At 36.8% G+C, this 72,089-nt stretch overlaps 2 protein-coding genes across 9 annotated transcripts in view; both read left to right on the top strand.

Moving 5' to 3' along the window:
- Positions 1-10,148: 10,148 nt before the first annotated feature.
- On the top strand, positions 10,149-51,313 carry LOC127418069 (protein transport protein Sec24B-like). 8 transcript variants are annotated; one of them, XM_051658443.1, is made up of 25 exons: positions 10,149-10,389; positions 12,731-12,981; positions 13,016-13,394; positions 16,933-17,079; positions 17,974-18,084; positions 27,050-27,133; positions 27,233-27,396; positions 27,482-27,666; positions 27,807-27,909; positions 29,826-29,952; positions 31,920-32,029; positions 32,446-32,558; positions 32,668-32,786; positions 33,721-33,776; positions 36,343-36,549; positions 38,456-38,579; positions 38,664-38,822; positions 38,961-39,134; positions 39,317-39,427; positions 43,271-43,446; positions 44,001-44,138; positions 44,347-44,451; positions 44,566-44,658; positions 47,059-47,162; positions 48,431-51,313. In XM_051658443.1, exons 1-25 carry the CDS (start codon positions 10,293-10,295, stop codon positions 48,543-48,545), a joined length of 3,552 nt encoding a protein of 1,183 aa, XP_051514403.1. In that variant the 5' UTR covers positions 10,149-10,292; the 3' UTR covers positions 48,546-51,313. The 8 variants fall into 8 exon arrangements, with proteins under 8 accessions (XP_051514403.1, XP_051514397.1, XP_051514396.1 ...); XM_051658437.1 differs by having other exon boundaries at positions 10,184-10,258; positions 12,731-13,394; XM_051658436.1 differs by having other exon boundaries at positions 10,303-10,433; positions 12,731-13,394.
- Positions 51,314-70,933: 19,620 nt separating this feature from the next.
- LOC127418124 (homeodomain-only protein) overlaps positions 70,934-72,089 on the top strand; it is an 8,765-nt gene continuing 7,609 nt past the window's right edge. The window contains exons 1-2 of the mRNA XM_051658520.1: positions 70,934-70,958; positions 71,139-71,420. Of these exons, the coding sequence (XP_051514480.1) occupies positions 71,259-71,420 (162 nt within the window). The 5' untranslated portion in view covers positions 70,934-70,958; positions 71,139-71,258. The remainder of the gene's footprint in view (positions 70,959-71,138; positions 71,421-72,089) is intronic.

Consider the following 72,089-nt stretch of genomic DNA (forward strand, 5'->3'; position numbering starts at 1 on the left):
CCACTGATTTTGCGCTTATAATTTATGGCATAGAGATATGCTTAGCTCTTAAAATAGGGCCCAATGGGATTTTTTCGCCTATTTTAAAGTGAAAATAGTAAATCCAGTCACTGAGAAAAGTAAAAGCACAACTGTCCTCAACAAACCACAGTATCTGAGGTACAGGTCATGTTCTTATCACCAGTGATTTAGGACAAATTATGCACCAACGTTTAATACTTAGGGTTTGTTGAAAAATCCTACTTAGCATGAGCAATAGTAACAGTGATGCTTGACTTAGCAAACCCCACTTTAACTATGTGACGTCACTGTGACCATAGTAATACTTGTATTTTGACTTGTGAGACGCATTTTCAACAAGCTTTGAGAAGTAACTAACTAAAAGTAGCTACGCTACTAACTTAACTACATTTTACAGGAATGTGACATGTAAATGAACCGGTTAACGTAAATGATTCATATCGGAACTCTGATTCATTTTAGTGAGTCAGTTCGTTCGGACAGTTCATGGTAATGAACCAGTTCAAATAAATGATTCATATCGGAACTCTGATTCATTTTATTGAGTCAGTTCGTTCGGACAGTTCATGTTAATGAACCAGTTCAAATAAATGATTCATATCGGAACTCTGATTCATTTTAGTGAGTCAGTTCGTTCGGACAGTTCATGTTAATGAACCAGTTCAAATAAATGATTCATATCGGAACTCTGATTCATTTCAGTGAGTCGTTCATTCGTACAGTTTATATAATGAACCGGTTAAAATAAATGATTCAAATCAGAACTCCGATTCATTTTAGTGAGTTGCTTCATTCGGACAGTTCATATAAATGAACTAGTTCACATAAACGATTCACTGATTCATTTGAGCCCTTCTGAAGCCTTTAAGCCTTTTTTGACTCGGTTATTTAAAATAATGTGCTTTCTAGTTTAATTCTTATATGTTCAATTTAATGTTGTCACCCTATTTGTGTAGTGTCACCCTATTTAAATTACTATCAGGTCAGAACTTCTGATTGCAAAATGTTATAATATCGTATGATTATTATAGTATATTTAAAAATATTTTCTTGAAAGCTTCAATGTAGTTAGCTACTTTTTGCACAGTTTCAAAGTAGCTTCCCCAACAATGTTGATAGCCTCTGTAAAATGTTTTCCTCAGTGTAGGTCCAACAGTTTATCCTCATTTTTTATCAATTTTTAACAAATTGGCATGAAATTTTAACATTTAAATTTCCCCTTTTTGGCTTGTAGTCATGTTTCCATGGTAACTGGCAGATGATGAGCCCCAGGGTTCATTCCACTGAGATGTGTGTTTGTGAGAAGTGCTCAGTTTGTGTCCTGTGTTAAAAATACATCCTGATGTTTACTTTGAGTTTAATTCATTCCATTAGGACTGCTCGGGCTGTTTGTTAGTTCATGCACAGAGATGGGTTGTTGAAAACAACAATTTAAGTGGAAGAGTGGAAATAATTTAGTCAAAATGAAAAAACATGCTACGCATTTTATTTTCCGTAATGTAACATATTTCTGAGTGGAACTGGATAATCAATGAGGAAACACACAGGACGAGAAAATACATAGAGATGTAATTGGATAGTGAAAAAGTGGGCTCCATATGACTGGTGATCAGAGAGATGGGGCTGAAAAAACAGAAGGCCTGATGAGTAACCCGAAAAGTAAAGTCATTTCAGATGCTGAGCAAGATGAAAGATTGACTATTTTTACCTTTAGTAAAACATGCTCTTATCGTGCACAATAAGACCAGGAACGTGCACAGAGTCAATTTTGATCTCATTTTGACTTTAGAATTGCAGTTTATTGAATTGCTTCGTTCATGTGTCTTGTGTGATTATGTTTCAATGAATGGAGATGCCAAAATTAACTTTTCAATAATTGCAACTTTTTTTATTACATCCATGCAGGATCAAGATGATGCCTGATTCACAGGTCACATACCTCCTCCTATTCCTATTGGAGTCCATCTGCGCTGCATCTGTTGGTCTATCATTGCTTCAACCACCAGTCACACGTGTTCGCATTACCGAAGTCGAGGACTACGATGAAGAAACCTCAAAGATGACACTTGCCCCGAAACTACCCAGTCTCATCACCACCCGCGCAGTCCCCCAGCTTTGTGACTATGACCCCTGTGTGGCTCAAACGACCCCTTGCATTATGATCGCAACCCAGACGGGGTGCCTTTGTCCTGGGTTGACGGGTCCAGATGTGCGGCCCGGAGCTCCGAAACTTCTGGAGGTGAAACTGGACCACTCGGGTGAGGTGATCGTGCACTGGTGTGCTCCACGATCAACTGTCACGCATTACAAAGTCACGCTAAAAGGCAGAGAAGGCCAAGAGTGGGTCTATGGGGAATTTTTGCGGAATGGTGCAGTACCCGAACTGAAAGTTGGGGAGGCGGTGTGTGTGGCGGCCGTCAATCAGGCAGGGGTCAGCGAAGAGGAGTGTGCCCCATACGAACCGCCACAGCCAGATCAAGCCACTATGAGCACAGGGATCATTGCCGGGTGTATCGGCTTCCTAGTGCTAGTTTCATTGGTTGCTGTGTTGCTATGGCGACGAAGGTGTCGAAAGGGCAGTATGGGGGAAGGGGAGGGGCTCGGCAATCCTTCGTACACGAATGATGGAGCACTATAAAGACAGACAGGAAGTGATGCCTTTACACAGGAAAAATAAATATGCTAAAATGCAAACATTTCAAAATGATGAGGACAATGGAACTACAATGCATGGAGACTGAGTATTGTACAAATAAACGCCTAAAAGTATATCAGTGCTGAATTGTTGTGCGTCTGACTGAAAATAATTCTAGTTTTTTTAAGTTCACTGTAACAAGTTCAAAGGAATGAGGAAGCGGGAGACGGCGATTCCAACTCAGGAATGTCACTTTTATTGACAAAATACTATATTTGCTTTAATGCGCAATGATATAGCTTCATATAACTTAAATCTTCAAATCGGCCAACACACACAACAGCTTGTCAGCTGGGCTCTCTCTCTCACACACTCTGAGGACTGGCCCTTTTATTTCCCCCGTCTCTCACTGTGAACACAGAAACAAGCTATTACCAACAATTCATCTCATGTGAGACCCTTGCCGCTTACTCTCTTTCCAGACAAACGCTCGACCATGCCCTTGCCTCCACATTCACAACTAAACTGCTGGGACTGGTTCTGAATTATTTTTATTGTGTGATTGTTTGTTATGTTTAATGTTAACATAAAATCTAAATTGACCCTATTTGCTGGTATTGTGCACTATGCTACTGAGCACCATAGAGGACAGCGAGATAAATTATTTGGGTTCCCTAGCATTTATTTTGTGTTCCCTCGCAATACCTTTGTCCATCCCTTATGAAAAATAACCATGGTATACAATACTTGAACTATGGTATTTGATGTAAAACTATAGTAACCACAAAATATACCATGGTTTTGCTACAGTAACCATATTTTAAGCATGATATTTGTATTAAAAGCATAGTAATAATAAAAGAAAGCCAAAACTAAGGTAATAAAATCATATTCATTCTGCTCAAAAAAATAATGTTTTTACATTTTACTATAGTAAAACAAACTGCGAATGCGAGGGAATGCAAAATTTATTGGTAGGGAATGCAAACTATTGCAAGAGAACACAAAACTTGTTGTGAGGTAACGCAAACCATTGCAAGAGAGCGCAAAACTTTTTGTGAGGATAAGCAAGCAATTGCAAGAGAACGCAAAACATATTGCGAAGGAACACAAATTATTGCGAGGGAACGCAAACTTATTGCGATGGGAACGCAAACTAGTGCGAGGGATCACAAAACGTATAGTGTGATAACGCAAAACTTTGCAAGGGAACGCAAACTATTGCGAGGGAACAAAAAACGTATTGTGAGGGAACGCAAATTATTGTTAGGGAACGCAAACTATTGAGAGGGAATGCAAAACTTATTGCGATGGGAATGCAAACTATTGTAAGGGAGTGCAAACTATTGTAAGGGAACGTAAAACTTATTGCGATGGGAATGCAAACTATTGTAAGGGAGCGCAAACTATTGTAAGGGAGCGCAAACTATTGCAAGGGAGTGCAAACTATTGTAAGGGAGCGCAAACTATTGCAAGGGAACGTAAAACTTATTGCAAGGGGAAAGCAAACTATTGTGAGGGAACACAAAACGTATTGTGTGGGAGGTCAAAACTCATTGCGAGGGAACACAAACTATTGCGAGGAAATGCAAAACTTATTGCAATGGGAACACAAATCTTATTGCGATGGGAACACAAATCTTATTGCGATGGGAACACAAATCTTATTGCGATGGGAACACAAATCTTATTGCAATGGGAACACAAACTATTGGGAGGGAACGCAAACTATTGTAAGGGAACACAAACTATTGTGAGGGAACGCAAAACGTATTGCAAGGGAACGCAAACTATTGTGAGGGAACGCAAAACGTATTGCAAGGGAACGCAAACTATTGTGAGGGAATGCAAAACGTATTGCAAGGGAACGCAAACTATTGCAAGGGGAACACAAACTATTGTGAGGGAATGCAAAACGTATTGCAAGGGAATGCAAACTATTGCAAGGGAGCGCAAAACTTATTGCAAGGGGAACACAAACTGTTGTAAGGGAACACAAACTATTGTGAGGGAACGCAAAACTTATTGCGAGGGAATGCAAACTATTGTAAGGAAACACAAACTACTGGGAGGGAACGCAAACGAGGGAATGCAAAAGTTGTTGTGAGGAAACACAAAATTATTTCTGATAATAAAATCCCCCCCCCCCGGCCTCTAAGGGGTTCCGTATGATTACAATATAAGTATACATTCTTTTGAAGAAAAATATTTGTGCTTTTAAAATCTTTCATCAAAATGTAATAACTTGGTCAGCCTTTGAACGACTTTTCAGACTTTTCGGCTGATGTCACAACGTTAAACAACAACCAAATGTTGTAATGTAATGCAGCCCTGTCCTACTTTTTTATTGTCGAATATTCTGATTCACTTGTAAATATATTAAATTTAGGAAGTAATATGGGTTGTGAATGTCTTTTAATGTTGATTTTTACAGCACTTATGGTACTATAACATTATGAAGCCTGAAGCTTCATTGAGCTAGTTGGGTTTTATAAAGTATCTGTTGTACAGCTACTTAGTTAGAGAGTAACTACATATATATGCTCAAATGAAATGGCCCTTAGGGCAATTTCATAAATCTAGAAAATGGACTGGTGCTAAACTGAGCACTGGTTGCTCTTGCGTAAACACTGTTACACATACCGCCAGTAGATCAGAGCAAATTGCATGGGCTTTTACTGAAAAGCACTGATAACATAAATGTAACTGTGTCTACAGTATTATGGTACGGTGGCTTCATTGAGCAATGCTGAATTAATTGCACATGACAGATTCAGGGAAATTTCCATCCAACTTTGTCAATCAGGTCTTCCTTTGCTACCTACTAATTTCAGTTTATTGCTGTTATATAAAGTATGTTTGACTGCCAGGAAGATATTTGCTTACAGCAAAGACAGACAGTGCAAACTTCTTAGTAAAAAGGGTGTGGTATTAATTGCTTAGAATTCACAATGTATATAAATATGATAAATAACATATCATGCAGTATCAATAAATCTCAGTAAACAAATTAAAATTAAAAGTATGGATTGAAGAAATGGATGTATTTCTACTACATATAATAGATTTAAACTGGAGTAGCTCAGTGGGTAAAGATCTGACCTGGTAACTAAAGGTTGTAGGTTCAAACCCTAGAAACGACAGCGCCTGTAATAAGAGTATGCCTACCATACATTGCTTTGGATAAATATATTGGCTATTACCAAATTGGCTTTTATCCAAAGCGACTTACAAAAGAGGAAAACATAAGTGAATCATCTTAAGGAGACAGTGGTACGAAAAGTGCCGTATTACAAAGTTTCACTAGCATCAGAATAGTAATCAAGACAGATTAAAGTGCAACAAAAATGTATTTATTTATTTATTTTTTAGTGACTGGTCAAGTGCTCATGGAAAATATGTGTTTTTAGCCATTTTTTTAAGACAGAATGTGAGTCAGCGTCTCGGATGGAGGTGGGAAGTTCATTCCACCAACGTGGTATGATGAAGCCGAAAGTCCGGGAATGTGTTTTGGTGCCTCTTTGTGTTGGTCAGTTAACTAATTAATGGAGCTGTAGTAATTTTAGAAGACATTTTTGTCCTCTGTACAAAGAAACAAAGAAAGAGATTTGACCTGAGGTTAACTGGATCATGGGGGGGGGTCTGCTGTTAGTCTCCAAACATTCTGTCCCATAGCATTCCTCACACACCATTGGCCCATGTGGGAATGTTATACAATGTCAGATCTAACATTGCTATTCATGGTTACTGTTTAAGAACAGACTTGTTTTTTGCCAACTTTGTAATGAAATATAAAGTGCTGTAATACTGTTCTATGTTATTAATAGTGTTTGTGAAGTCAGCACAGTTTATTCTTGTTTTAGACATAAATCTAACTAAATGTAGTGAAGTTTATGCTTAAAATAACAACAACAACAACAAAAGTTTTTGCCAATGAGCCAAGTAAAATAAACTGATCTCAAGAGAATTCTTTGAAAATAAGTCTCATTATCTAACCCAATTTAGCTTGCTTAGTAAATGTATTGAAAAATTTTTTTTATTAATTAATAATAATAATTTTTTTGCAAAAAAATCTGAAAATCAGGCCAAAATAGTAATTAAGATTTTTTTTTTTTTTTTTTTTTTGGTGGACAATAAAGATCCTGAAAGAAGAGCAATGAAATAGATATTTCATGGTGTTCAGCTGATGGAGAAAAAATAAAATAAAATAACAATTTCTAAACCACAGTTGAAATGTATCCCTTCACAGTTCTTCAACATGTTTGTCCTCTGGGAATGTATCCTTTTTATTCATATCCTGTTGAGCTCTGCTACTTTCATTATGATGTATTACTCATTGCAAAGTATTCTAAATTCATGATACAGCTAGTTTGTGAGATTGTTTTGCCATTATTGCACGCCACAATGACCCAGTCTTCCTTGATTTTTTTCAATAGTAATCCAAACCTGAAAAAAAAACCTTCTGAATGAAACCAGTGAGATAGTTTTATATAAAAGGCAATAACTGTCTGGTAGGGACATGTCCCAACCAGAAATGATGCCTATGTTTATTTAACAAAGAAATCTCTCCTTTTAAAATTATTGACCAACCATATCTGTCCTATCCTACCCGCTCAGAATGCTTTCTTGTGATAAACTAGGATACCTGTAACATTAAAGCACATCTTGTCTGCAAAAAATACTCATCAGGATGGAAAACCAACCTAATAAATGTTTTAAAAACATGGGTTGCACATCTGGAGAGGTATGTCATTTTTCACCCCTGGCAACACAAACTAAGAGGATGCATAGCGCCATCTGGAAAAACATTAAATAAAAAATTCTGCAAGATTATAATATCTATGAGTAGTAATGCAATGAAAATTGTGTGACATCCACCAAACACACATTTACAGCAAAACCTGTTTTCTTTTTCTTACATGTTTTATACTATTATTTTGAAAAATCCACAAAGCAATGAACTGCCTGAAGATATATTCTAACTAAACCAAAGACTAGTTAGCCCAAGACGGACCACTTTTATTAAAATGAATGGGAGAAATTGGAACGCCCAATACAGTGGATGTAGAAAAGTAAGTCCCACCTTACATAAAAGAAGCTCATTGTACATAGGTGCCACGGTTTGTTCCTGGGAGGCAGCAGATGTCCTAACCCCACCCTAATCCTAACCATATGGAGCCTGTAAGGCTGAGTAGCCTGCCAGGAACAACACATGGCACCTTTCACCCATCACAGTGAAAGAACCAATCTCCTTTGAGATTCAGACATCGTCTGTCAGTCAGCATGAGAATGTGCATGCGCATAAGCTTGAACAGCCTGTAAAATAGCATTTTTTAGTGTGATCTGAGCTAAAGAAACCATTGTTGTCAGATTTAACTGCTGATCTGAAATATTTCCTTTGATTCTAGTCTTGACCAAACGTTTTGGATATTTTGGTCTTTCCCTATTCAAGTAGAAAGGAGCTGTACTTTTAATGTGGCATAAAAAATTGCTGCCCTGGAACTGACTTGTCTTGAAAGCACTGGCGTAATACTGGGGGAGACGGGGGGAACACGTCCCCCACTAATGCTGCGAAGGGGGTGATTTGTCCCCCCCCGCCCCCCCAATCATCCATCTGTCCTTGCTTATATATTTTAATCAATGCTGAAAATAATTTAGTATGAGTACTTTGCAATTGCATGGCTGTGAGTCTGACATATTGAGACAAAAAACTGAAGTCCCTCCTCCGTTGTACGAGTCGGTATCGCCCAACTAGACTGCGGTGTCATGTGGTACCTGTTACTTTTCTCAGCACTGGCCAGGATGCATGAACTCACAGTAGTTTATTATTACTGGATGAGGATTTTTAAAAATGCTTTTATAGATAATGCTGAGGCTGATTTCCTTCACAGGTATGAATCCTTGCAATTATCAGTTTTTGTTAAATATATCTATCCAGTGTAAAATGCCTTCAAATGATATAAAGCGTTCTTAGATTTAAACGCAGATGCATGGAGGATTCGGTGTTCAGAGCGTCAAGCGCCCCCTGCAGGAATAAAATACCCAAGACAGTCTGTGGCTGACAACGTGTCATTTCAGTCTGTAGGACTGTATCCCACACAAAACTTTCGTATGAATTTAGAAAACATGAAATACATCACATGAGTCATATGTGGAGTCAGCGATGATGTTAAAGGTGTCCATAGAAATGATCAGTTGTGTTTCATGGTGAGGAAAGCAGACAGGCATTTCAGATGAGCAGGTAAGAATTGTAATTTTCTGAAAGGGGAAATTATTTATGAAACATTAACCATAATACTTTTTCTGAATGTTTGATATGATACAGTAAGAGTATGCATTGAATTAGGGATGACGTGATTATACGGTATTTACTGTTTTTTACTATTAAAAATATCACGGTTAATTTAACTGTAAGAATTTAGAATCCACGGTTAAAAACCGTGACATGTTTTATTTACATGTGGCAAAATATTATATATAATGTATAAATATATAATATAAAAGAGTTTATCGTAAGATTTTGTAAGCCTAAATGTGAAAACACTTGTGCCTGTGTGGGTACTGGAGCTGTTGCTATGGTTACGGACGGTGGCCGTGTGGTGCTTTAATGGCCAGGTGTCGCGGACTGAACGTGAACTTTAATATAATATAACAGAGGAATTTCAGCGAGTAAACTTTGAAAAATCATCGTCATTATTTAAAGCATTGATTCTGTACAAATTCACCGCATTCAACAATAAATGTCAATTTTAGTTATGACGGGAGTTTAAATTTCCTGCTGTAAGCAATGTTCCCGTTATTATGCATAGTCCACAGGTGTTGTGGACAGTATTTAGAGTCTGTTGCCAATTCTTTATGTTGGGGTGTCTGACAGACAACGGATTGCTTTAATAAACTGATGCAGAAGAGAAAGCTGTTAAATGCATTTTTTGCATAAGTGCAAAAAAAAACACTTAAAATGAACAGGAGAAATTGGAACGCCCAAAGGTCAACGGATGTAGAATGGAAGTCCCGCCTTACAATTAAAAGAGCCAATCGCCTGTCAATCAACTCTAGAACGCGCATGCGCATTAGTTATACAAGCCGGTAAAATTGCATTTTTTAGCAGAATATGAGGTAAAGCATCACAATTTATGATTCCAGTATTGTCAGATTTTATTGCTGATTTTACATATGTTCTTTGATCGTAATCTTGGCCAACAGTTTTTGGTCTTTCTCCATTCAAGTAGATAGGAGCTGCACTGGCACGACTGGAAATAACCCTCCGAGAGCGTTCCAAACATGACCGACAAGTGGACTGACTTGCTAGAAAGCTAGAACTTGCTTTTACACTTTTATTCCTAAATATGTATACTAAACCCATATTATCAATAAAAACTTAATGATACATTTCCCTCATTTGAACCAGATTTTATCCTCTTTTTTTTTCCTTTTTTTTTTTTTTTTTTTTGTAAATGTAAACTTTTATTTTGAAAGGCTGTCATTGATCTGGTCCTTCTGTCGTTAGCTTCACTGTTGATCTCTGGCTGTAGCGGCCCGTGATCAGTCCGTTAGTCAGAACCTCCGATGAGCTGCGGGCTGGTCGATGGAGACCCACAACTGGTGACAGCGTCATTTGCTTTGGGCTCAGATAGAGATGTCCACACCGGGTTATACCAATCCGAACTCGTCCGTGAATAATTACGGCATGAACGCGACGCAGAACGGAGGCGGAGCGGCATCCTGTCACAACGGTGGGGGATTAAAGCGACGAGATCCGAGTTAGAGGCTAAGTGCTGTAATCACATTCAAATACAGGATTCAGATGCCAAACTAACAGGCTACATGCTAAGCTAAAATGCTAACGGCTAAAATCACATTTAAATCCAATTGAAAGGCTAAAATGCTAAGTGCTAAGATAACTGGCTGCAGGCCCAAGCTAAATCACCTGTTTCTCATGGGTGAAGACTTCGACCTTAAAGGCTCTATATTAAAAAAATATATATTCCTGTCATTTAAAACATGCAGCGGCTGTTGATGTATTTTAATGAATATTAATGTCAACAAACAACTGTAGTCAGTCTAATGCACCTGATGCGATTAGATCAGTTGTTTTTATTCTCGTATCAAAAGGGTTATTGGATCATGTTGTAGATCTACATTATGAACCGAAATTGTCATATTAGTTATTATGTGACTCTTTGTGGATCACAGTTGTTTATTTACTGTAAACAGTATGTCCAGGGGCGTAGATTCCTCCCAATAATCAAAACAAGCAACTACAACCCACCACCCCTAATATTTATACCCCCCAAAAATAGTTTTGTATTTGGTCTTTGACTGTTAAAAATGTTCCGGCTTCAATATAAGTCAAGATTAATCAACAGCATTCATGGCGTAATGTTGATTACCATAAAAATTAATTACTACTCGTCCCTCCTTTTCTTTAAAAAAGTGCAAAGATTGAGGTTCCAGTGAGGCACTTACAATGGAAGTCAATGGGGCCAATTTTTGGAGGGTTTAAAGGCAGAAATGAGAAGCTTATCATTTTATAAAAGCACTTGCATTAATTCTTCTGTTAAAACTCACGTTACTGAGCTGTAAAGTTGTTTAAATTGTCAGTTTTACAGTCGTTTTAGGGTTTGTTGACGTTACATCATCATGGCAATGAAGTTGTAAAAATGGCTATGACTTTACACAGAAAATATGAGTAAGCAATTTTATCACTCTAAAATGATGTTAACAATTAGTTAAAAAAAGTTAAAAAGTTAAAAATTACTAAGGAGCCATTGGCTCTTAAACTCAAACATTTAGGAGCCAAATGGCTGTTTTAGTTGCCACATCACAGAATTGCTCGATTTAGATAGAAAGCCAAAGAAAACACAGCTGATAGCTCATTAATTGGGTGTTTAATATATATATATATATATATATATATATATATATATATATATATACACTGAATAGTTGAGTGCACACATTTGCATTCCCCTTTTGTCTCATAAGTTTTCACACCCCTTTCAGAATGTATACAAATAAAAGAGATAAAAGATCTTTTTTTTAATTATTATTATTTAGTACTGCCCTTCGGAATCTACATAACACGTATTTACATAAAGTATAACATGCATATAGTAGTGTCTTGTAGAGATGCACCGATACCATTTTTTCTCTTCCGATTCCGATATCGGAAATCTCAGTATCGGCCGATACCGATCCCGATCCGATACCAGTGTTGTTTTTTTGCATAATCAGTTTAGAATATCTTTACATTATTGTGTGGAACTAATTGGGAGTACTCTTTAATATGAAAAGAAACACAAACCTCTAACTACACATTATTTCAGTATAAATGTATAGCTTATTAAGAAACACTTTATTATTAACTAGTATACTGGATAATGTAGCAAGTGTTTTATTTTTGCCTTTTTTTTTTTTTTTTTCAAAAATGTTTCAACTTGCATCTGGACTTTAAAGGATTCAGATCTCTTTTTTGTTCAATTTAGTTGTAAGACATCAGTCCACTTTTCATTCACACAGTTATTTTTTGGAACCCATTCAACGTAAATATTGTTATAAATTGTAAACAAATACTAATGATGACAATAATAATAATAATAATAATAAATTGTTATTAATGTTATTATTATTGACTTTTAATTTTAAATACAACAGTAATATATTTAAATAGTGCACTTTTTATGCGACAAAAGCAAATTGCCCCACCATACTACATACGCTCACAGTAAAGCGATGCCCCGTTTTTTGTTTTTTTTTCTCCATTTTTTTATGCTGCACATGCTGGCACTGCTCCAGCCAACGAGACAAATAAACGGTTTAAAACATTCGCTTTGACGCGCCATTGTAGACAGCCTTAAGGCATTGCGACACGTCATCGCTCACGTCCGGTGGAGACAGGTTGTACCATGATTGTCTCTCAGTATTTATTTATTTGACCTGCTGTTTGATTTCTGCAATACGTTTGCATAAAACCAGCGATTTGTCTCAGTAATGAGGAAAATTCACATGTGTCATATTTGAATAGCATTTGCATGGTGGTGTCACAAATAAAAGTGATGATGATGTTTTTGACAGGTCCGGCACAGACGTACTCTGCCATGTATCCAGCAACCAGCTACTACAGTTCTGCTCCACCGCAGGGTTACACCACCATAGTGGGACACTGCGCCCCTCCGACTGGCAAAGTCTCAGTTTCAAGCACAGACTATAGTGCAGACTATTACATGAAGAGCCATGCCCATACAGGAACTGTACCAGGTGCATCTCCATACCTAACACCACCAGGAACGCATCAGTACCCCAGCTCTAATGCCCCAGGGCCCGGAGTGTCTCTCCACCATCCTGGTACAGCCATTTCAGCAGGCCGCGCCCTACACGATGCCAACTGGATACTGCGGACAGCCGTATAATCACCCCTCACAGGGGCAAACTTGTGCTCAGTCTCAGCAGATGCAGCACAGCGTGGTACCGGCATCCAGCGGCAACAACCTCGGCGCCCCGCTGCACCCCATCGTTTCTTACCCATCAGCTCCTGGTAGCAGTCAGTATGGCACGCTGAGATCATCTCAAATAGCTGCTGGGCAGCCACCCGTTCCCACGTTAATGCAACCACCGCCCACCCAGAGTTCTTCGCAACAGTATCCTCAAGGGAATGGGGCCACACCCACACCAGCTCATCAAGGATACGGAGCCGCACCTCTCAGCCAAACAGCCACTGTCAATGGCCAATCAAATGCAGGTTTGTATTGAGGTTATTTTCATTGGATTTATGCTTTGATATGAAATTACGTGAGTAAGTTTTTACCGATTAATCGGTGCAGATAGTTGCTTTTTGGAACTATCGGTTATCAGCAGAAATGTAAGCCAATAGCTACCGATAGTTTTTTATTATTATTATTTTTCCTTTGTGTTCCTCTTTGGCTGGAACTGGAGGAATTTACAGCTAGAACGGCTTAATTCTACAGTATAACAGTGGCCTCTATAGGTGAAATAAAACCATTATTGACACCTCCTGGTGATTTGCTGTATCTAAACCTTTCATCATTGACAATATTCATCCATATTTTTTGTTCTCACTTTAATGCATAGTTTGTTATTTTAATTAGATAATCAAGTGTTCAAAAATAGCACACACATTGTGTCTCCAGCTTCAAATCTTGTGAATAATTGTAAATCTTATTCTTCATTAAACCTAATCTGGTGAGACATATACACACACACAAAACCCTTCATCTGGTGAATATTTAGGCTATAAAAATCTCAATTTGGTTAATTGTTATTATGGCACATTGTAGCGGGCCAAGTCTTTGTAATTTCAAATAAGAATCCCCGGTGTGGTTAGGGCTTGTTAAAAGGGAAAAGTCCCGCATTATCCACCAAATGTTTTTATTACTGGGATTTTAGTTGCTCAATAAACTGCATCTGGGATTCATTTTGGACTCTTGAAGCTGCTGTGTCTGTGCCCGTCATAGTAAGGGTAGATTTTTTTTTTTATTATTTGTATTTTTTTACATTCTATGAATTGATTGTAAAAACTGTCTGCCGATTAATCGGTTGTCAGCCTGTCCCACTACCTTAGTTATCGGTATAGGCAAAATCCAGAAATGATATTAAAGAAATGTTCCCGGTTCAATAAAAGTTCAGCTCAATTGACAGCATTTCCCCCCATTAAACTGATCATAATTTTTACACATTTACGTTTGGCTTTATATTTTTACAGAGGCTGCGCATAAATTACTGTCATATTAATGTTACATATTTTAAATAGAATTAATAATACGAATATTATTTAAAAAATAGGATATCTGGAGCAGATACAGAGTTTAATTTCACCTCTTCATCCCTCTCTCACTCGCGGTGCGTGTAGGGAAATGTCCTCTCGCTAGATAAGCAAATTTAGCAAAGTAGTTATGAAATCACTTCGGTGGCGGTTCTGGAATCGGAACCAGAGTTTGAGTATAGTATTATAGAAATGTTTTTTTACTCCTTCTCGTAGATTGGCTTAGTCTACCTGTTAATTAGTTTCAACAATGTCCTGGTTTGGGGGCCTGGGTAGCTCATTGGTAAAATACGCTGGATCCCACCCCTGGAGTTCGCTAGCTCGCTAGTTTGAATCCATGGCATGCTGAGTGACTCCAGCCAGGTCTCCTAAGCAACCAAATTGGCCTGGTTGCTAGGGAGGGTAGAGTCACATGGGGTAAACTCCTCGTGGTCGCTATAATGTGGTTCGTTCTTGGTGGGGCGCGTGGTGAGTTGAGCGTGGTTGCCGCGGTGGATGGCGTGAAGCCTCCACACGTGCTATGTGCTAAGTGGCAACGTGCTCAACAAGCCACGTGATAAGATGCACGGGTTGACGGTCTCAGACGTGGAGGCAACTGGGATTCTTCCTCCGTCACCCGGACTGAGGCGAATCACTACGCCACCATGAGGACTTAAAAGCATATTGGGAATTGGGCATTCCAAATTGGGAGGAAAAAAAAAAAACAATGTCCTGGTTTAATATGTTAAGTAACTTATGTGGTGAATTCCATTTAGAACAGGCTATTAGGGTAGCTCTATTGGTCCTGCACTATTCATTCAATTGTTTTCAATAAATATGCCTGTTAAATATTTGATAATGTTGATTCAGTGAATGCATGTCATGTTCTGTATTTAATGTTCAATAATGATAATGCAAGGCGAGCACGTCGCAGATAAATGCCCCTTTTCAGTGGAATTTAGTTTTTTTTTTTTTTACTGTTTTCTGAAGGTTGGTTTCAAAATTTCCATTTAAACATCAGTCAGAAATTAGTCGTTCAGCACATCCCTAGTTAGCACATATAATGTTTACATTTTGTGGCTATACTTTTGAAACAGTAAGTAGGGATGTTCCGATACCCTTTCTTTTGAGCACGAGTACCGATAAACATTTTTTTAGTACTCTGAACTCAATATCAGCAGTTTATTTCACTTTTATCATCAAAATTGTGTTTAAATAAATTTATTAATTAAAACTTGAATCAAATGAAAGTATAACAATTAATTTTCAACATGAAATTGGTTTATTTTTATCAAATGAAGAGATTTTATACAGAACCTCACAGCACAATCCTAAATAAAACATTGGAGTTATTTTTATCAAATAAAGTGCTGCATAATAGAGCATCACAGATGTGAGATACTACTTAACCCTTGTGCCAGATTAAAAAAAACACACACACTCAGTAACTTAGAGAAATGTCCATGTCAAAAACCTGCCATAAAATTATTATATATTAATATTAATTTCCACTTTCACTGACTTTGTTTACATAATGCCACTGGTGTTTTTTACACATACACACACACACACACACACATATTTCTCAGTACACACATGCAAAACACTCTGACATCATTACCAGCACACCCACGCAATTTTAGCTGCATCATTTATTCAATTGGCGTGCAGTGCTCTATAATACAGCAAACAGAAAATAGGAAAAAAGCATGTATTTGCTCCATAGGCTAAATATGAGAAAAATGGTGCCATCTTGTGGAAAATATTAAAAATTTAAATTTTGAAGCCAGGGCTCCAGAATGAAAGCATAATATCATAGAATTCATGATTTTATGCTTTAATGGCACTGGGATCAAATATTGCCGTTTTAATGGGTTTCAATGGGGACATTTTTGTCCTGAAGGTCCTGAGTGTAACTATTTAGTGTACACAGTGTATTATAGATGTATTATAGCAACTGAGGTTGAAATATCAAAATTCCCCCCAAAATACACCTTTGGCGAAATGTAAGCTGTTGGCATTAACACAGCCAAAATGATCGAAAAAACAAAAATGTCCTGAATATCTCTGCGCTGAATGTTTATGTAATGACATTCGTACATCAGATGATATAGGAGCATTGTATGAGTACAAGTACATGAGCGCAGTATCGGACCCAATTCAGATACCAGTATCAGTATTGGTGCATCCCTAACATTAAGTATTTTAATGTTTATGGATTGGCTCCATTCACTTCCATTGTAAGCACGATTTTTGTTTTCAGTTAAAAAACAAGGGATGAATTGAAATAATTTTTTGTGGTAATCCACATTATGCCACAAATCCTGTCGATTGAACATGACTTATATTGAACCCCGAACATTTCTTTAATGCGCACATAAATATTTAAACAAGGATCTGAAATTGAAAATATAATTGTGATTTATTGATATCTGATGGTATCAGCGCAGCTTAGTAAAAAAAAAAAAACATTGTAACAGACTGATATCGATTTTCTTTATGCTTTATGTATTTCTAGTTCAACAACACTATGACCAAAACCTCCAAAATCCCATGAGCCATTATTACGCCAGGGCCCCTCCCATCTCAGAGGCCCCTGATAGAGAGAGGGCGCCCTCAGGAACCCCCGACACTTCTGTGCATTCCTCACCACGACACCATCCACGTACTTTCGTTTGTGATTGCCGTTTGATTGCTTGCTGTAGTTGTGTTTCCTTTATTTAGACAGATGACTTGGCGCTTGTGTGTGTGTGCGGTTAACCAGACAAACCCATGTAGAATATGGTGAATATCATATCATATATATTTCACCACAAAATAAAAATAAAAAGTTCCAAATAAGAAATTATATCCAATTATATCCCTCTTTAATATGCAAAAACAAATGTAAATTAGCCATTTATAGAATAATTCCCTCTAAGTGTAACACTGAGGCTCTATTTGTTTGAGCATCCCGACCAACCTTACATAGCAACATTGGCTCGACCAGTGGTGTGAATTTGGGGCTGGACTATCTGGTTGTTAACCAAGGGAAGACCACATTCTGTATAGGGATGCTAGAGGTGCAGAAATTGCATTCTAAGCTTTTAAAGAAAATTAAACTTAAGACATAAATGCGTTATGACATTTTAATGACAATAAAGGAAATCTTCTCCCCAATTCCCATTCACTTCATTTTCTTTACGCAAAATATAATGTTTTTTAGTTGTGATATTTGAGGTGAAACATGACCTGGACATGTTTTCATGAGATCCTCCTTGCTGCTCAGATCCATAACAGGTGTGTTATTTATTATTTTTGGTGTCTATAGTATAGAGCGCCGATTCTTTAGCTAAACGTGTCATTTATTTCTCATGTCCACTAATTCTATTCTGCTTATTCTTCTCACTCATTCATCTTTCTTTGCATATTCTTTCTCACATCATGTGCTGTTAGGTTTTGGGTCATATTTTTTTGCCGCCCTCATGTGCGATTTGGGCACTGTTTACTCTCTCTTCTGTACTCAAACCCGTCTGTCTGTCTCTCTCTTTCTCTTTCTCTGATGGTTGGTGTATTTCAGGGCTGCTGTATGGTGACCACAGGGTGAATAACGCTGTTAGCTCGGCCGCAGGTGATCACTCCTCATCCAGTTCTGACCATGAGGAAGAGGATGAGGAGGATGAGGAAGCAGGTCTGCTTTCGCTTTTATTTCTCCACTCACCTCTGTTCCTCACTTTGACATTCCTTCATCCCTCCATCCCAGAATTCTGCCGTTTTCCATCCCTCCATCTCCCTTATTTAAAATGATTAATGAAAGCACACTTCCTACTGTCTTGAACAACTTCCTGCATTTTCTGCTTCTTCCCAGTTCTTCATTAACTTGAACTCTATAATGCCCATGAACACACACACACACACATACACACACACACACACACACTTGTGTGTGTATTCACCTTGCCTAAAACTCACTGTGCAGTTTATACTGCATACAGTGTTTTACAGGCTAAATATTTGAAGTCTGATATTTTGGTGTGAGCCATCACGGGATTACTCACGTCAATGATCTGCTCTGTATCTCTGGAGTGCATGCATTGTACACGCGGGCTATAGCGTCACAGACCACAAAACGTATGTGGCCCATTTGAATTCTAGTGAGAATTTCTTAGTTTAAAGTGCAATACAGATAAATAGTCTGTACAATCTAAAAGAGGTCATTTTTATTACAACTGTAGCAGTTGTATTTAAAGTTTCTCAATGTGTTATTATTATCAATAGGCTATTATTTTTTTCCATAAATTCTATTATTCATTATTATTGTTTTAGAAAGACTAGCTACGATGACCTTACCACAGTAATGAGGATCCATTTATGGATATTAGGATATTAGAAATAAACTGGATAATAAATATAATAGGCTCATATAAATAAGTAATAAACTCATCAACTTTTAAAAAGTGGGAGAGAAAACTTCCTGTATCTTTTGTTGTTGACATCAACAACACAAATAATGGCACTTGATACAGTATGTCCTTATGCTTATTACTTTTTACTGTGTTGGGTAGCGACTTGATGTCCAATGTAAAATCTGGTTCCCGAAGCAAAACCAGTTGAGAACCACTTGTGCAGTGTTCCAGTAGTGTTGATAGTTGTTAAATGTGTATATGCTGTTAAATAGGTTTATATTATCTATTTGTTTATACAGTATGTTATATAAAAATAGTGCAAGTATTTGACAGTTATTACTACAGCTATCTGGGCTTCCAGAGCCCTTTAAGTGTCAAAAGTTCACAGCAAATAAACACACACATGACAAGGCGAAAATTGTTTTAAAATCTATTTAGCAGTATAAAATTATTTTTTTTTTTTTAAATGTCAAACACTTTGCAGTATTCATTTTTATTGTATTAAGCAGTATGCAGTATACCATTATTTTTTTTTATGTCAATATGTCAAACACAAAAGTAGTATGCAGTATACATTTTAAATATGTGACACAGTATGCAGTGTACTTACAAATGAACAGTGTGCAGTATACCATCTTTTTTTATTTTTTTATGTCAAACTATGCAGAATACTATTTTTTTTGGAATATATTTAGTATGCATACTTTTTAAATATGGGACACAGTATATGCAGTAAACTTTAAAATAAATAGAATGCAGTATACCATTATTATTTTTTTAAAATGTGTCAAGCACTGTGCAGTTTACTATTTTTGAAATGTATTCAGTATATCCATACTTTTTCAACATGTGACACAGTATGTAGTGTCCTTTATGAACAGTGAACAGTGTGCAGTATACCATCATTTTGTTTTTTAAATATGTCAAACACTACGCTGTATACTAATTTTTAGAATGTATTTAGTATGCATTTTTTAAATGTGGGACACAGTATGTAGTATACTTTCAAATAAATAGAATGTATTATAAAAAAATTTCAAAATGTCAAACACTATGCAGTATAATTAAAAAAAAATATATTCAGTATGCATCATTTTTAAATATGTGTGACAGTATGCAGTGTACTTTAAAATTAACTGCAGTATGCTGTATACTATTATTTTAACATTAAGTATGCAGTATACGTTTTAGATATGTGAAACAGTATTCAGTGTACTTTAAAATGAATAGTTTGCAGTATAGCATCATTTTTATATATATATATATATATATATATATATATATATATATATATATTTCAAACACTATGCAGTATACCATTTTTTAAATATATTCGGTTTTAATAATGTAATACAGTATACCATAATTGTTTTTTTTTAAATGTCAAAAACTATGCAGTAAACTATTTTTCTTGTATATATTTAGTTTGCAGTATACTTTTTAAATATGTGAAGCAGTATGCAGTATACTTTAAAACAAATAGAGGCAGTATACCATTATTTAAATTAAAAAAAATGTCAGACAATATGCAGTATACGTTGTAACTAATATATATATATATATATATATATATTGTATTCTGTATACTTTTTAAATTTGTGTCACAGTATGCAATATACTTTCAAATTAGCAGTATGCAGACAGTATACCATCATTATGTTAAACACTATGCAGTATACAATTTTTCTAATATATTAAGCAGCGTGCACTATACTTTATAAATATATGAAGCTGTATAACACTAAAAAATACCATTATTTTTTTTTTAATGTGTGAAACACTTTGCAGTATGCAACGATACATTTCAAATGACATGCATGTTCGATTCAGTGAGTGCCACCCAGTTATGAAATATATACGGTTGTTTTTGCATTTTTAATCCAGTTTTGTGTAAAAGTGTCTTTTGGCAGTTTAATCAAATAATGAGAAAAGAAAGAGATCGTTGACAGTTCAGTCGTCATACTGGAGAACTGAAGCTGAGCGCATCACATTGTAGGATACAGTGTTCCATGAAGTCAGCTCTGGATGTATTCTGTACATTTTGGCCAATATAGTAGGCTATCTATGCATATATATTTGCATACTGTGCACTACTTGCATTCTGTGTGCTTCATATTGCAAAAATAGTGTTTGGCATTGAAATGCCCACTTTTACAGGCACATACAACAGCCCTCACACATATAAGCTCTTCACACTGGCCCTAAGGGTCTGCATGTCCCCTTCTGTGTTCCTCTCTACCTCTGTTTTCTCCTTCCACAGACCTGAAGACTACAGATATGTTTTCATTTCCAAACTGGCAAAATGTCAGTTCCAAAAACACATTTCTCACCGAACCAGTTTTTAACGATAAAGAGAAATGTCGTTATTTCTGCCATACTCCTCATGCCTTTCACTGGGACTTCTGAACTGTTTGTTATGTAGATAAATGTGACTAAACATCCAAGACGTACACCAAAAACCGAAGTATGCCTTGAACTTTAGTAGCCCTGTTTTGACTCCTGCCTTATAAAGAGGTCTTTAAACACAGTACAGGGCTTCTGTCTGTGTGTGCGTGTCTTTTAGAGAAACCCCTTGTGACCTATGAGTGTTATTATCATGGGCAGGTTTATATTTAGCTCCTCATGATGAAATGTTTTCTCATGGGAGTTTGGATGTGTCATGTCCAAGCCTGCTACTGATTCATCACACACACCCCAGAGGTTTCATCCTCCTCACAGATTTTCCCTGGATTTCCTGCACCCTTCATTGATGTGAGTGGGAGTGTGTGAATAACACTCGCTGTGTGTTATCAGAGGGTTTAGCTTTCAGATGGTCCCAGAGGAAAAGTTCTGCCTCTTTTTGCAGGTCATTCATCTCTCCTGAGGTAATGGACCGCAGCTGTGATTTGAGGTGCTATTTACATTTTTAAAAGATTAGTTCACCAACAATTAAAATTCTCTTTTTTAAGCCCCTTATGCCATCCCAGATGTGTATGACTTTCTTTCTTCTGCAGAGCACAAATGAAGATTTTTAGAAGAATATCTCAGCTCTGTTGGTCCATACAATGCAAATGAATGGTGACCAGAACTCAGAAGGTCCAAAAAGTAAATAAAGGCAGTATAAAAGTAATTCAGAAGACACCAGTGGTTTAATCCATGTCTTCTGAAGTGATATGATAGGCGTGGGTGAGAAACAGATCAATATTTAAGGCCTTTTTAACTATAAATCTCCACTTTCACTTCCACATTCTTCTTTTGTTTGGCGATTAGTATTCTTCGTACATATTGCCACCAACTGGTTGGGGCTGGTAAAAGTTGAAGATTTATAATACAAAAAAAAAAAAAGGACTAAAATATTTATCTGTTTCTCACCCACACCTACCATATCACTGGCTTACTTTTATGCTGCCTTTATGTGCTTTTTAGAGCTTCAAAGTTCTGGCCACCATTCACTTGCATTGTATGGACCTCCAGAGCTGAGATATTCTTTTAAAATCTTCGTTTATGTTCTGCAGAAGAAAGAAAGTCATACACATCTGGGATGGCATGAGGGTGAGTAAATGATGAGAGAATTTTCATTTTTCAGTAAAATATCCCTTTAAGGCAGTCCCTCAAATTCAACATTACATGGCTGGAGAGAACTTAAAAACGGCATTAAACAGTATTTGCGATGCATTTAACTTCCACAATCCAGAGTGAAACAGAAGTTTTAGTTAAAATAATGTAGGGCGGGACTTGATTTTGTACATTAATTATTTGATTGGATGCAGACAGGATAGGCTGTGATATGATCGGTTAATATTGTTATGTCCAACCCACAAGGCCTTTATTACATCAGAAGAAAACAAAGTCTTCTCAGATGCGGAGAAAGTTATTTTGCAGAAACGATATGAGAACAAACATTTAAGCAAAATGAGCCACAGTTCTTTCTTGCTGAATGCATAAGTTTTATATATATATATATATATATATATATATATATATATATATATATATACACACACACACACACACACAGTTGAAGTCAGAAGTTTACATACACTTAGGTTGAAGTCATTAAAACTCATTTTATAACCTCTCCACAGATTTCATATTAGCAAACTATAGTTTTGGCAAGTCGTTTAGGCATCTACTTTGTGCATGACAGGAGTAATTTTTCCAACAATTGTTTGCAAACAGATTGTTTCACTTTTAATTGACTATATCACAATTCCTGTGGGTCAGAAGTTTACATACACTAAGTTAACTGTGCCTTTTAAGCAGCTTGGAAAATTCCAGATAATGATGTCAAACCTTTAGATAATTAGCCAATTAGATTCAGATAGGAGGTGTACTGAATTGGAGGTGTACCTGTGGATGTATTTTAAGGCCTACCTTCAAACTCAGTGCCTCTTTGCTTGACATCATGAGAAAACCAAAATAAATCAACCAAAACCTCAGAAAAAAAACTGTGGACCTCCACAAGTCTGGTTCATCCTTGGGGGCAATTTCCAAACACCTGAAGGTACCACGTTCATCTGTACAAACAATAGTATGCAAGTATAAACACCATTGGCCACACAGCCATCATACTGCTCAGGAAGGAGACGCATTCTGTCTCCTAAAGATGAACGAAGTTTGGTGTGAAAAGTGCAAATCAATCACAGAACAACAGCAAAGGACCTTGTGAAGATGCTGGAGGAAACGGGTAGACAAGTATCTATATCCACAGTAAATCTATATCCTATATCGTCATAGCGTTACAGGCTGCTCAGCAAGGAAGAAGCCACTGCATCATCCCAACCGTGAAGCATGGGGGTGGCAGCATCATGTTTTGGGGGTGCTTTGCTGCAGGAGGGACTGGTGCACTTCACAAAATAGATGGCATCATGAGGAAGGAAAATTATATGGATATACTGAAGCAACATCCCAAGACATCAGACAGGAAGTTAAAGCTCATTGCAAATGAGTCTTCCAAATGGACAATGACCCCAAGCATACCTCAGAAGTTGTGGCAAAATGGCTTAAGGACAACAAAGTCAAGGTATTGGAGTGGCCATCACAAAGCCCTGACCTCAATCCGATAGAAAATTTGTGGGCAGAACTGAAAAAGCGTGTGCGAGCAAGGAGGTCTACAAACCTGACTCAGTTACACCAGTTCTGTCTGGAGGAATGGGCCAAAATTCCAGCAACTTATTTTGAGAAGCTTGTGGAAGGATACCCAAAATGTTTGACCCGAGTTAAACAATTTAAAGGAAATGCTACCAAATACTAACAAAGTGTATGTAAACTTCTGACCCACTGGGAATGTGATGAACGAAATATCAGCTGAAATAAATCATTCTGTATTAAAATAAAGTAGTGATCCTGACTGACATAAGACAGGGAATGTTTTCTATGATTAAATGTCAGGAATTGTGAAAAACATTTAAAATAGTTTAAATGTATTTGGCTATGGTGTATGTAAACTTCTGACTTCATTTTCTGCTAGTTTCAGAGAATGTGCTTTAATTTCTCAATTTCTTTAGTGTGTACTGCTGATCCAGTGAGGTAATAGATTGAAAACGGGATAACAGGAGCTAAGCCAATCACCGTCTCTCTCTCTGTGATTAGTGTTAGGTTAAGCTCTGCTGAGGTTTATTACTCTGTCTTCTCCACTTAGAGTATGCCTGATGATGTATTATCACTGAGTCTTCCTCAACCAAACAGGAACCAAACTCCCTTTAAGTGGATTTTAATGTGAACAGAATAACACGCTTTTTTTTTTGCATTCACAATATCTCTGACCTTAAAAGTGGACTCAGTGGACTCATTTTGATACCTTTTAGTTGTGACTAGGTCTTATTCTACTTACACAGTTTTTTACGGACCACGTGATTACTTAGAATTACGGCAAAACCCCTCAAATAAATTCCTGATGCACTTTGCATTTACAATGCATGTTATAAGCAAATTGCAACAAACTTAAAGTGAATCGCATCTCTGGAGGATGTTTTGAGTGTGTTTTGGGGTTTTTTTTGTTGCATTTAAGGGCTGCGAGTTCGTTTGGTGCATTCACATAAGTCAAAATACTTGTGAACCAGTTTAGGGGCCGGATTCATGAAACATTCTTAAGAATAAAATTGATTTTCTAACTAAAGAAAAATTTTAAGAATATTGGTAACACTTTACAAAAAGGTTCCATTTGTTAACATTCATTAATGCACTATGAACTAACAATAAACAATTGTATTTTTAACTAACATGAACAAAAATGAATAAATGCTGTAAATATATATATATATATATATATTTATATTGTTTGTTCATGATACCTAATGCATAAACTAATGTTTACAAATAAAACCTTTTTGTTAAGTGTTACCAGAATATTTTGCATTCCAGATTGTTTTCCTGGTTCTTTATATTCTTATATATTTTCTTCATGAACTGCACTCTAGGCATTCTTGGTTGTTTCTTCAACTTCAGGGCAATTTCATGTCTCCCCTTTTTCTCCCCAATTTGGAATGCCCAATTCCCAACGCGCTCTAAGACCTCGTGGTGGCGTAGTGACTCGCCTCAATCCGGGTGGCGGAGGACGAATCTCAGTTGCCTCCGCGTCTGAGACCGTCAATCCGCGCATCTTATCACGTGGCTTGTTGAGCGCTTTACCGCAGAGACGAAGCGCGTGTGGAGGCCCACGCCATTCTCCGCGGCATCCATGCACAACTCCTCACACGCCCCACCAAGATCGAACCACGTTATAGTGACCACAAGGAGGTTACCCCACGTGACTCTACCCTCCCTAGCAACCGGGCCAATTTGGTTGCTTAGGAGACCTTGCTGGAGTCACTCAGCACGCCCTGAATTCGAACTCGCAACTCCAGGGGTGGTAGTCAGCATCTTTGCTCGCTGAGCTACCCAGACCCCAGGGCAATTTCATGTTTGATTTTTATTAAAACTATCATGTTTCAAATTTGTTTCTTTCTGTTACATGAAGGTCACATTAAAACTGATTTGAAAACTTTTAACCAGGCTTACCTCGTTTATTTTTGGTACTTTTCAAATAGAGGTTGACCGATAGTGGATTTTGCCGATACGAATAAACAAGGTGGTGGGAAAGGCTGATAACGATTAATCTGCTGAGTTTTAAAATCCATTTTTAGAATGCCAAAAAAAAATCTTATTCTTTCCTTACTATGACGGGCACAGACAAAGAATCCAATATGAAGATTTGGTGCATAATGTGGAACTTTTAAGGATAAACAAACCCGATATTCATTGGGGACTCTTATTTTGAAATGAAGAAATTATGAAAAAACCATCGGCACAGATTTTTGCCGATAACAATAGTTCCAAGAAGCAACTATCGGCACCGATTAATCGGTAAAACCAATATATCGGTCTACCCCTATTTCCAAACACCTTTTTATGCATAGATTAAACTATTAAATCCATTATAAACCATAATAATCTAATCAAAGAGTGAGATAGACATGAACAATTTCAATATTTATTGTGCGGAATTTCCACCACACCAAACTATTTTAATTTTTACTTGTTCACCATGTCGACAAGAGCATGCTTGACATGAAATGTGATGTTTGAAGTGATGTTGGAAGAAAAAAACACACTATCACTTTTTGGTAAATATCACTTTTTTATTCGTCAGTTTAAATCAAGCTGGAATATTGCCAAATTATGCAAAATATTGCATCAAAGTGTGAAAATATTGTTTAATCTTAAAACATAAAATATTAGTTATGGAATTATGCTTAGAAAGACAAAATAATATGACATTTTATTTCACAAACATTTAAATTTCCATGAGCAGCATTTTCACCACAAATCTCCATTAAACACAAAACAGAATTTGATGTGCTGGAAATAACACTGTGGTGGAAATTTTCATGACTTTCAGAAAAACACACTGTTGGACATTTTTGGTAGACAAATTAAATAAACTAGAGAGAGTGTAAAAAAAAATAAAAAAAAATGTCCACTGTGTTAAAATTGCCCAAAGTTGAAGAAAACACTCTCTTGCGATCTTATAAATTATCCAAAGATTTTTCTTTTTCAAAGAGATTTTTCTGAATCCGGCTTTAGACCCCTGAAACGTACAAGGTAGATTTACCTACATGTCATGTCAGACTATTGGACTGTGTTCTGTAAGTCTCTTTGAACATGGACACGTTCTAATGATTTAATTCAAATATGTTTCTATAGTTTCTGATATTGTGAATAAATGACGTGTGCAGAAATACGAAAACAATCATAAACAGCAGCTCCCTCGTTTTACATAAAATCTCACAGGTGGAGAAAGCTCATCCACAACCACAGGCAGTGCCTCTCCGGTTCCCAACAGTTATGAGTCTCTGGAGGGCGGCAGTTACCCAGGTACACCCTCACAACACACGCTGTGACATCAGAGTGCCAGATCTACACATGAATGATTTGCCGACACTTATTCTAATCTATCTTTCCTTCCTTCGTCAGATCTCTCAGCTCCTCCTACTGGCGTTCCCCCCAAACAGGCCCCGCCCTTCGGCTACAACTATCCAACCATGCATCCTGCTTACCAACAAAACCCCACCCCCAGAACAGACTCCTCCCCCTCTCATGGAGGGTACAACCCACCAGGATACCAGCAATACTCACAGGTACCGACACTGGTGCAAGTTTGTGATGCTTCTTCGAAAGAATTTTTTTAAACTGGTCGTGTTGCCTTCCTGTTTGTGTGTGCAGCCATTCCCGTCTCTCTCCGAGCTGTCGTCAGCGTTGGGGGGTCTCAGCAGCGTTCCTGACCTGGAGGTGGAAACCTTGAGACCTGTGAATCTACTCCAGGAGAGAAACATCCTTCCACCCAAACGCACACCTCCACCTGAGCCCAACCTGAGCAACGACCTCCGCAAAGTCAACTGCAGCCCCGAGTAAGACAGCAGAGAGATGACGCATGTCTGTTTGTGGTTTGACACCACAGGTGCACGTATGAAGACAGCGCTGCTTTGTTTTTGATGTCAGTGCCATGAGTTTAACCGTTTCTCTTTCATTCTGTCTCTTTCACTTCCAGCACGTTCTGCTGTACTCTCACTAACATTCCCCAGACTCAAGCTCTGTTGAATAAAGCTCGCCTGCCTCTCGGATTACTGCTGCATCCCTTTAGAGATTTAACGGTAAATGAGTAGGTTGTACTGTGTAGATGTACTTTCACATTCGCAACTCAAAAACGTCTCGTTGAAAATCATCATTGTTATGACATCACAATAAACATATGCTGTCCGTATTGACATATCAACACCTATTTAGTGTTTGGCAAGGTGGCCGGCCCTGAATAACAACAGAGTGAACTACACCAAAGGTTAGCCAACAGTATCAGGTCTTTAACATATAGAAGGTACATTAGCAAAAACAGACCAATTAATTGTAAGGGTTAATGAGAGGGTGAAAAATGGTCATGCAAAATGAAATTACGACTTTGTTTTTGGTGCAAGAATCCTTGACAAGCATGAGTGAACTTAAAAATAAATAAAAAGCCCCTGTTTATGATTAAACTTAAAGGCCCAAATATATTGTACTTCTAGCGAAATCGAAGAATTAACAAATGTGACATCATTTTGAACAAAATCCGTCCAAAAAGAATTAGTTATATTAGAAATAGTAATTTTCTGTGGTTTGAAACATCTTTCCAGCGTGAACTCTCGGAAGACTTTCTACCGGCTGCTTAACACCTTCGTACTGCCACTGGTCCACATCTTCTGTAGGTGTGACTTGGTGCTCCACCTACTTTGTCCCGGTTAAATACAAGTTCAGCTCAATCGACAGCATTTGTGGCATTACCATAAAAATTCATTTTGATTCTTCTCTCCTTTCCTTTATATAAAAGCAAAAATCTGGGTTACGGTGAGGCACTTACAATGGAAATGAATGGGGCCAATCCGTAAACATTAAAACACTCAGGGGCAGATTCACTAAGAATGAATTGCGGCTGGTAAAAGCGTTTTTTTTATTTATTTTTTTGCACATGCTCTCTGCTATGGTTTAGCACCCAATTGATTAATATTATGCTGATAAGAACGGCGCAAACGCACCCAAAAAAAATCGCAATTTGCACGCACAATTCTGATCTTGCGGTATGATTCTGAGTGCTTTATAGCAGAGTATGCTGCAGACCACCTGCCGGGACTGTACAGCATCACTTTGATCCAGACGCCAGGATCCTCTCTTAAACGTGCCAGGTTATAATGCTCTTCTCCATCATTTGATGATTATTTAATTACTGCTGATATGATCGGTTGAAAATGTTCACAAACATCTCTTTTAAATAAAATTCATTTGTCTACTTTCATTTTGTGGTAATAGCGTAATCTAAATTGCGGCAGGCAATTTTTGTGATTAAAACGTAATCTACAATGAGCCTAATTTACATAGAAAGTGGGCATGTTTGTGCGGAAAGGAATGACAATGACTTCATTTAAATACTCAAGACGCAGCGCAATTTCAATGCTGGTTGTGCCTGCTAAAATTGATTGCGTGTGGTTAGTGAATAAGATGCTGGTTTTTGCGCTGAAATACCAGGTGTAAAAGTGGCACAACTGTTTGGTAAATCTGCCCCTTACTGTTTCAAAAGTATAGCCATAAGACGTGAACAATTTGCGTGTTAACATGATTTTAGCCGCGTATGTTGCGTGTTAGCGCCATGAATGCAAAATGACACATTACACATTATCTACTGTCCTACATTATCAGTGAGTGGTTAAAAACAACTTCTACTGATCTTATGTCAATTCACTGATTACACATTTTAATGTAACACATTCTCCTGTAAACTCCTCCCCCAGCGGTGTGGCTTGTGTCTGAACATTCGCAAATAGTATATTTATGAGGGGAAATTGAACTGACAATTGAGTTTTATCAGCATTGATATCCGAGCTACAGATAAAGGTGATATAAACAGACATTTCACACACCTGTTGATTTTCCACTCTTATGTGGATAAGATTATATTTGAAATCTTGATAACCCAGATATCTAAATCTCTTGTATCTCTTTTACATTGGTGACTTTTAATCATCTGTTTCTCTCTTTGCAGCAGTTACCGGTCATCACCTCTAACACTATAGTTCGTTGTCGTTCATGTCGGACATATATTAACCCTTTCGTTTCGTTTCTGGACCAGCGCCGGTGGAAGTGTAATCTCTGTTACAGAGTCAATGATGGTAAGAGCTCAGCAGTTGTGCTGGGATAGTCTTTAGTTAATCAGTTTATTTGTCTTTGGTCTGACTCAGGTTAGGTGTTTGAACTGTCCCAGTTTGTCCAATAAATGACCGTTAACCTCTTAAACTCTCCATGTGTGGGGCCAGAAGCGTGCAATAAGTGTATGCTTACATTGTAAAGGTCCCCGGAAACATAAGTCACTCGTGGTATCATTTGAAAGCTTAGAATCTGAACGTTTCATAGAATACCATCACTTTTGCATTTATTTGACAATAAATGACTAAATTAGCCCTGAAAACCTCCGTGATGCAAATAAGTGCCACCTAGAGGTGATGTAGGAATGTGTAGAAATATAAAAAAATTTCACATAGCACTTAAATAGGCAAGTCATATATCAAATTAAAGCTCTAAGTCTCAGTCATGTGAATTTACAGTTCATTTTATTGTACTCATACCACAGTTTGAACGATTATAAAAATTTCCACGAAGTAAAATATGATCTCTGTAAGACAACAAAGACAAATGTCTCATTTCTGCTCCGATCACTGTTTTTGTAAGCCCCAATTAGACATCCATATCTGCTCTTACCTTATGTTGTTTTCTTCAAAATTAGTCATTTTTTACTTGTCTGTGAGCTTGCTTAGTTAAATAATCCAGTGTTATATGTCCAGAACAAAAGTGCAGTCCAGCAGAAAAAGTGATAAATCATCTGCAAAACATGTTATGAACTGTTGATGAAATGTTATATTTGATGAAACAGTTGGGAATATGCATGCAATCCAAAATTGACTGAATGTCTATGATGTGAGTGCTCGGCTGCGTTAGAGCGCCACCTACATTTCCAATCTGTAAATTGTGGTGGAAGGTGATGGAGGAAAATTATTTTTACTAGTACTTGATGCAATCTGATTGAATGCTGGGACATTTAGCAAATAGAACCAGAAAGCATGCTTGCAAAGTTAGGACAACAAAAAAAATTGAATTTTATATATATATATATATATATATATATATATATATCACTTATTAAGTGCTCCTTGAAACAACCACACCGTCTTTTTCCAGAGCAGCCTGTATTTCTCCTGAGGTTACCTGTGGGTTTTTCTTTGTATCCCGAACAATTCTTCTGGCAGTTGTGGCTGAAATCTTTCTTGGTCTACCTGACCTTGGCTTGGTATCAAGAGATCCCCAAATTTTCCACTTCTTAATAAGTGATTGAACAGTACTGACTGGCATTTTCAAGGCTTTGGATATCTTTTATATCCTTTTCCATCTTTATAAAGTTCCATTACCTTGTTACGCAGGTCTTTTGACAGTTCTTTTCTGCTCCCCATGTCTCAGTATCTAGCCTGCTCAGTGCATCCACGTGAGAGCTAACAAACTCATTAACTATTTATACACAGACAATAATTGCAATTTAAAAAGCCACAGGTGTGGGAAATTAACCTTTAATTCCCATTTAAACCTGTGTGTGTCACCTTGTGTGTCTGTAACAAGGCCAAACATTCAAGGGTATGTAAACTTTTGATCAGGGCCATTTGGGTGATTTCTGTTATCATTATGATTTAAAAAGGAGCTGAACAACTATGTGATAATAAATGGCTTCATATGATCACTATCCTTAAATAATCAGTCCTATTTTCAAAATCAATGCCAAAATTTCTGCCAGGCTATGCAAACTTTTGAGCACAACTGTATGTTCATAGCATTGTAAACATATACAGCATCATTTATGAATTTTTGAAATCTTTTTTTGTAAAATGTGACAATTAGTCAATTTTATGTGTGTAAGGTGAGCTTTTAATTTTGGGTGTGAAAAATTGCAGCAGCCAAAACATGCACAAGTGGATGGGTAAATTCTGGAAATTGAGTTATTTTCTCATATTTCTCACTTGAATAGAGACTTCAACATGTTTGGCATGTTCTGTAGGGTTTGGAGATGTTCTGATTGTGTCTTTTTCTCGATCAGTCCCTGATGAGTTCATGTATAATCCTGTCACTCGTTCATACGGTGAGCCACACAAGAGACCAGAGGTCCAGAATTCAACTGTCGAGTTCATCGCCTCCTCTGACTACATGGTGAGTGTGTGTTTGCATGTTTTTCACAGCTTGAATACACTTATGTTGTACCAGAAAGACAGATCTCTTTAAAAATGGGGGGGGTTGGAATAATGCAGAGAAACAGTAACGCTCCACATAGCGGCTGTCGGAATGGAAGTCCCGCCTGTGAGTTAAAAAGAGTCTATCGCTGTTTTGATAAAGGGAGCTCTTTGTCTATTGTCTAGAATATGTATGAAGGAGCTAGACCAGGTTTTTAGCCTGATTTCAGCTTAAGAAGCAAAATTTATCAAATACATGTCCTTACCAACTAGTCTTAGAGATTTCAGTCTTTTCCAAATTAAGTAAATAGGAGCTGTATTATGATTATATTGAAAACTCAGAAGTTTCTTTGTTAAACTAGCACCTTTATGCATGTTTTCTCTCTCTTCCTGAAGCTGCGGCCACCTCAGCCTGCTGTGTACCTGTTTGTGTTGGATGTGTCCCATAATGCCATGGAGTCAGGCTACCTGACTGTGTTCTGCCAGTCTCTTCTGGACAACCTGGAAAAGTGAGAATTCGGACTGAATGTTTTAGCATTAACATCACTACTCTGTTTATTTCCACAGTCTGTTTCATGGTATTTATCAAAATCATGTGTGTGTGTTTCTCTCTGTCAGGATGCCAGGGGATACTCGTACACGAATCGGGTTTGTGACGTTTGACAGCACCGTTCACTTCTATAACCTGCAGGAGGGACTTTCTCAGCCTCAGATGCTGGTGGTGTCTGATATTGATGGTAATTCTGTCGAGTTATCTTACGGTTATCAGTATATATGCTGTATGTGTATGTATGTATAATACTGTATAATACTGTTTAAAAAGCATCCCAGGGTGATACCTCAAGAAGTTGGTTGAGAAAATGTCAAGAGTACATGTCTGCAAATTCTAGGCAAAGGGCGACTACTTTGAAGATGCTAAAATATAACACAGTTTTGATTTATTTTGGATTTTGTTTAGTCACAACATAATTCCCATAGTTCCATTTATGTTATTCCATAGTTTTGATGACTTTACTATTATACTAAAATGTGAAAAAAAATTATAATAAAGAATAAGTGTGTGTGTGTGTGTGTGTGTGTGTGTGTATGTATATATATATGTGTACATTGTATATGCAATAGATAGATAGATTGATGTGTGCGTTATATTCCTTCCATTGACAAAACAAATCATTAAAATGCAGTTAAAAGTCTTAAATGTAATTTGACGGAAATAAATTTTAACTAGCGTTTCTGTTCTGAGAAAAAAAACTACCACTAGTTTGAAAAAGTGGAGCACAATTGATTTACTTTTGCTGCATTTTTGGGGCAAATGTTTAAGTTTATAAAGTTTCTCATGACATCACAGGCTTACATGTAAATGTTGTGGAGTAATAATTGTTCCGCTTGTTCGGAACTTTGTGATTGGCTCAAACTCGCTGACTTTGTATATCTGAACTTTTCTACCAATGTTACAACTTCTGAAAAAAGTGAATTTTTGCTAGCCGAACTGATTTGTTGCACACGTTACCTTTTAATGGTGTTAGATTTATTGCAAAGGCTGTGTTTTGAAAGCACATATTGATTTGTGTTTGTTGTCATTCAGAGTTTATATAGTTCAAAATCGCCTGACAGGATTTTTCTTGTTTCTGTGTGAGAGATTAAGAGATGTTTTTATTTGATTGTGTTTAGATATTTTCATCCCGACACATGACAGTCTACTGGTGAACCTCAAAGAGAGTAAAGAGGTATGAACCTTACAACACACTCACTGTATTTAAACACCTTCTGTGTGTATGCATGTGCTCAGTTGTATGCTCCCATTTCTCTGCTCATATCATATATTACTTAATATGTCACTTGTCACAGTTTTGCAGCTGTATTATCTCACAGAAATGACTTGAGCATTTGTGTGTATGCACGCACTTTTTCTGGTGGACATACAGTACTAGGGCTGGGTATTAATTCACATTTCCTGATTTTAATCTGATTCACTGGCTTTTGTTTTGAATTCATTTCATATTTTAGTTATAATGTCCATTAAAGGGATAGTTCACCCAAAAATGAAAATTCTTTATCATTTACTCACACTCATGCCATCCGAGATGGGTATGACTTTCTTCAATCTGCTGAACTCAGTAGAAGATTTTTAGAAGAATATCTCAGCTCTTTTGGTCCATACAATGCAAGTGAATGGGTGCCAAATTTTTGAAGCTCCAGAAATCACATAAAGGAATCATAAAAGTACCCCAGACAACTCCAGTGTTTAAATCAACGTTTTCTGAAGCGATATGATAGGTGCGGGTGAGAATTTACTATAAATTCTCCTCCTTGATCAGTCAATCTCCACTTTAACTTTCACATACTTCTTCTTGTGTTTTTGGTGATTCACATTCTTCATGCATATTGCCCCCTGCTGGGCAGGGAGAAAAATATATTGCAAAAAAAGACTTAAATATTGATTTCTCACCCACACCTATCATATAAATTCTGAAGGTATGGATTAAAACACTTAAGTCATAAGGATTACTTTATGATGCGTTTATGTGCTTTTTGGAGCATCAGAAATTTGGCACCCTTTCACTTGCATTGTATGGACCTACAGAGCTGAGATTTTCTTCTAAAAATCTTCATTTGAGTTCAGCAGATGAAGGAAAGTCATACACATCTTGGATGGCATGAGGGTGAGTAAATGATGAACTATCCCTTTGTTACATATGAAAGAAATTCTCTCTCAGCTAATGCTGTTAATTATACAGGAGACCTTCTAACTACATACATTACGAAAATATTTATTTTACAGTTAAATATATATATATATATATATATATATATATATATATATATATATATATATATAATATTAACATTTTATCATTAGTTTTTCATCATAATGATCACATTTTAGCTTTTAAAAAAATTTACAAATCCAATATTCCATCAATAAATAAGATTTCATGAAACTGCATATTTTAAATTGCATATATATTTTGTTACATGCTTATTGTTTACATGCATAATTTGTACTATTTCAAAGTATTTACATTGATTTGTAGAACATATGCTAAAACCGTTACTGTCTTTTTAAGAATAGCAGCAGTTCAGTTAAGATCGTCTCCGTATTTTGGTTGAGCACACATTAAAAAGAGAGGAATTATTTTTTTATTTTTTTTTAATCAGCAACTGACTTTGAGGGGCCTGGGTAGCTCAGTGGTAAAAGATGCTGGCTACCACCCCTGGAGTTTGCTATCTCTAGTTCGAATCCCAGGGAGTGCTGAGTGACTCCAGCCAGGTCTCCTAAGCAACCAAATTGGCCCGGTTGCTAGGGAGGGTAGAGTCACATGGGGTAACCTCCTCGTGGTCACTATAATGTAGTTCATTCTCGGTGGGGTGCGTGGTGAGTTGAGCGCGGATGCCGCGGTGGATGGTGTGAAGCCTCCACACGCGCTATGTCTCCGTGGCAACGTGCTCAACAAGCCACGTGATAAGATGAGCGGGTTGATGGTCTCAGATGCAGAGGAAACTAGGATTCATCCTCCGCCACCCGTTTTGAGGTGAATCACTACGCGACCACGAGGACTTAAAAGCGCACTGGGAATTGGCCATTCCAAATTGGGTGAAAAAAAAAAAAAACTGACTTTGAGTGATTCAACTGACTGACTTATGTTGGCATTTGTTGACAGGCACTGGTATGGTTTAGGTCCTATTTATTTGACTGCTAACACTTTGTTTGTGTAAACCAGGAGTTTTCAGATCAAGTAGAAGTATGGAGTGCCACAAGGCTCAGTATTAGGTCCTCTGCTTTTCTCCTTGTACAAGTTTCTCCTGGGAGACAGTATCACGAACCATGGAATTAGTCTTCACTGTTATGCGGACAATACTCTGCTTTATATTTCCTCAAAACCTGATGAATGTTCCCAGATTTCCAAGTTAACAGAGTGTATCAATGATCTAAAAACTTCTAAAAATAAGATACTACAATTTGATTTGTCTCTTCGGTGTTATATTTAGCATTTTATCCTTTGAAACATGTTTCCAATGTTTTAGAACAGCATTCTTCCACCTGAGAAATACTGCAAAGTTAAGACACATGCTCTGTTTCTAATGCTGAAAAGCTAATTTGTGCATTCTTAACCTCAAGACAAGATTATTGTAATGCTATATTGGGAGGATGTCCCGCAGGTTCAATAAATAAGTTTCAGCTGATAAAAAAAATTAAAATAAGCAGCAGCTAGGTACTGTATTATTAGTTTGTTTTTTAAGCTTGCATATGTAAACGTGCATATTTTCTGATGGACTTGTGTATGTTTGCAGCTGGTGAAGGACCTATTGAACGCTCTGCCGGGGATGTTCACACACACGCGTGAGACTCGGAGTGCTCTGGGTCCGGCTCTGCAGGCAGCGTATAAGCTCATGTCCCCGACAGGCGGTCGGGTGTCTGTGTTTCAAACACAGCTGCCCACGGTAGGCACTGGAGTCCTGCAGTCACGAGAAGATCCCAACCTCAGATCCAGCACCAAGGTACGTCTCCTGAAAAAGCATAACATTAAAACAAACCATGTTCCTGCACAAAGCCAAGCTCTGATTACATGGTCAAATGGATCAAACAGACTAACTTTAAGTAATTTACTAATAAACTACTTTAATTCTGTTTAATGTTAATGTTACTAATAACCACTGATACCTCGTGTTATCAGGGTAAAGACCACATTCCTAGAATAAATCCAGATGTGAAGATATAGAATTGTATTAATATCTGCTCTTAGAAAGGTGTGTTTTGTTCAGACTAGTGATGTCAAAAGTACCGGTACTTCGGTACCAAGTCCATACTAAAATAAAAAAGATTTTTCCGCTAACTGTTGCCTTCTGGCAGGCACTACAGAGCACTGAGCACCAGAACCGTCATGCACAGGAACAGTTTTTTCCCTCAGGCTATCCATCTCATGAACTGTTAAAACTGCCCCATTGAGAATAATTATGTGCAATACACAGCTTAGTCTATTTATATTTATCCAACAAACCTACCTCTTCTCCCATACATTTCCTCGCATCTGTATATAACAGATCTGTATTTGTATTTGTGCATATGTATATATATATAGTTTTTGTCTTATTGTGTAATTCTGTATATACTTGCATTTTCTATTCACTTTTTATTTTATTGTAATGATGGTGTTTCTGCAGTACCGGTAGGACCAAGCACCGACTCAATTCTGTCCTCATGCTGTCTGACTGACAGACGGCTGTTTTCAAATACTCACACTCTTATGAGTGCGTGTTCTGATACTCCTTTTACACAGAAATGGACAACTAATCAAATTAAAATTGTGATATGTCCTAGTGTAATTGTTAAACTCTAAATGGATGTGATTTAATTAAATAATTATACAGTCTGCATGCACTGCGCGCTGCAAAGTGAATGTGTGAAGCCCCTCATACGCTGAAACACCACTGTGACTGTTGTACGAGATGACAGAAGAAAGCGCTGATTCACTGTAATGTGCGCAGCGCCTGCAGACTTTATACTGTATTTATAATTAAATCACAGAATTTTGCGCTTCAGTACACACACTGGGTCATATAACAAACGTCTTATCCGGAAGTGTGAAACTATTGTCAAAAACACAGAACCAGATATGTCAAAAATGTCTTCATGTCAAAATAAAAATTTGATTCAAAATAAAAGCTTGACCATGAAATTTAAGAAATTGTTACAAATATATTACTAGTGTTAAGTAAAATGTATTGTATTATTATTATTATTATTATTATTATTATGTTGAACCTACATCTCACAGGCAAGAGTGCATTTGTACTGAATAAATGAGTTTTCATCAGTGTTTTTTTATTTTTTATTTAAAATGTGATTCTCTTTTGAGCAGCACTTTATTTGACAAAAATAAAACCAATGTTGTGTTTTAGATTATGTTGTGAGGATCTTCACTAAAGCACTTGATTAAAAGAATTGTTTTTGTTGATTTTTTTTTTTATTTTTTTGTTTTTTTTTTTTTCTATTTTCATTTGATTAAAGTTTGGATTAATTTGATTAGAGACAATTCTGATGATGAAATTTAAAACATGGAATTCAGAGAAGAAGAAAAAAGGGAAATCGTGAAATTTGGGGGGGAAATTAATAGAATTTAGAAAAAAATAAAACTGATTTCATAGGGTCCTAATTAAAAACCTTAAAGCAATATTTACTTAATAGAGAAACACTCGGGGGGGAAACATGCTTTTGTTTTGATTTATTACATTAAAATGTATCATTTTAATAGTCTAAAGGAGTGTGTTCAATACCATATCTATTTTCTCTTTGCTATCAAAATTGGTGTCGAGAAAAGTGAAATTTTACTTGTATTAGTACCGGATGACATTTTGGTATCGTGACAACACTAATTCAGACAAAGTCTGTTTTGTTTGTGTTTAGAATGTGCAGCATTTGGGTCCTGCTACAGACTTCTATAAGAAACTGGCTCTGGATTGTTCTGGACAGCAGATCGGAGTGGATCTATTCTTACTGAGCTCTCAGTACTCAGATCTTGCTTCACTGGGTACACACTCTCACACATACTGTTTTTTTTCTCAGCTCTGATATGTGAAATGTTCTAAGATGAGACTTTTTGACTCTTGTTCAGCGGGAGTGTCCAAATACTCGGCCGGTAGCATCTTCTACTATCCGTCCTTCCATCACATTCATAATCCATCACAGAGACAGAAGTTCCAGAAAGATCTCCAGCGCTACCTCACCAGAAAGATCGGATTTGAAGCCGTCATGAGGATCAGGTGTACCAAAGGTGAGGGGGCAGAGAGACACGAGCCCAGCTGTCTTTAGAGATTGGACAACAAGGCTGCTTTGAGAAGCAGGTGTTTTAATTAATGGAATTACAGTTCAAAATCTGCTTGAAGTGACACTTTCTCTGATTGTTCGACAGGTTTGTCCATCCACACTTTCCACGGCAACTTCTTTGTGCGCTCCACTGATTTGCTGTCGCTGGCGAATGTGAACCCGGACTCTGGTTTCGCTGTACAGATGTCCATCGAGGAGAGTTTAGCAGATACATCGCTCGCTTGTTTTCAAGCCGCTCTACTTTACACGTCAAGCAAAGGTAAATAAGAATGTGTCTAATCTTGTTTTGATGTACCTTTTAATTCTCCATTATTGTTATTTATTGTGTTTACACCTTTTTTGTTTTAGTCTAAATGACAAATATGTGGCAAATCAGAGTTTGTGGGAGTGGTCAGCCAACTAAAGGAGGGTCACTGATTGGTGTGTATTCATGATTGACAGGTAAACGTCGCATCCGAGTGCACACTCTGTGTCTACCGGTGGTCAGTCAGTTGAGTGATGTGTTTGCTGGAGCTGATATCCAGGCCATCTCATGCCTGCTGGCCAACATGGGTGAGTATGGCACACACATATTGACTTTTTTCTATTTTAGTGCCATATGCTATAGCAATAATGCACTGGAGTGTGTGCTACCGAAACTATTAATTTTATAATATGTCAAAAAACTGCACATAGTGTTCCAATATTTATATTTTATTATTGATATTATCTTATATTTTATTTTAGTATGTCAATATACTTTATATAGTGTTCCAGTATTTATATATTATATTATATCAATATACTTCATGTAGTGTTCCAGTATTACATTTATATTTTATTATATTATATCAATATACTTTATATAGTGTTCCAGTATTATATTATATATTATATTATATTATATCAATATACTTAAAATAGTGTTCCTTTATTATATAATATTATGTCAATATACTTTATATAGTGTTCCAGTATTATATTATATCAGTATACTTTAAATAGTGTTCCAGTATTGTATTATATCAGTATACTTTATATAGTGTTCCAGTATTATATTATATCAATATACTTTATATAGTGTTCCAGTATTATATTATATTATATCAGTATACTTTATATAGTGTTCCAGTATTATTTTATATTATATCAGTATACTTTAAATAGTGTTCCAGTATTATATTATATCAGTATACTTTATATAGTGTTCCAATATTATATTATATTATATCAGTATACTTTAAATAGTGTTCCAGTATTATATTATTTCAGTATACTTTATATAGTGTTCCAGTATTATATTATATTATATCAGTATACTTTATATAGTGTTCCAGTATTATATTATATTCAGTATACTTTATATAGTGTTCCAGTATTATATTATATTATATCAGTATACTTTATATAGTGTTCCAGTATTATATTATTATCAGTATACTTTATATAGTGTTCCAGTATTATATTATATTATATCAGTATACTTTATATAGTGTTCCAGTATTATATTATATCAATATACTTTATATAGTGTTCCAGTATTATATTATATTATATCAGTATACTTTATATAGTGTTCCAGTATTATATTATATCAGTATACTTTATATAGTGTTCCAGTATTATATTATATCAATATACTTTATATAGTGTTGCAGTATTATATTATATTATATCAGTATACTTTATATAGTGTTCCAGTATTATATTATTTCAGTATACTTTATATAGTGTTCCAGTATTATATTATTACAGTATACTTTATATAGTGTTCCAGTATTATATTATATTATATCAGTATACTTTATATAGTGTTCCAGTATTATATTATATTATATCAGTATACTTTATATAGTGTTCCAGTATTATATTATATTATTTCAGTATACTTTATATAGTGTTCCAGTATTATATTATTTCAGTATACTTTATATAGTGTTCCAGTATTATATTATATCAGTATACTTTATATAGTGTTCCAGTATTATATTATATTATTTCAGTATACTTTATATAGTGTTCCAGTATTATATTATATTATATCAGTATACTTTATATAGTGTTCCAGTATTATATTATATCAGTATACTTTATATAGTGTTCCAGTATTATATTATTTCAGTATACTTTATAGTGTTCCAGTATTATATTATATCAGTATACTTTATATAGTGTTCCAGTATTATATTATATTATATCAGTATACTTTATATAGTGTTCCAGTATTATATTATATCAGTATACTTTATATAGTGTTCCAGTATTATATTATTTCAGTATACTTTATATAGTGTTCCAGTATTATATTATTTCAGTATACTTTATATAGTGTTCCAGTATTATATTATTTCAGTATACTTTATATAGTGTTCCAGTATTATATTATATTATATCAGTATACTTTATATAGTGTTCCAGTATTATATTATTTCAGTATACTTTATATAGTGTTCCAGTATTATATTATTTCAGTATACTTTATATAGTGTTCCAGTATTATATTATATTATTTCAGTTTACTTTATATAGTGTTCCAGTATTATATTATATTATATCAGTATACTTTATATAGTGTTCCAGTATTATATTATTTCAGTATACTTTATATAGTGTTCCAGTATTATATTATTTCAGTATACCTTATATAGTGTTCCAGTATTATATTATTTCAGTATACTTTATATAGTGTTCCAGTATTATATTATTTCAGTATACTTTATATAGTGTTCCAGTATTATATTATTTCAGTATACTTTATATAGTGTTCCAGTATTATATTATATTATATCAATATACTTTATATAGTGTTCCAGTATTATATTATTTCATGTTCCAGTATTATATTATATTATATCAGTATACTTTATATAGTGTTCCAGTATTATATTATATCAGTATACTTTATATAGTGTTCCAGTATTATATTATATCAGTATACTTTATATAGTGTTCCAGTATTATATTATATTATATCAGTATACTTTATATAGTGTTCCAGTATTATATTATATCAGTATACTTTATATAGTGTTCCAGTATTATATTATTTCAGTATACTTTATATAGTGTTCCAGTATTATATTATTTCAGTATACTTTATATAGTGTTCCAGTATTATATTATTTCAGTATACTTTATATAGTGTTCCAGTATTATATTATATTATATCAGTATACTTTATATAGTGTTCCAGTATTATATTATTTCAGTATACTTTATATAGTGTTCCAGTATTATATTATTTCAGTATACTTTATATAGTGTTCCAGTATTATATTATATTATTTCAGTTTACTTTATATAGTGTTCCAGTATTATATTATATTATATCAGTATACTTTATATAGTGTTCCAGTATTATATTATTTCAGTATACTTTATATAGTGTTCCAGTATTATATTATATCAGTATACTTTATATAGTGTTCCAGTATTATATTATTTCAGTATACTTTATATAGTGTTCCAGTATTATATTATTTCAGTATACTTTATATAGTGTTCCAGTATTATATTATTTCAGTATACTTTATATAGTGTTCCAGTATTATATTATATTATATCAGTATACTTTATATAGTGTTCCAGTATTATATTATTTCAGTATACTTTATATAGTGTTCCAGTATTATATTATATTATATCAGTATACTTTATATAGTGTTCCAGTATTATATTATTTCAGTATACTTTATATAGTGTTCCAGTATTATATTATTTCAGTATACTTTATATAGTGTTCCAGTATTATATTATATTATATCAATATACTTTATATAGTGTTCCAGTATTATATTATTTCAGTATACTTTATATAGTGTTCCAGTATTATATTATATTATATCAGTATACTTTATATAGTGTTCCAGTATTATATTATTTCAGTATACTTTATATATGTTCCAGTATTATATTTATATTATATTGTATTATATCAGTATACTACACACAGTGTTCCAGTATTTATATTTTAATTTATATTATTTAATTATATTATATTATACTATTGTATTATTTATTGCACCATATTATCTGTATTTATGGTAATTTATTAATATAAATATGATTCTGTCTTGTGTTCTTGGTCACACTAAGCACAAAGTATGTTGTGAAATCACATAGTGTAAAAATTCACACTGTGACAAAACAAAGTTTTGTTTGTTTTGTTAGCCAAGCATAAAACTCACTTGATCAATGTTATAAAAGCTTTTGGGTCATGTGTCCAGAACTGCCATTCCAGATATACACTGCGCTGATGCATCACGTTGGTGTGAATAGTTTTGTTACTAATTCTCAGATTCTCAGTAAATAGCTGTTTAATGTATTGTTAAATGTTCCATAAAGGAGAGAATTGATCATAACCTGCCTTTAAAATGTCTTACTTACAAATGTCTGTCTCTGTCTCTCTTTCTTCAGCAATTGACCGCTCCATCTCCTCCAGTCTATCTGATGCGAGAGACGCGTTAGTGAACGCTGTGGTGGATTGTTTAACGGCGTATCGTGCTAACGGCTCAAACATCCAGCCATCAGGTCTGATCGCACCCTCAGCCCTGCGTCTCTTCCCTCTATATGTACTGGCTCTTCTTAAACAGGTGAGGGTGCTATACACACATACAGTAGCAGAGGTTCAGTTTCTAATCACATGACGTTCAAAATGTAAAGTGATAAAAACCTTTCCTTCATCAGACCTTGTTTTCTGCAGATCTTAAGCACAACTGTCAGAACAACTTGCATTAAAGATCATTGAAAATTGCTAATATTGTATAGATATATACTACGCCTGTATACTATATACAATTTGAAAGCTGTAAGATGCTGTAAATTTACATTACTCCTAATCATTTAGTGGATGCTTTTATTCAAAATAGGTTACAAATGAGAAAAAAACACCATCCATTTATCACACAGGAGTCTACTATATTAACAGTACTGCAAGACAGAAGTTCTAGAGATTTGTAAATAGAAATTACCTTATTGATGCTTATCGATTTATTAAGTGTTTGTGGATATTTCAAAGACAATCAAAATACAAAATATAGAGATCCAAATGTATGTTTGTCTTGCTTTTAGATGTTTCTAGAAAGTTCTGATGCTGCTGTGTTATGTTTAGTCTGATTTTAGTGGGATTCTGTGTTTCTTCTTTCAGAAAGCTCTGCGCACCGGAACCAGCACCCGTCTGGACGAGCGCGTGTTTGCCATGTGCGAGTTTAAGAGTCAGCCGCTGCATCAGATCATGCGCATCGTTCATCCAGACCTCTACAGGATCGACAACTTGACTGAACAGGTAACATGCTGTAATGTGGTATTCATATGCAATACATACTCCACACTACTACAGTAGTAACATGCAAACTGGAAAATGCACGCTCATCAAAAATCTGAATGCATCATATGTATTTCTGTTTATGCTAATTACAATTTTCCGCCAATTAGATGTTTTTTTCTTACTCGACCTGGGCCGAAAAGTGATCAATGTGTTGTCTTTCCTCTAGGGGGCGCTGCACCTGAACGACAGTGTGATTCCTCAGCCTCCCTTACTGCAACTCACTGCAGAGAAGCTCACTAGAGAGGGAGCATTCCTCATGGACTGTGGCAGTGTAAGTACAACACGACAAAAACGCCTGAATGTAAAAAAAAAAAAATCGAACTCAGATCCTCTCATCAGTGGCAATTTCTGAATGTTCAGTTGAACTCTATACTTTGCCCTGTAGGTGATGTACTTGTGGGTGGGAAAATGCTGTAATGAGATGTTTGTACGTGATGTGCTGGGCTGCCCCAATTATGCATCCATACCGTCCAGCATGGTGAGTGTGTGTGTATGTTTACATGCTGTTGTGAACAGTCGTCATTGACGTCAAACATGACATGACACATGCAAGTGCTATCATATGGTTTCAGAAGATATGGAATATGATGTTATAAGCTGTATGGACTATTGTCATCTTGGAGCTTGACTGTTTCGGAAGGAAATTGGTACTTTAATTCACCAAAGTGGCATTCAACTGATCACAAACTATAGTCAGGACATTACTGATGTAAAAAACATTTTTGATCAAATCTAGACAGCAGCCATCACTCCAACACCTTATGCTTGAGTTATCCTGCTAAATTGATCATTTGGTACTAGAAAATCACTTTATATCAAATTATATCAAACACAGTTGAAAGATATTTGGTTCATTAAATGAAGTTTAACATTGTCTTTGTTTGTTTTTGAGTTGCCACAGTATGCAATAGACTGGCATGTCTTAAGGTCAATATTAGGTCAAAAACGGCAAAAAAGAAACAGCTTTCTTTAGAAACTCGTCAGTCAATCATTGTTTTGAGGAATGAAGGCTATACAATGCTTGAAATTGCCAAAAAACTGAAGATTTCATCCAAAGGTGTACACTACATTCTTCAAAGACAAAGGACAACTGGCTCTAACAAGGACAGAAAGAGATGTGGAAGACCAGATGTACAACTAAACAAGAGGATAAGTACATCAGAGTCTCTAGTTTGAGAAATACACGCCTCACATGTCCTCAGCTGACAGCTTCATTGAATTCTACCCGCTCAACACCAGTTTCATGTACAACAGTAAAGAGAAGACTCAGGGGTGCAGGTCTTATGGGAAGAATTGCAAAGAAAAAGCCACTTTTGAAACAGAAAAACAAAAAGAAAAGGTTCGAGTGGGCAAAGAAACACAGACATTGGACAACAGATAATTGGAAAAGAGTATTCTGGATCTTAACCCCATTGAGCTTTTGTGGGATCAGCTAGACTGTAAGGTGTGTGAGAAGTGCCCGACAAGACAGTCACATCTATGGCAAGTGCTACAGGAAGTGTGGGGTGAAATGTCACCTGAGTATCTGGACAAACTGACAGCTAGAATAACAAGGATCTGCAAAGCTGTCATTGCTGCATGTGGAGGATTTTTTTGATGAGAACTCTTTGAAGTAGTTTAAGAAGTTCTGAACATTTTGTTCAAATTGTAATAGTAATTTTTCACGTTATTAATGTCCTGACTATACGTTGTGATCAGTTGAATGCCACTTTGGTGAATAAAAGTACCAATTTCTTTCCATAAGAGCAAAATCTGTACATTATTCCAAACTTTTGGCCACCAGTGTGTATATATAAAACAAATCTAATTCTTAAAACAATAAAAATTATTCAAGATTATTATAAGAAACTTGACTGGGTCCCATCATAACATTTCAGTATTATAATAATATTCAGCTGGGTTCCAAAAAGCCATTTCAATGCAAATACATAATTATAGAAATGTAAATAGAATAGCTTCAATAAGCTGAAAAATGTAGAGATTATTTTTTGTAGCCATATAGTTCAGCACTGATGTCTCTGATATCAGTTTTTCTTTGTCCAAGTTATGATACTTACAGAGTTATGAAAGACAGAAGCTGCTTCTGATAAGCAATAGAACTTGAACCGGACATACTTGTTTTTCATTTTGAAAGGCATAAAAATCTTGCAATCAATATTGCACTCTAAGAAGACTTGTTGGCTGTGTATCATTTCTTTAAAAGTTCCTGATGGGCTGCCTGAGTAGCTCAGCGAGTATTGACGCTGACTACCACCCCTGGAGTCATGAGTTCGAATCCAGGGCGTGCTGAGTGACTCCAGCCAGGTCTCCTTAGCAACCAAATTGGCCCGGTTGCTAGGGAGGGTAGAGTCACATGGGGTAACCTCCTCGTGGTCGCAATTAGTGGTTCTCGCTCTCAGTGGGGCGCGTGGTAAGCTGTGCGTGGATCACGGAGAGAGTAGCATGAGTCTCCACATGCTGTGAGTCTCCGCGGTGTCATGCACAACGAGCCACGAGATAAGATGCGTGGATTGACGGTCTCAGAAGCGGAGGCAACTGAGACTTGTCCTCCGCTACCCGGATTGAGGTGAGTAACCGCGCCACCACAAGGACCTACTAAGTAGTGGGAATTGGGCATTCCAAATTGGGAGAAAAAGGGATAAAAAAAAATAATTAAAAAGTTCCTGATGGGTCCAGATCCAAATCTCACTTATTTCACTCTGATTTCACACCATTTCTGCTGCGCTCTGCGCACAACCTCTGAGTATTCCAGACGCTTCAAACACAACATGTTTATGTACTGTAACTGTCATCTTACTGACACAAAACAGATCAATTTGTGAGTGTAAAGGTTACGACTGAATTTTTTTTGTTTTTTTGTTTTTTTGTTATTCTACAGACAGAGATTCCGGAGTTGCAGACGACGTATTCTGAGAGGACTCGCGCATTTATTTCTTGGCTGTTGGAGTCTAGAACATTTCATCCTGCGTTTTATGTGGTCAAGTATGTCTGTCGCTCCTAATTCAGGCTTACGTACAACTCTAGTTCTCACCATTTTTCCCAGTCTTTTTCTCTCTCTTTTCGCCCCTGTTATTCATAGTCTCGGGCTGCATATTATTCCTGAGGGAGGATAGTATGCCTCCTCTCGCAGTGGGAGTCGGTACATTCCACATTGTTTTTTAAGATTGTTGGACGGTTATGAAATCTGTGTTTCAAGGAGCTCTCTAACATTTCTCTCAGCTTTAATGTGGTTTAAAGACAACATGAAATCAAACTGGAGCCTTTTTACTTTCTTAAAGGAATATTCTGGGTTCAAGTTAAGCTCAATCGACAGCATTTGTGGCACAATGTTGATTACCAATTTAAAATTAATTTCAGCTCATCCCTGCTTTTCTTTAAAAAAAAACACAAAACAAAAGCACAAATCTGGGTTACAGTGAGGCACTTACAATGGAAGTCAATGGGGACTAATCGGTAAATGTTAAAATACTCACTGTTTAAAAGTGTAGCCACAAGACATAAACAATATGAGCGTTAACATAGTTTTAATGTGATAAAATCACTTACTAAAATTTTCTGTGTAAAGTTATAGCCAATTTTGCAACTTTGTTGCCATGACGATGTAAACAAACCCTAAAATTACATTTTAAACAACTTTACAGCTCAAATAATACATGAGTTTTAACAGAAGAATTAATGTAAGTCCTTTTATAAAATTATAAGCTTCACATTTCTACTTTTAAACCCTCCAAAAATTGGCCCCATTAACTTCCATTGTAAGTGCCTAAGGGTGTTTTATGGTTTACCACGTTATGTATTCATGGCAGCGAAGTTGTAAAATTGGCTATAACTTTACACAGAAAATGTCAGTAAGCGGTTTTATCACTAAAATCATGTTAACACATATATTGGCCCCATTCGCTTCCATTGTAAGTGGCTTTTTTTTTTTTTTTTTTTTTTTTTTTTTTTTTAAGAAGAGGGTCAAGTCCAAATTAATTTGAGTGGTAATCAACATTATGCCACAAATGCTGTGCATGTTTGTTTTTTGTTTTTTTAACCTTTAAACACATTGTGAATGCTGTTTCATGTTGTTTTTAAGCCATCTTTGTTGGTTGTTCCTTTAAAGTCAACATGAAATGGTCTTCGCAACCCCATTTCTGAGTGAAGCAGGATATTCAACAAGAAAAAGTCGAGTTTTATTTCATGTTGACTTTGAAAAGACTAAATGTTGCTTTGTTCTCACCTCTCTATTTTTCCCTCTTTATTTCTAGGGATGACACTTCAGCCAAGACCAGTTTTTTCCAACACCTGGTGGAAGACCGAACTGAATCTGCCTTCTCTTATTATGAGTTTTTGCTTCACATCCAGCAACAAATGCCGAAGTAGAATCAGAGATCCCTGTAGAACCAGCCCTAGATTTACGGCTAGCTTCTGTTCCGCGGCTCAACTTTAGCAAGGAGCTCTTTGATTGGACCGCAAAGAGGCAAAGACATGCCCCTGGCCAGTCGCAGCCTGTGGCTCCTCTGGGGGGGGTGGGGGGCAGTGCTTAAAGACAATTAAGAATAAAAGATGTTAAAAAGTGAAATATTAGTGGACTATTATGGCAAAAAAGGAAATGAAGTGTTGAGGACAAAATAAGAAATGCAGTCGAGCGGATTGCACATAAGAGACACACTGAACAATCTGTTTTCATTCATTTCTGTCTGTTTTTTTCCCCTTTTCACATTCAGCTATTGTGTGTAGCCCAAGTCAAACACAGTGGTTTCTAACTATTGACATAACATTTCTCACATTGTCTGTGTGCTTAGTTTCTCCTTTCTCACGCTGTGGTCCTGTTTTTGTTTTGTCAGAATCATAGAGCGCATTTGTTTGTTTGTTTGTTTTTAATACAATCACACGTCAAAGCTCCATGTTGTGTATTTTATTATTCCACAACATCTGCTCATAGACCCTGCTATTAAATATATTTCTTTCTTTATTTACTTGTATTGTTTTCACTTCAGTTTTCCCAGTGTCCTCCGCTACTGCCACTTCCTCTTTCCTTGTCGCTTCCTTTTTCCTCTTCCATTTTCCCTTACAGTTGAAGTCAGAAGTTTACATACACCTTAGCCAAATACATTTAAACTCAGTTTTTCACAATTCCTGACATTTAATCATAGAAAACATTCCCTGTCTTAGGTCAGTTAGGATCACTACTTTATTTTAAGAATGTGAAATGTCAGAATAATAGTAGAGAGAATGATTTATTTCAGCTTTTATTTCTTTCATCACATTCCCAGTGGGTCAGAAGTTTACATACACTTTGTTAGTATTTGGTAGCATTTCCTTTAAATTGTTTAACTTGGGTCAAATGTTTTGGGTATCCTTCCACAAGCTTCTCACAATAAGGTGCTGGAATTTTGGCCCATTCCTCCAGACAGAACTGGTGTAACTGAGTCAGGTTTGTAGACCTCCTTGCTCACACACGCTTTTCAGTTCTGCCCACAACATTTCTATCGGATTGAGGTCAGGGCTTTGTGATGGCCACTCCAATAGCTTGACTTTGTTGTCCTTAAGCCATTTTGCCACAACTTTGGAGGTATGCTTGGGGTCATTGTCCATTTGGAAGACCCATTTGCGACCGAGCTTCAACTTGCTGGCTGATGTCTTGAGATGTTGCTTCAATATATCCACATAATTTTCCTTCCTCATGATGCCATCTATTTTGTGAAGTGCACATGTCCCTTCTGCAACAAAGCACCCCCACAACATGTTGCTGCCACCCCATGCTTCACGGTTGGGATGGTGTTCTTCAGCTTGCAAGCCTCACCCTATTTCCTCCAAACATAACTATGGTCATTATGGCCAAACAGTTAATTTTTTGTTTCATTAGACTAGAGGATTTCTCCAATAGTAAGATCTTTGTCCCCATGTGCACTTGCAAACTGTAGTCTGGATTTTTTATGGTGGTTTTTGGAGCAGTGGCTTCTTCCTTGCTGAGCAGCCTTTCAGGTTATGTCGATATATAGGACTCGTTTTACTGTGGATATAGATACTTGTCTACCTATTTCCATCTTCACAAGGTCCTTTGTTGTTGTTCTGGGATTGATTTGCACTTTTTGTACCAAACTACGTTCATCTCTAGGAGACAGAATGCATCTCCTTCCTGAGCGGTATGAAGGCTGTGTGGTCCCATGGTGTTTATACTTGCGTACTATTGTTTGTACAGATGAACGTGGTACCTTCAGGCATTTGGAAATTGCTCCCAAGGATGAACCAGACTTGTGGAGGTCCACAGATTTTTTTTTTTCTGAGGTCTTGGCTGATTTATTTTGATTTTCCCATGATGTCAAGCAAAGAGGCACTAAGTTTGAAGGTAGGCCTTAAAATACATCCATAGGTACACCTCCAATTGACTCCAATTAGCCTATCAGAAGCTAATTGCCTAGAGGCTTGGCATCATTTTCTGGAATTTTTCAAGCTGATTAAAGGCACAGTTAACTTAGTGTATGTAAACTTCTGTCCCACTAGAATTGTGATAGTCAATTAAAAGTGAAACAATCTGTCTGTAAACAATTGCTGGAAAAAGTAGATGTCCTAAACAACTTGCAAAACTTCCCTTTTCTTTTTTTTCCCTTCCTTTTCCTCTCTCCTTCCCTTTTCCCTTTGCTTTCCTTCCCTTCTCTTTTCCTTTCTTTTTCCCTTCCTGTTCCTCTCTCCTTTCCTTTTCCCTTCCCTTTCCTCCTTCCCTTCCCTTCTCTTTTTCTTTTTCCCTTCCTGTTCCTCTCTCCTTTCCTTTTCCTTTCCTTTTCCTTCTTCTCTTGCTTTTCCTTTCCCTTTGTTTCACTTTCCTTTTGCCTGTTTTCCTCTGCTCTCCTGATTTTGTAAAGTGAACTGTGAAACTATGTCTCTCATGATGGTGTAATGGATCTGTTTTCATCCAACATTATGACTCAACAGTGGCTGCTCAAAATTCCCTCTCCTGATCCTCAGCTGCTTGAAAGTGTTTCATGAAGCTACAACGAGATTCCTCACTGACAAAACTCATTGTTTTCTTTGAGAAAACAGATCAGGCCAACAACAAATGTTGCTATCCACTTTGTAACGCTCAAAATATATTTTAATGTGCTATAATTTATGACAAGCTTATTGAATAAAATGAAATGATAATTCTTGCCTTGGCTGAGTTTGACTTCATAATGTTTGAACAGTGATGGCCATTGTGTTCTTGCTCATTATTAACCAAAGTTTCTCTAAAATGTAACAGACTTGTTTTGTACAATATTTTGAAGAAAATGTGAGTGGAGCACAAGTGGTCATGCATTATTTTTGTCCATAGCAGAAACAGTCAGAGTAAGGGGCCGTTCACACAGAACTCGTATTTGTGTTTTGTCTGCACTATTTTTTCTTAAATATGCAACATTATTTTAAGTTTGTGAAGTATCTATATTTAGACCATTTAAAGGGATTTTGCCTCCTGAGGGTGTGAGAATGATGCTGATTTTGTACAGATATTCATCAAAGGAGAATGAAAGGAAAACACTTTTCGTGTTTTCTGCTCTTAAAAGCCTCTAAGAATAGAGCAACAATGTAGAGAGGAAAATCAAACGAAATGAGCACATGGTTGTTATTGCTTACATTTTCTGTTAATCACCCCATAATTAGCGAACCAAAGACTATAAATACTCACCTCTGAACTGAAAGAATAAAAACAAACAATTGGAGGGTTACTTTAAAAAAAAAAAAAAAAAAACAAGGACCTTTCCACACAGAAATTTCTAGTAAACTTAACAGACCATATTTGCAAGTAAAGGCTACTACACACAATTTTTGTGGCTTTAATTTAAAATTCTCAAGTAAAGTTTACTTTGCAGTACTCCTTTCAGGTCAGATTTACTCACTATTTGTACAGATTACTCAAGCAATGTAGCACTAAAATTAAGCCATGCTGACAGTGCTGCCATTTTCCCTCTTCCCTTCCCCTACCGTAGGGCGGCAACTTTGAACAGGGGTCTTCGGATCACCTACCTGACAGGCCGTGGACGATTTTTTATGACCCGGCGGGCGGTCTTAAATCGCCAAAGCCTCCCTTGTGGAAACCCCATTCTCTCGCAGTTCGCTGTTGCCCCACGGGGTGGCGCCCTCACATCCAGCCCGGCTTATTCAACAGGGCACCTCTCCAGTCAAACGAGTGACGGCATGGACGCTTTTTGGGCAGGGGAGGGTGACCGTGGACCCCCTAAACATCTATTTACTGCCTATCTGTGGGCATCATCCCCCAAGCGAGGCGTTCGATTGGCCAACCGCCGAGGCATGTCGGGGCTGTCCACCAACAGCCTATACTGTCCGATTACCGCATATGCTACATCACTTTCTCCCTGAGGTCCAGGGGCCTCCTCTGACCCCGCCCCACATCCCACAGACAGCCTATACAATCCCATATCAACTATCTGTGGGACTGGCCCCCCAACCCAGGGCTTTGACATGCCGACCCAGGGGGCGCGTCCTGGAGGGGCGGGGCTGTCCGCGAACAGCCTGTTGTGTCCAATTACTGCCTTTATTTATCTTATTGTTCTCACACAGTGACAGAGAGACAAAGCCCAAATTTAAACTTATTTTATTGCTTTAATTACAAAAATGTAAACAATTGTTTGAATAATTTGCAAATAAAATTGTATAAAGACATTTTTAAACAATGAAAATAAACATATATATCTGGACTAGATCTGGACATCCCACTTACAATCTATCCTATTAAAAAAATTAGGCTGTTCATGGACAGTGGAATTTTGAGGTTTTGATGGACGAACATGCTTCAGGAGGAGGTGTAGAGTCACCTAAATATGTTTTTAATATATATATTTTTTTTATTATGGAGCTTGAAAAATGACTGTCCAATGTGTCAGAAACACCTAACACTTAAAAACGCTTGTCCATGGACAGCCTACCTGGAACCTGTCAAATAAGTTGCAGGTGGGCACTTCCTTTATGACTAAGCAAAAAAACAGGAAGTGCCCACCTGTAACTTATTCAATGGGCCCCGAATAGGATGTCCAATTCAATTACATGACATATTTAATATTTATATTCATATTTATTGATAAAACCACATGTGCAGCACTCAGGACACACCATTTAAACATATTTATCTAACTTTCAACACATAAAACTGCATAATTTGCTTAAAAATATCTGTCCACGGACATCCTATCTGGAGCCTGTAAAATAAGTTGCAGGTGGGCACTTCCTGTATGTCTAAGCAAAAACACAGGAAGTGCCCACTTGTGAGCTATATAGCTGACTTTTTATGAGTAAACCAAAAAAATAGACTTATTTATTGAACTTACAGTTTATTAAAGTGTATAAATTGCATAAAAAAACACATTAAAAATGTCTGTCCACAGACAGCCTGTCTGGAGCCTGTCAAATAATTGTACATGGGATCGTCCTGCATGACTCAGTGGAAATACACTTAAATGTGGTGCAAAAATGTTGGGGCTTTGAATGCTTCATCATTAGGAATTCAAAAACAACATATTAAAAATCCAAATCCAAAATAGTCTGGCAAGTACTTTAAAAAGATCACAAAATATATTCACAGTCTGGCTGGCAGGCCCATTTGCAGCAATATATTCAATGGAGGCTAGTAGACTTAGCAAGCGTCTACAGCCTCTGAGCTCTGGGGACTGATCTGGGGGCCCATGATGGTCGAGGGTGCCGAATCTCAAGGTCCTGCGACCTTTTGAACTCCCTTTTCTAGACGTCCCATTAGGGGTTTGTTGAAATAACTAAGCCTTGTACATGAAAGAGACTAGAAGGTGGACTCTTCTGACTTGGACCAGTAAGAGAACAGCTAACAACACCTTAGCAACCTTATAAAACCACCCTGGCATTGTGGCAGTGAGTTTTGCATAAGCAACCATCTCACGTTTTCTTCAGAATATGTTCTGTTTACTGTGGCTTTTACTGTGTAAAGGTCTTTTCATATGCCACATCAGTGTTGCATAAAGACCATCCAGTGAGATAGTGTGTGCGAAGAGTGAGATAAGGGTCTCCATTTGTGTGGTCATGGGTAATGCACCATAAACACATAATCATCTAATGAGCTTTCTCTCTCTCTTTCAACGCGCCATTAGTAACGAAAAAGACCGTTCATGCCCCCACAGCTCTCAAGAGTTGTAGTTTTTTTAAAGTTTTTTATTCAGTCATTGTTCTCATGGAGACATGGGAAGAATGTAAAATGTGGGGAAAAATAAAGGGTTTATGTCTCGTTTAAATTGACTATAGTGCACAACAGTAGGATTCCAGAAGTTTAAAAACAAATCCCCACCATCCGAGTTAAGTGATGGTATCCACAATTTTCCTGAGCATCCACAGGACGGCGCCATGATGATTCTGATTGCTGCTGGACTGTTTTCTGGTTCTGGACTCCATAAGAAGCAATGTCAAAACTACCTAAATGAGAATTTACGAAGTGTGGTCAGAAACTGTGTTATGCCACTGGACAGCAATTCCGCATAGATTTCCCATCGCCTTTGAAGGAATGCAATTTGAAATTTGTACAACATTTATCTTGAACAACACTGTCAAAGTGAATAGCAGGCACAACAACACCACTAAAACTTGGGCCAATATTTTGATTGTTTTGGGTTGAATGGATCACATGATGGCATTATTTTCAAAAATTTCCATTTTCCATTTTGATTTATCCATTCCGTTTTCAAAAAGCTCAGTTTTCACTGGACTAAAACGCTTTCTCAGTGTGAACAGCAGGCCAAAACATAGAGAAAAAGATGTGTAAAGGCCTTACTGTAACCGCTGTTTTTGCTTTTATTATTGTTTTTAAATAAACGAGGGACAGTTCAAAAAAATTTTTTTATGGTAATCAATATTCAATGCTGCTGATTATGCTTAACTTGTATCAAGCCTGGAACATTCTTTAAGATATCACCACCCTTACAAAAAAATCTAGAGTCCTGGCTAACTTGCCACAAATTTGCCACTTATTATTTTCACATGCAAATGAGCTTGTGATTCACCACAAATGTTTGCCAGAAGCTCTTCACCGGTAGTGGTGAACCTGCAGCAAAACTTTAGCAACAATGGACAATTTGCCACAAGTTTGCCACAAAGCTCATTTGCATGTGAAAATAATCAGTGGTGAATTTGCAGAAAATTTGCTATGAGCTCTCGATTTTTGTAAGGGCACAAATCGGAAGTTGTGGTTACCATGGAAATGGGATTCATGGTGAAAGACCTTAGCAGCGACCAGCCACTCCCAAGCATTGCAAATTAATTGATCCCTACACTGTGAAACAACTATACTATATATATATATATATATATATATATATATATATATATATATTATTATTATTATTATTATTATTATTATTATTATATTTCATATCGAAAGTCAACAGTTTGTACTGTCATTTATTATTTGCTTATGTCATTCACAATGCTTGGGTCTTCTGATTTTCAAATACGTCTTGCTTTAAAAATCAATATTTATAATGTTGTAATTTACAGTATCTTGGAGCTGGTTGGTTTTGTTGAAGAACTTTCTGAAATCCCTATTGAGAAATTGACATGGGAAAAATACTTCAAGAATCAAGGCTGCTGAAAAAGTGGATTGTCACTGTTGTGCTCTATTAGGGTAGATTCCAAAAGTAAAAGGTTAGCGGAATCTGGGAGCACACACACGAGATTCATGGTTGCCCAATATAGTTTAAAACACATTTCCCCCCCTGCTGAGTTTTTACTGTGAGACGCACCTAAGAGACTCTCTGCGGGCTTGTTCATTGACGGAGCACAATGTTCAGGGCTCAGCCACCAACAAACAAGGTATTTAGAAACAGGTAGGCCGTTCCAACCCTGTCCCACCAACACACACATACTTTTGTTCTTTCTGCTGTTGGCGTAGCCTCTTTTCCACTACAAAACTCTTTGATATTTCATGGCAATGATGTCACATGTTTCCTCTTGCCCAGATAAATGATCACATTTTCCCTTTTCAAAACCCATGTTTTTCCCCTGTCCGGGTTTGTGCTTTGTGTGCAACATGACATTTAGAAAGATGTTTTATCCAGTGCAACATTTTGCATAATCTCATAAGCTTGTCGTCTTTGTGTTCTGATGTTTTCCTCTTTGCTCAACAAAACATGCAGCGCACACAAGCTGTTGTTGATTATGCATATAGCTGCTGGCTGTAGAAAACTGGGGGCACTTCCTGTTTGAGCACAATATGTATTGTTTAGCAGGAAACAGCAGAAGATTGTGGTATTCCTCACAATGGGCAGATTCAGTAAACATGGAGCTGTTTCTTTAAACAAACATAATTGTCAGATTACAATATGATTACAGTCTTCACATGGCCTGTACTGCGGTAAAATTGGATTGGTTGTGAGTGTTCTGGATAATATAACAAGATGAAAGTATCTGGTTGAATGTCAATTAGAGCAGGATCCAGACCAGTTCTGCTTCTAATAAAACAGTTATTTAGATTCACTACAATTTAATGGGATAGTTCAAACATTCACCAGTTTGAAAAATTCGCCAGTTTGAACATTTAGTCTTCATTTACGTACCATCATGTCGTTCCAAACCTGTATGACTTTCTTCTGTGAAACACAAAAAGTATTGAAAGTCTTCTAAAGCCTTAAGGTAGCTTTGTTGAGGAACAGACCAAAAGTTGTCATTATTTACTGAAAATCTTCCCCTCTGTGATATGGCTACAACAATTTAGATATTTTTCAGCCAATTGACTATATTCTATACATACAGTATCTTGATAGTTATGTATTTGGCCTGAAATGACTTAAAAGTGGTTTGTTTTAGTTTTTTAGAAGAACCATCAAAGTATGTTTTCCAAATGTTTTAACTAAATGAACACAAGGAAGAATTATACTTAATTGTTTTCATTTATATGCACCCATATACATTGATACATAGTGGCCTAATGAAAAGCATTAATATAATATAAAATATATATACATTATTATTTTAAATCATTTCTGTGAATGAACTTCCCTCGCTTATTTTTTTGGAACCCAGTTTAAATAAAATTTTTACATTAATGGATTTGGCAGATGCTTTTATCCAAAGCGACTTACAGTGCCCTTATTACAGGGACAATCCCCCTGGAGCAACCTGGAGTTAAGTGCCTTGCTCAAGGACACAATGTTGATGGCTGTGGGGATTGAACCAACAACCTTCTGCTTATCAGTTCTGTGATTTAGCCCACTATGCCACCACCAATTTAATATTGTATAATACTTATTTTAATTATTATAATGGGACCCAGTCAAGTTAATTATTATAATATAACACTTAATAATAATTATTGTTGTTTATTTTTAGAATTAGATTAGATTTTTTACAATAGTAATGTGTTTCTGTTCAATTCTATTTCACCTGGAGCTTTTATTTTGGCGGAACACGTAAAGTGCACTGCAGTGTCCGCGTGTATATTTGACAGTTTACAGTGTTCCTCATTACAAATCTGGTGAGACGATGTCATTTCCTGATGCTGTGTCATGTTTTTTGATTTGTATAATAACTTGTTGCAGTTACAAATTTTGGAATAGAGCGAATGTTTGAACCTGTAGCATTTTGCTTTCACAATGCACGCAAACCACTCTGAGACCTCTGAAAACAGTGTATCATTAGAGCTCTTTGGTATCATTAACCTTGCGCATGCAGAGCACAGAGCGGAGCGTCACATTCCCCCTGAAGCGCACAGACCAGGTATTCATGTCATGAAGTCGCAGCCTTTTGCGGTTTAATGCTGACATACTTTATGACATTGCGACAGTGGCGGATTTAGGCATGGGCGACATGGGCAGTTGCCCAGGGTGGCATCTTGCGGGGGGGGCACCCACACAGACCCAATCCCCCCCACAAAGTTCAATAACTTTGGGGGCGTGTTGAAGCGGGTTTCACCCAGGGCACCATACAAGCTAAAACCACTACTGTATTGTGATTCTAATGTTATTTTGATTAATTGTGAAGCCCTGAAGAATCGTGAAATGAGTCTAATGATGTACCAATTGCAGTGTTGCCAGATCTCGCAAGAGAAACAAGCGGCCGGGTATGGAAAAACAAGCTCGAAATAATTGGGGAATTATCAGCATAGAAATCATAACAAGCATAGTATACAGTTGCCTATATAAAATAATGCCTTTTCAATAAATATATTCTTAATATTAAATATATCCCCAGCAATATTTAAAATATTTCAAAAATACTTCTGGCCATCTAAAATCAATTATTAGCCAAAATCTCTCTCTCCTAAATGCATGCACACACTGCAATCTTATGTGGGCCATTTTATTTTAGTTTAAACATTTAATAATTATTTAATTCTTTTATTTTAATTATTTGTTTTAATTACAGGTCTGCTTCTCAGTCAGAACCCGGCAGCATCAGATCCGTGTTAATGCATCATATCTAACAATAATTCAGTGAAGACTTGGAAACAACTGAGAAATTTGTACTTTTTACTTCAATATTTTCCTTGTATCTGGATTAACCGTGCATGTATATGTAGTAATTATATATAGCTGTCTGAAAGGTCCTCTGTATGTCACAAAAGGCTTCATCCACAACATGCATTCATGCAAAGAAATGCGTAATGCAGCAGTTTCCTTCAGAGTCAAAGCACATGCTCATCATGTTCAACTAAAAAGAGAGAAGCAGGAAGTGGTGTAATCCTGGATATGTATTGTGATAAACCATTTAGACTTTGGTTTCATGAAAAAAAATTATCGGAACAAAATTAACCGGTTGTGAACCGGTTACCAACATTTAAAAATAAAAATGTTCACTCCGGAACAATTGAATAGGGCCTTAATCCTTTTTTCAGTTACGTTCTGAAAAAAATTGAGTCTGTTTTCATTTTTGTTCCTTGCAACATTTTCAGTCCCTGCTTATCACCATACAGACTCACAGGTCACTAACTGTAGAAATACACATAGGAAGCACACAGTACAGTATTATTTCTACAGCAGCGGAAACATTTAACACACACACACGCACAAAGATAGCCACACCTGTGTGTACACACGTGTTTATTTATGCATTAAGACTCAATTAAGAGACAAAGACCAAATGTTTCCACAGCTTTCTTACTGTCCTGAAGAGAAACAACGAAAGAGAAAACATGAAGAGTATTTTTAATGAGCATTCCTCTCAAAATGAGAAGCATATGAAGAGAGGAGAGAATAAGAGGAGATGATGATGAGATTGTTAAAATAAAGCCTATTTATATACATTCTGGCATTGTTTTCATGACAATTAAGCACATTTTCCACATACCTGGAATACAAAATCATCCTGTTTGTAGACAATAATAAAAATAATACAAATAATAATTAAATTCCATACATACATCAAATGCGACTAATACATAAGTACTTAAAATAAAAGAATTAAATCAATAAATAATTCAACCAATAATGTACCGATTTATTTTAAAATAATTGAATAATTAAATAAATCAATAATTAAAACATACCCATTTATTTTGTAATAATCTATGAAAAAAACAGCATTTATTATTTAACACATTTTATAATATACACTTTCAAAAAATTACTATGTTTAAATCTCTATATTTTTCATAATTAAAACTATTACTTACTATTTCCAAAAATCGTATTTAATAATAAAAGGCTGAATTTCCTAAATGAACACCTAATGGACGAATTAAACCCCAATTTCTTTTTAAAAAATACTTTTCATTAAAGTCCATACTGATCCATACTAATATTGTGATGTATACTTAGTAATTTACAATTTAATTTAATTTTGTTGTAAATTCTACAATTCTACAGTTTAATTTATTCTAATTAATATTTTGTGAGAGTCACCTCATATTATCTGTTTACACTCCATACAAGTCTAATAAAATTTAACCAGAATTGTAATCGTATCCAGAATTTATTGTCTGCCACATATAGTTCTTGCTCTTTCAACACACACTGATAAGGCAATCAATCAGTCTCCATTTGGAAGTCATAATGAGTACAGTGGCTTCCGTACAACCTCATGTTCTACAGACCTCATTCTGCACATTCTAAACACACACACACACACACACACACACACACACATTGAGAGAGAGAGAGAGAGAGAGAGAGAGAGAATGAATCAATTAAATCCATTTATGTCACATGAAGCCCATTCTATAGGTACATTATTTGCATGTCAATAAGTGACAAAGTGTGTCTATTAATTTTTAGATGTCTCTCTCTCTCTCTCTCTCATTTCCTCTGGTTGGTTCTGGTCTAAGTTCCAGATGTGTTCAGTGGATCAGTGGAGTGGTTATGTAACAGCCATGTGCCGTTACTACACGTCTGCTCCTTAAACGATTCATCCACCAGTATGTCAACCACCAGATTTCCATCAAATGTTTTAGAACTTGAAGGAGTGCATGTGTCTGTATATGCCTGGTTCTGTCCGGGGACACTCTGATGCGTTGAAACTGGGCTCCTTTCAGGTTTTCAAGATTTGAGTTTGTACAGTAAAACTACTAACCCTTTGCATTTTCTGATGAAAAAGATTGATGCTTGCCTGAGCAAAACTAGCTGCCGATGGTGTTCCGAGTGGTTTTTAGCACGTTGAAATGTGTCTACTAGGGTGTTTTGGGTGGTTCCTTACTGGTCCAAGTCAAAATATCCCACCCCTAAATTTCTAACATTGTATCTCTAGATAGGGCTCCGGACCCTCATTCAATTTAAATCTTTGGGATTTTTTTCACTCATTTTATCATCAGTCAGGCAAAAAAAAAAACGCAAGTCTGATTGCTTAAAAAGGTAACAGAACTCTTCTCCTCAACAAACCAAATGATTTGAGGAATAATTTATGTCTGTAGCCCAAACAGTGCAAGTCGAGTTAAGCCCAAAGTATACTTCTGTTTGATGCAAAAAAGTTAGACAGTATGCCAATAGAGACATACTATATACACAGGTGCATCTCAATAAATTAGAATGTCGTGGAAAAGTTCATTTATTTCAGTAATTCAACAATTTGTGAAACTCGTGTATTAAATAAATTCAATGTACACAGACTGAAGTAGTTTAAGTCTTTAGTTCTTTTAATTGTGATGATTTTGGCTCACATTTAACAAAAACCCACCAATTCACTCTCTCAAAAAATTAGAATACATCATAAGACCAATAAAAAAAACATTTTTAGTGAATTGTTGGCCTTCTGGAAAGTATGTTCATTTACTGTATATGTACTCAATACTTGGTAGGGGCTCCTTTTGCTTTAATTACTGCCTCAATTCGGTGTGGCATGGAGGTGATCAGTTTGTGGCACTGCTGAGGTGGTATGGAAGCCCAGGTTTCTTTGACAGTGGCCTTCAGCTCATCTGCATTTTTTGGTCTCTTGTTTCTCATTTTCCTCTTGACAATACCCCATAGATTCTCTATGGGGTTCAGGTCTGGTGAGTTTGCTGGCCAGTCAAGCACACCAACACCATGGTCATTTAACCAACTTTTGGTGCTTTTGGCAGTGTGGGCAGGTGCCAAATCCTGCTGGAAAATGAAATCAGCATCTTTAAAAAGCTGGTCAGCAGAAGGAAGCATGAAGTGCTCCAAAATTTCTTGGTAAACAGGTGCAGTGACTTTGGTTTTCAAAAAACACAATGGACCAAAACTAGCAGATGACATTACACACCAAATCATCACAGACTGTGGAAACTTAACACTGGACTTCAAGCAACTTGGGCTATGAGCTTCTCCACCCTTCCTCCAGACTCTAGGACCTTGGTTTCCAAATGAAATACAAAACTTGCTCTCATCTGAAAAGAGGACTTTGGACCACTGGGCAACAGTCCAGTTCTTCTTCTCCTTAGCCCAGGTAAGATGCCTCTGATGTTGTCTGTGGTTCAGGAGTGGCTTAACAAGAGGAATACAACAACTGTAGCCAAATTCCTTGACATGTCTGTGTGTGGTGGCTCTTGATGCCTTGACCCCAGCCTCAGTCCATTCCTTGTGAAGTTCACCCAAATTCTTGAATCGATTTTGCTTGACAATCCTCATAAGGCTGCGGTTCTCTCGGTTGGTTGTGCATCTTTTTCTTCCACACTTTTTCCTTCCACTCAACTTTCTGTTAACATGCTTGGATACAGCACTCTGTGAACAGCCAGCTTCTTTGGCAATGAATGTTTGTGGCTTACCCTCCTTGTGAAGGGTGTCAATGATTGTCTTCTGGACAACTGTCAGATCAGCAGTCTTCCCCATGATTGTGTAGCCTAGTGAACCAAACTGAGAGACCATTTTGAAGGCTCAAGAAACCTTTGCAGGTGTTTTGAGTTGATTAGCTGATTGGCATGTCACCATATTCTAATTTTTTGAGATAGTGAATTGGTGGGTTTTTGTTAAATGTGAGCCAAAATCATCACAATTAAAAGAACCAAAGACTTAAACTACTTCAGTCTGTGTGCATTGAATTTATTTAATACACGAGTTTCACAATTTGAGTTGATTTACTGAAATAAATGAACTTTTCCACGACATTCTAATTTATTGAGATGCACCTGTACATACTGTATACATATGTGTGTATAAAATAAATGGTGGAAACACTGCTGCTCTGTCTCATGACATATGATCTTATCATCACACTCATAACATGACATCAGCTATCATGAGTCAACAACACAACATCAAACAAATTTCCAGGAAGCTACACACACCACACTATTATCTGTAAAGTCTTAGAGTGATCATTGTGTAGTTTGATTAAATATGATTGTGAATTGTGTTTAAAAATAATTAAATTTTGTATTTTGAACCCCAGTGAGCAAGCCGAAGGCGACTGTGGCAAGGAACACAAAACTCCATAAGATGTTGATTAATGGAGAAAAATAACATTGGGAGAAACCAGACTCACTGTGGGGGCCAGTTCCCTTCTGACTAAACAGCATGAATATAATGCCAATATTAGTTATGTGTAGTGCAAGTCATGGTTAAAATTACTAAACTAAGTAAGTGTTAAGGGCCAGTGTTTAAACAAAAGATTTTGTATGAACTGTAAGATTAATGACTAATGTCTTTGAAGTTCATCCTGGATTATCTGCAGAAGTTCACATAGATGCATTGTCCTTTGTTAGATGGCTGATGAAGGCTTTTGTTGGTAATTATTGATAGTCTATGTATTCCATTTCAAGAGTATAGTCCATCATTAGACCGAGGTGATGCAGGCAGAGATCAGTGAGGTGCATCGCAGTTCAACCGGCTGGTAATTTCAGTGAGGTCTATCCTAAATCGATCATAAGCACCAGCACCATTACTGTAACACAATGATGAAATTGTCAGTGTCCAAACAAACTGTGTGCAGTCATTTGATCTGGTTAAAAGCACACTGAATTCATGGCATCAGCGAATTTATTTTCTGATGAGTCATGCCAGTCTCTCTCTTTCTTTTTCTCTGTATCTCTCTTCTCATTGGTAATCAGGGGTCAGAGAATATTTCAAACCACAGATTGAAGAGCAGTTTGTCACTCATTCTTGTTAAATGCATGAACTTTGGCTCTGTCGAGTTATGAAGCTACACTGCTACTGAACGACCATATACTGCAACTTTATCACACGGCAAGTCGGCATGTTGTTTCCGAGAGTTCCAGAACCCTAGGATCTGCCAAATTATGCCAACTCACCAACAAGCAGCACCTACTATAAGACATTTTTGCATCGGCTCCAGCACATTTACCTTCACTTGTGGAGCAACTGGAAGCGCATTGCTTCAGCAGCATAGGAGACCCGGTTTCGGATCCCGCATTGAAACCAGGAAGTAATCACATATTCAATGCTGAGCATGATTCGGAGGTTGCATTTTCCCCACTACCATTACATTTTTACTCCACTGATGGTTAGGTTTAGGTTTGAGGTTTAGGTTGGGGGGTTCAGTATATAAAATATGCATTCCTCTTCACTGTATTGCAGCCTGAACAGCTAAAAACAACTCGCTTCACAACTCTCTTATGGCGCCCCTCTGTGGACATTTCTCACTTGTGCTCATACGCTCAACAACGCTTACCATTTTGGCTACTGGGGGCACTGTTTCGCATTTCAATAAGTACAGACCGATTTTAGTTAATGAAATGCCAATCTACTGTTTCCAATTTCACAGTGTGTCTTTCATGACGGGAGAAAAAAAGAAAATAATCTGTTCAAACATCCAGATTCAATACTGCATACAGTAACAGACCAAAAACATTATGTCCCATGAAGTTTCTTAATTTAATGATCTTTTCCCACTACAAAGAACCTTTTGTGCAATGGGACGTTTCCATGGATGTTGAAAGTTCTTCATGGAACCATACATGCTGATAAAGAACCTTTATTTTTAAAAGTGTACCATTTCTAATTGGACAGAAAATGGTTCGGCTACAAACAACAGGACCCTGTCCTGCCCTCTGTCTATTCTATTAAACTGTTTCTCACATTAAACACTTTAATACATCAGAATAGATTTCATGACCTACAGTACACTGTGCTGAGCAATATGTCTTTATTCCTGACATTATTAATTTCACATAGTGCCACGACTTTGCAAATCAACAGCATTTTGTGCATTCCTTTTTCTGGCCCTCAAAACCCTTCTTAAACATAGTACAGAGCAGTTCGTTCAGCTCATTATATCAAACAGGGTGTGCAGTCGGTGAAGAATATGCCCCTCTGGGTGTGGCACTGGACCAAAATAAAGGGCATGTGCTCGCAGGAGCAAGTGTGGGCACTGGGATCCACACCTTTAGAACGCTGAGTCATTCAAATCCCAACATCCTCTCCGAAGGCAATGGAAAAAACAGTTAGGGTTGAAAGAGGAGTAGAAAATAAGGAGATAAAGGTAGGAATCAACATCATTAATGGTGCTTGTTAAGGCAAGCATCATTGTTACTGTACAGAATATCATAGAGACTTGGAGATGTTTTGACTTGGGCCAGTGAGCAACCACCTAGCCACATTGCAATGCCCTGTCAATCACCAACAACACCCTAGCATCATGGAGGGAAGTTTTGCCTGAGACTATTTAGCCAGAGACGGAGCACTTGTACTAAAATGAATGGGAGAAATTGGAAAGCTCAGTATGGCAGATGTAGAACAGGACCTTTTAGATACAGGCATCGCCTCCCTTACAAAAAATCTAGAGTTCTGGCAAACTAGCCACAAACTTGCCGCAAATTTGCCGCTCATTATTTTCACATGCAAATGAGCTTGTGATTCGCCACAAATGTTTGCCAGAAATATGCAGCTCTTCACTGGTAGTGGTGAACCTGCAGCAAACCTTTGGCAACAATGGACAATTTGCTGCAACTTTGCGGCAAGGCTAATTTGCATGTGAAAATAATTCGTGGCGAGTTTGTGGCAAGTTTGCAGCAAATTTGCCATGAACTCTCGGTTTTTGTAAGGGCTGTCAGTCAACTCGAGAATGCGCATTAGTTGGACTGGCCTGAAAAATAGAGTTTTTAGCGTCATCTTTGCTACAGAAGCACAATTTATGATGCTATTGTTGTCAGATTTTACTGCTGATTTGAAATATGTTCTTTGATCATAGTCTTGATCAATCAATTTCCCCATTCAGGTATATAGGAGCTGTACTTTATGCCACTTATAGAAAACAGCTGCCTGGGACCGCTTCAAAGTTGGGGGTAAAGTGGACTGACTTGCCTTGAAAGAGACTTTGGTTTTGCACATGCAAGAAGCACTCACAAAATCTATTTATGGCAACAACAACAAAAAAGATAAAAAGAAATGCCTTAGATACCTGCTCTGGTAGCAGTCAATTACACAAAAATTAACTTTCGTCAGTATCTCCTATGCTTTTAAAAAAATGCAAATCTTAAAAGCAATAGAAAGTGAGATGCAATGCCTAAAACAATGAACGATTTTATAAGATTCACTTCTTCAAGGGTGTACAAACAAGCATGTGACACTCTGCCTTCAAGTGGACCTGGAAAGCTCCTACCTCTGAGCTGGGCATTCGTTACGATGACATCATGTCATGCATTCAAGTGAGAAAAAATATATGAAAGAAGCCAAACTTACACAATTGCACAATCTTTTTTTCTGTTGTACCTGTAAAAAAACCCATAAGTGAATAAACCTGTGACACTTATACACTACTATATATATATATATATATATATATATATATATATATATATATATATATATATATTAATCCATGGTATCTAACAAATTATTAATAAATTTGCTGGTTTTAGTTGTTCTAAGGTGGTCATTGTTTAGTCTGAGCTGGTATAAAATGGTCATTAGCTGGTTTAAAATTGTTATTGACTGGTTTGAGCTGGTCTAAACTGGTCATAGGCTGGTCTGAGATGGTCTAAAATGGTCATTAGCTGGTTTAAAATTGTTATTGACTGGTTTGAGTTGGTCTAAGGTGGTCACTGGCTTGTCTAAGCTGGTCATTAGCGGGTCTAAGATGATAATGGTTAGTCTAAGCTGGTCTAAATGGTCATTGGCTGGTCATTAGCTGGGCTGAGATGGTCATTGGCTGATCACTGGCTGGTCCTTAACTTGTATGAGTAGGGCATTAGCTGGTCATTGGCTTGTCTTTGGCTAGCCTAAGCTGGTCACTGGCTGGTCTGAGCTGGTTATTGGCTATACCAGCAACCAACAACCAGCCTGACCAACTTAGGCACAACCAGCTGGTAGCTTAAAAACAAACCGCTATGGGTGAGTCATTAGTTGACTGTCATATATAACAAATTAATAATATTGAAAGAAAGTACAGAAGTTAAAATCATTGGTTTCCATCGTCTTTCATGTCGACATGCTCCTTCCAACGCAACAACTCGGCAACTTGAGTATCATTTAGAATTCAGAGTTTCCCATTTGTGTACAGTAGATGACTTTGCTTGGTCATTTATTTGCTCAGAACTCGGAATTACAATATTTCCGACTCTACTTGAAGGGCACAATAGTCTCAAAACAACTCAAATGAATTTGTACGAGATGGCGAAATCTTAAGATATCATTTGACTTTGCATGAAAAGGTCTGACTTTTCATGGTTGTGTTTAGGGTTTGGGTAAGGGGCTACATTTGAGAAAAATCGTAAAAACATTGTTGATTTGGGAGTGAAAGTCGTATGTGTTTGTTCGAGCCAACTCATACGATTTCGCCATGTCGTAGCCAACTATTATTATTACAACTTTTCATGAGGCCAGGTTGCGACAGACCTACACTATTTAAATGTCTAAACAGCAAGCATTAATACAAGCAAAAAAAAGTAAAAAAAGAAAAACCTCATATTGTGTTTCAATCACCTGTGCAGTTGACTCAGGCAGATATACATCAAGTTATGAGAATATATATATATATATCACAACTTCTTAAGATAAACCACAATTCCAAATGTTATATAACATATCCACAAACCTCAAGTGTTACTATAGTTGCACAAGTTAAGCTATAAATGCTGAAAGAACCACTTTCAGTTTGTGTGTGTTGCAAGTCTGAAAGTTTTCTTACTCTGTAGGGGGTTCTGTAACATTAATTATATATAATCGACCAGAGGGTCCAGTACTGTCTTTGTGGGGGTCTGGAATCTCCTCCCCAACTTCCTCTCTTTCTGTCATGTCCAACCAACAGCCATCTTTTATCGCTGCTCCCCCAAAACCTCCCATTCCCTTCAACTCTCCAGTCAAAAATAGCCTGCAGGCTTCTCTTAACTATGGCACACATGTTAGTTCAGTACATGACAGAGTGATGTATCTGTCCTTAAAACTCACCGTTCAGTGTTCTTTCAAAGCTTCACAATCCATGACATGAACACAAGACAAGTGCTGTAAACTGGTACGTTTGCATAACTGACCATAAGCACTGTGATAGAGGAAATGTGTTCAAACATACAAAACAGCTCTGTAAAAACATTCCAGGGAGTTTCGTTCGAGTCAAAGCACCTGGAATGGAGAAGAGATACTCAATGGAAGAACTCATGAATCTGTATTTGTACAAACTGGATCATATTGCTGACTGGACAGTCAAAGCCTTTAGCTTTGATTACGGTGTGCATTTGTCGTGGCATTGTTTCGATCCTTATGCAACGTCACAGTATTTATTTCCATCCAGTGTTGCATTAATTTTTGGTCGAGATCTGAAGCAACCCCAGATCATAACACTGCCTTAAATCCAAAAGGCAATTTTTTTTTTATTTATATTTTTTGGCCAGGCAGTGTACATAGTCTATTAGAAAACATCACCTTCCATTGCTGGTTTTTGTAAATACAGGAAATACAGAGCTGCACACGCAGACCTGAACACTTGCTGCACAAAACATGATGACGGTAACAATGAAAAGATTTAGATTATACAATTAACATTAGATGTCAAAACAAGAAGTTACGAAATGTAACAACAAAATCAACAATAAAAATAGTGTAAATAAACTTGTGAAAGCATGCAAGCTCAATAATTATTCAAGCCCAGTGCATGCTGGGAACACCAGCTTCGAAAAGTTTTTTTATTTTATTTACCTGTAAAATGTAATCAAATTATCAAATAAATATGACAACATTTTCTAACATGGTGATGCGTTGTAAAGATACCAAACAATAACATAATATATACTTATAAGCTGATACATAAATGTTTACATGTTTGAATTGAGTACAAATGTAGAATTTACTCAATATTTTTAAATTCATGTTTAAACTAACTTATTCAATATAGAAGGTACTTAATTTTTCTGCTAAATTTACTTCAGCACAAAATAATTTTTCTAAAAGTAAACTTGGCCTATTCTCGTAAAGAACACTCCAAAATAAAAATGTTAAGATTTATGCATTTAAATTCCATATCAAAATTCCCTCAAATTGAATTGAGTAATCAATTACAATAAAATATATTTGCATACATGCATACATGCATACATACACACACACACACACACACACACACGCACACGCATACATACATACACACACACATATATATTATGTCTTTTATTTAAGGATAGTGATCATATGAAGCCATTTATTATCACATAGTTGTTTGGCTCCTTTTTAAATCATAATGATAACAGAAATCACCCAAATGGCCCTGATCAAAAGTTTACACACCCTTGAATGTTTGGCCTTGTTACAGACACACAAGGTGACACACACAGGTTTAAATGGGAATTAAAGGTTAATTTCCCACACCTGTGGCTTTTTAAATTGCAATTAGTGTCTGTGTATAAATAGTTAATGAGTTTGTTAGCTCTCACGTGGATGCACTGATCAGGCTAGATACTGAGACATGGGGAGCAGAAAAGAACTGTCAAAAGACCTGCTTAACAAGGTAATGGAACTTTATAAAGATGGAAAAGGATATAAAAAGATATCCAAAGCCTTGAAAATGCCAGTCAGTACTGTTTAATCACTTATTAAGAAGTGGAAAATTCGGGGATCTCTTGATACCAAGCCAAGGTCAGGAAGACCAAGAAAGATTTCAGCCACAACTGCCAGAAGAATTGTTCGGGATACAAAGAAAAACCCACAGGTAACTTCAGGAGAAATACAGGCTGCTCTGGAAAAAGACAGTGTGGTTGTTTCAAGGAGCACAATACGACGATACTTGAACAAAAATGAGCTGCATGGTCGAGTTGCCAGAAAGAAGCCTTTACTGCGCCAATGCCACAAAAAAGCCCTGTTACTATATACCCGACAACACCTTGGCACGCCTCACAGCTTCTGGCACACTGTAATTTGGAGTGACGAGACCAAAATAGAGCTTTATGGTCACAACCATAAGCGCTATGTTTGGAGAGGGGTCAACAAGGCCTATAGTGAAAAGAATACCATCCCCACTGTGAAGCATGGTGGTGGCTCACTGATGTTTTGGGGGGGGGGGTGTGAGCTCTAAAGGCACAGGGAATCTTTTGAAAATTGATGGCAAGATGAATGCAGCATGTTATCAGAAAATACTGGCAGACAGTTTACATTCTTCTGCACGAAAGCTGTGCATGGGATGCTCTTGGACTTTCCAGCATGACAATGACCCTAAGCACAAGGCCAAGTTGACCCTCCAGTGGTTACAGCAGAAAAAGGTGAAGGTTCTGGAGTGGCCATCACAGTCTCCTGACCTTAATATCATCAAGCCACTCTGGGGAGATCTCAAACGTGCGGCTCATGCAAGACGACCAAAGACTTTGCATGACCTGGAGGCATTTTGCCAAGACGAATGGGCAGCTATACCACCTGCAAGAATTTGGGGCCTCATAGACAACTATTACAAAAGACTGCACGCTGTCATTGATGCTAAAGGGGGCAATACACAGTATTAAGAACTAAGGGTATAGTAAGGGTACTTTTGAACAGGGGTCATAAAATGTTTTTCTTTGTTGCCATGTTTTGTTTTTTGATTGTGCCATTCTGTTATAACCTACAGTTGAATATGAATCCCATAAGAAATAAAAGAAATGTGTTTTGCCTGCTCACTCATGTTTTCTTTAAAAATGGTACAAATATTACCAATTCTCCAAGGGTATGCAAACTTTTGAGCACAACTGTATATATATATATAGATACACACATACAAACACACACACACATATACATACATACACACACACACACACACACACACACACACACACACACACACACACACACACACACATATGTATATATTACATTTTAATGCTCATGTGGTTAATAATAGCTTCTTTCAAAGGTACACACCTGCTGCAGGTAAACAGTGCATAAACACACTGCTACACTTAAGCCCCGCGTGACGTCATCTGTATTATATAATGGTTAAAATGATCGCGACTGAGCAGTTGGAGTTTGAACACCATCGCAGCAGGTACAGTATGTTCACATGTTGTGTTTCCCTTTAAAGATACTGGCGGGGCTGTCAATGAATTGTCTTTACAAAAGGGGCGTTCACTGTTGTTGAACTTTCACTGTTGGTGCAGTTTCACACGCATCAGTGGACTGAAGTTTGTGTGTCTCATACTGACGTTTCTGTTCCCCTTTTCTTCAGCATTTCCTCGCGGAGACTGGTGTTTTTAAAGACGTTGGAGTTTATTTGCATGGGACATCGTGACTCGGACCAGCGGAGGTGTGATTGTTTCAGTGGTATATCTGTGTTTGGAGTTGAAACATGACAGCGAATGGAAACGCGATGGCGATGCTTGGGATGCATTTAGCGGAGGATCAGATTAAAGTTCTGGAGGAGAATTTCACCAAAGTCAGCAAACATCCCGACGAAACAACGCTGATGCTGATCGCGGCGGAATGCGGGCTGAGCGAGGAGGAGACAGCGGTGAGTTTATTAAGAGGGGCCGTTCACACCGAAAGCATTTTGCGTCCGTCCGCGCTGTTTTTCAAGTGTTCTTTTTTTATATATATGTAAACTTGCGCTGGACGGATATCTTTGACCGTAGCGTCTCTGTTCTGTTCGTTGCGCTGCGTCTAGGGTTTTTTATTTATTTATTTATTTATTTATTTTTCTTTTAGCGCAAGAACGTGTTCAGTCTGAACTGCCCCTCAGACCTACATCTATAATCGAGCAACATAATAACACCACTAAAACGCGCCAGTTACAATCAATGAAGCCGCCTACTAATCGTAATGTATTTTTATTGGATTCTAACATAACACATAACAAAGGATAGATCTTTAAACGAATATCCTGGGTTTAATACAAGTTCAGCTCAATCGACAGAATTGGTGGCATAATGTTGATTACCAAAAAAAAAACCAAAAACAAAATGTAGGCAAAAATCGAGGTTGCACTGGGGCACTTACAATAGAAGTGAATGGGGCCCATTTTTGGAGGGTTTGAAGGCAGAAAATTTTCCTCAGGTCTTAGAAAAGCACTTGCAATAATTCTTCTTTTAAAACATGTATTATTTGAGCTGCAAAGTTGTTTAAATTGTAATTTTTGCGGGATTACAGGGTTTACACCTATACAATATCGTGGCAACGAAGT

This window comes from Myxocyprinus asiaticus, chromosome 27 (genome assembly GCF_019703515.2).
Source record: "Myxocyprinus asiaticus isolate MX2 ecotype Aquarium Trade chromosome 27, UBuf_Myxa_2, whole genome shotgun sequence".
NCBI classification, from domain to species: domain Eukaryota; kingdom Metazoa; phylum Chordata; class Actinopteri; order Cypriniformes; family Catostomidae; genus Myxocyprinus; species Myxocyprinus asiaticus.

Coding starts and splice junctions, on each gene's coding strand:
- LOC127418069 (XM_051658443.1), top strand. CDS start 10,293: ATGTCCACACCGGGTTATACCAATCCGAACTCGTCCGTGAATAATTAC. Junction 39,428..43,270: donor ATGCCTGCTGGCCAACATGG/GTGAGTATGGCA, acceptor CTCTTTCTTCAG/CAATTGACCGCTCCATCTCC. Junction 44,659..47,058: donor CATCCATACCGTCCAGCATG/GTGAGTGTGTGT, acceptor GTTATTCTACAG/ACAGAGATTCCGGAGTTGCA.